The sequence below is a fragment of the Hyla sarda genome, chromosome 6 (assembly GCF_029499605.1).
Source record: "Hyla sarda isolate aHylSar1 chromosome 6, aHylSar1.hap1, whole genome shotgun sequence".
Classification (NCBI taxonomy): Eukaryota; Metazoa; Chordata; class Amphibia; order Anura; family Hylidae; genus Hyla; species Hyla sarda.
Genome location: NC_079194.1, coordinates 246,418,621 through 246,490,709, shown reverse-complemented (window position 1 = coordinate 246,490,709; position 72,089 = coordinate 246,418,621). Strand labels below are relative to the sequence as shown.

At 38.8% G+C, this 72,089-nt stretch overlaps 1 protein-coding gene across 1 annotated transcript; it reads right to left on the bottom strand.

Annotated features, from left to right (window-relative positions):
• Window positions 1-18,141: 18,141 nt before the first annotated feature.
• On the bottom strand, window positions 18,142-54,326 carry LOC130277495 (mucin-5AC-like). The gene is made up of 33 exons (XM_056528170.1): window positions 54,254-54,326; window positions 53,464-53,511; window positions 50,979-51,020; window positions 48,821-48,883; window positions 47,893-48,027; window positions 46,409-46,468; window positions 46,032-46,293; window positions 45,797-45,911; window positions 44,580-44,670; window positions 44,385-44,491; window positions 43,826-44,042; window positions 43,337-43,462; window positions 42,771-42,888; window positions 41,475-41,613; window positions 40,006-40,116; window positions 38,867-38,940; window positions 37,400-37,533; window positions 36,191-36,355; window positions 35,936-36,030; window positions 35,061-35,187; window positions 34,401-34,656; window positions 34,201-34,253; window positions 32,881-32,981; window positions 28,741-28,892; window positions 28,511-28,649; window positions 27,408-27,518; window positions 27,116-27,295; window positions 26,557-26,796; window positions 25,148-25,304; window positions 24,842-24,970; window positions 20,675-20,828; window positions 19,544-19,737; window positions 18,142-18,158 (listed from the first exon to the last, which is right to left on the bottom strand). Exons 1-33 carry the CDS (start codon window positions 54,324-54,326, stop codon window positions 18,142-18,144), a joined length of 4,185 nt encoding a protein of 1,394 aa, XP_056384145.1.
• Between the last annotated feature and the right edge of the window lie 17,763 nt (window positions 54,327-72,089).

Below are 72,089 nucleotides of genomic sequence, written 5' to 3'. Positions count from 1 at the left end.
ATTTCGGAGTTGTGCGTGTTGATGTCGTAGATGAAGTAGAAGTGGTTGTTGTTCCACTTGTTGATGTAGTAGAAACAGAAAGAGATGTATATGGTGTCTTTGTGGACGTTGAAGAAACAGAGGTAGATGTTGGGGATGTTTTAGTTGTGGTAGTGGGTGATGTGGATGTTGTTGTTCGGCTTGTGGATGTAGAAGAAATATAGCTTGATGTTGTGGGTGTCTTGCTTGTAGTTGTAGACAAAGTAGAACTAGTTGTTGTACTTTTAGAAAGAGAAGTTGATGATGGAGGTGTCTTAGTTGAGCTAGAGGTGGTTGATGTTGCAGTTGGGGTTGAGGTTGTTGTTTCACCACAGACCGTAGAACAGCATAGCACCCTTATTGAATAATAGTCACATAGTGGGGCATCAATTCCTCCTTGTTTGGCTAGCAGACAAGCAATGCCAGTGTCCCTGTTACATTGTGATACTGCTTTACTTTCTCTTGGGCTCAGGTCTGATCTAACTTCACACTCAATTTGACTGGCCATTTCCATTGTTGAACAGATTTCATAGCTTGCGACCTTTAAAACTTCTGAGCTATCAATATCATCCCCAGAGAAGTTAGAAGGTAAATCCTCTTCCTCGCTTGAAAATTCTTTAAAAACTTTGTTGACTATTTCAATCAAAAATCCCTTATTGGTTTTGCTGTCATTTTCTTTAAAATCTTTGCTTCCAGCTTTATTATTTTTGTCTTCCTTGCTTGAAGAACCTTTGAAAAATGTCTTGATTAGTTGATTAAGATATCCTTTACTGGACTTGCTGTCTTCTTGTTTAGAACCCTTCCTTCCAGAGTTTTGGCTTCGGTCTTCTTCACTTGAGGAGCCCTTGAAAAAATTCTTGATCAGCTCATTGAAATATCCTTTCTTGCCATTTGTATCTTTTTTATTTGAAGCATTGTTTGCAGAGCTACCGTCTTTTCCATTAGGGCTTTTAGAGGATTTACCATTTTCTTCACTTGAATCATTTCCTGATGGAATATTCTTTCCATCCTTCGAAGACTTTGTTGGGTTATTGTTCTCTTCCTTCCATGAGCATTTCATGGAATATGTATATGGACAAGTTGTTGAAGAAGTAGTTGAAACACTGGTGGATGAATGAGTGGGTGGTGTTGTTGAAACTGTTGTTCCACTTGTAGTCCTTGTTGTTGTTTGAGAAACAGAAGTAGATTTCGGAGTTGTGCGTGTTGATGTCGTAGATGAAGTAGAAGTGGTTGTTGTTCCACTTGTTGATGTAGTAGAAACAGAAAGAGATGTATATGGTGTCTTTGTGGATGTTGAAGAAACAGAGGTAGATGTTGGGGATGTTTTAGTTGTGGTAGTGGGTGATGTGGATGTTGTTGTTCCGCTTGTGGATGTAGAAGAAATATAGCTTGATGTTGTGGGTGTCTTGCTTGTAGTTGTAGACAAAGTAGAACTAGTTGTTGTACTTTTAGAAAGAGAAGTTGATGATGGAGGTGTCTTAGATGAGCTAGAGGTGGTTGATGTTGCAGTTGGGGTTGAGGTTGTTGTTTCACCACAGACCGTAGAACAGCATAGCACCCTTATTGAATAATAGTCACATAGTGGGGCATCAATTCCTCCTTGTTTGGCTAGCAGACAAGCAATGCCAGTGTCCCTGTTACATTGTGATACTGCTTTACTTTCTCTTGGGCTCAGGTCTGATCTAACTTCACACTCAATTTGACTGGCCATTTCCATTGTTGAACAGATTTCATAGCTTGCGACCTTTAAAACTTCTGAGCTATCAATATCATCCCCAGAGAAGTTAGAAGGTAAATCCTCTTCCTCGCTTGAAAATTCTTTAAAAACTTTGTTAACTATTTCACTCAAAAATCCCTTATTGGTTTTGCTGTCATTTTCTTTAAAATCTTTGCTTCCAGCTTTATTATTTTTGTCTTCCTTGCTTGATGAACCTTTGAAAAATGTCTTGATTAGTTGATTAAGATATCCTTTACTGGACTTGCTGTCTTCTTGTTTAGAACCCTTTCTTCCAGAGTTTTGGCTTCGGTCTTCTTCACTTGAGGAGCCCTTGAAAAAATTCTTGATCAGCTCATTGAAATATCCTTTCTTGCCATTTGTATCTTTTTTATTTGAAGCATTGTTTCCAGAGCTACCGTCTTTTCCATTAGGGCTTTTAGAGGATTTACCATTTTCTTCACTTGAATCACTTCCTGATGGAATATTCTTTCCATCCTTAGAAGACTTTGTTGGGTTATCGTTCTCTTCCTTCCATGAGCATTTCATGGAATATGTATATGGACAAGTTGTTGAAGAAGTAGTTGAAACACTGGTGGATGAATGAGTGGGTGGTGTTGTTGAAACTGTTGTTCCACTTGTAGTCCTTGTTGTTGTTTGAGAAACAGAAGTAGATTTCGGAGTTGTGCGTGTTGATGTCGTAGATGAAGTAGAAGTGGTTGTTGTTCCACTTGTTAATGTAGTAGAAACAGAAAGAGATGTATATGGTGTCTTTGTGGATGTTGAAGAAACAGAGGTAGATGTTGGGGATGTTTTAGTTGTGGTAGTGGGTGATGTGGATGTTGTTGTTCCGCTTGTGGATGTAGAAGAAATATAGCTTGATGTTGTGGGTGTCTTGCTTGTAGTTGTAGACAAAGTAGAACTAGTTGTTGTACTTTTAGAAAGAGAAGTTGATGATGGAGGTGTCTTAGTTGAGCTAGAGGTGGTTGATGTTGCAGTTGGGGTTGAGGTTGTTGTTTCACCACAGACCGTAGAACAGCATAGCACCCTTATTGAATAATAGTCACATAGTGGGGCATCAATTCCTCCTTGTTTGGCTAGCAGACAAGCAATGCCAGTGTCCCTGTTACATTGTGATACTGCTTTACTTTCTCTTGGGCTCAGGTCTGATCTAACTTCACACTCAATTTGACTGGCCATTTCCATTGTTGAACAGATTTCATAGCTTGCGACCTTTAAAACTTCTGAGCTATCAATATCATCCCCAGAGAAGTTAGAAGGTAAATCCTCTTCCTCGCTTGAAAATTCTTTAAAAACTTTGTTGACTATTTCAATCAAAAATCCCTTATTGGTTTTGCTGTCATTTTCTTTAAAATCTTTGCTTCCAGCTTTATTATTTTTGTCTTCCTTGCTTGAAGAACCTTTGAAAAATGTCTTGATTAGTTGATTAAGATATCCTTTACTGGACTTGCTGTCTTCTTGTTTAGAACCCTTCCTTCCAGAGTTTTGGCTTCGGTCTTCTTCACTTGAGGAGCCCTTGAAAAAATTCTTGATCAGCTCATTGAAATATCCTTTCTTGCCATTTGTATCTTTTTTATTTGAAGCATTGTTTGCAGAGCTACCGTCTTTTCCATTAGGGCTTTTAGAGGATTTACCATTTTCTTCACTTGAATCACTTCCTGATGGAATATTCTTTCCATCCTTCGAAGACTTTGTTGGGTTATTGTTCTCTTCCTTCCATGAGCATTTCATGGAATATGTATATGGACAAGTTGTTGAAGAAGTAGTTGAAACACTGGTGGATGAATGAGTGGGTGGTGTTGTTGAAACTGTTGTTCCACTTGTAGTCCTTGTTGTTGTTTGAGAAACAGAAGTAGATTTCGGAGTTGTGCGTGTTGATGTCGTAGATGAAGTAGAAGTGGTTGTTGTTCCACTTGTTGATGTAGTAGAAACAGAAAGAGATGTATATGGTGTCTTTGTGGATGTTGAAGAAACAGAGGTAGATGTTGGGGATGTTTTAGTTGTGGTAGTGGGTGATGTGGATGTTGTTGTTCCGCTTGTGGATGTAGAAGAAATATAGCTTGATGTTGTGGGTGTCTTGCTTGTAGTTGTAGACAAAGTAGAACTAGTTGTTGTACTTTTAGAAAGAGAAGTTGATGATGGAGGTGTCTTAGATGAGCTAGAGGTGGTTGATGTTGCAGTTGGGGTTGAGGTTGTTGTTTCACCACAGACCGTAGAACAGCATAGCACCCTTATTGAATAATAGTCACATAGTGGGGCATCAATTCCTCCTTGTTTGGCTAGCAGACAAGCAATGCCAGTGTCCCTGTTACATTGTGATACTGCTTTACTTTCTCTTGGGCTCAGGTCTGATCTAACTTCACACTCAATTTGACTGGCCATTTCCATTGTTGAACAGATTTCATAGCTTGCGACCTTTAAAACTTCTGAGCTATCAATATCATCCCCAGAGAAGTTAGAAGGTAAATCCTCTTCCTCGCTTGAAAATTCTTTAAAAACTTTGTTAACTATTTCACTCAAAAATCCCTTATTGGTTTTGCTGTCATTTTCTTTAAAATCTTTGCTTCCAGCTTTATTATTTTTGTCTTCCTTGCTTGATGAACCTTTGAAAAATGTCTTGATTAGTTGATTAAGATATCCTTTACTGGACTTGCTGTCTTCTTGTTTAGAACCCTTTCTTCCAGAGTTTTGGCTTCGGTCTTCTTCACTTGAGGAGCCCTTGAAAAAATTCTTGATCAGCTCATTGAAATATCCTTTCTTGCCATTTGTATCTTTTTTATTTGAAGCATTGTTTCCAGAGCTACCGTCTTTTCCATTAGGGCTTTTAGAGGATTTACCATTTTCTTCACTTGAATCACTTCCTGATGGAATATTCTTTCCATCCTTAGAAGACTTTGTTGGGTTATCGTTCTCTTCCTTCCATGAGCATTTCATGGAATATGTATATGGACAAGTTGTTGAAGAAGTAGTTGAAACACTGGTGGATGAATGAGTGGGTGGTGTTGTTGAAACTGTTGTTCCACTTGTAGTCCTTGTTGTTGTTTGAGAAACAGAAGTAGATTTCGGAGTTGTGCGTGTTAATGTCGTAGATGAAGTAGAAGTGGTTGTTGTTCCACTTGTTGATGTAGTAGAAACAGAAAGAGATGTATATGGTGTCTTTGTGGATGTTGAAGAAACAGAGGTAGATGTTGGGGATGTTTTAGTTGTGGTAGTGGGTGATGTGGATGTTGTTGTTCCGCTTGTGGATGTAGAAGAAATATAGCTTGATGTTGTGGGTGTCTTGCTTGTAGTTGTAGACAAAGTAGAACTAGTTGTTGTACTTTTAGAAAGAGAAGTTGATGATGGAGGTGTCTTAGTTGAGCTAGAGGTGGTTGATGTTGCAGTTGGGGTTGAGGTTGTTGTTTCACCACAGACCGTAGAACAGCATAGCACCCTTATTGAATAATAGTCACATAGTGGGGCATCAATTCCTCCTTGTTTGGCTAGCAGACAAGCAATGCCAGTGTCCCTGTTACATTGTGATACTGCTTTACTTTCTCTTGGGCTCAGGTCTGATCTAACTTCACACTCAATTTGACTGGCCATTTCCATTGTTGAACAGATTTCATAGCTTGCGACCTTTAAAACTTCTGAGCTATCAATATCATCCCCAGAGAAGTTAGAAGGTAAATCCTCTTCCTCGCTTGAAAATTCTTTAAAAACTTTGTTGACTATTTCAACCAAAAATCCCTTATTGGTTTTGCTGTCATTTTCTTTAAAATCTTTGCTTCCAGCTTTATTATTTTTGTCTTCCTTGCTTGAAGAACCTTTGAAAAATGTCTTGATTAGTTGATTAAGATATCCTTTACTGGACTTGCTGTCTTCTTGTTTAGAACCCTTTCTTCCAGAGTTTTGGCTTCGGTCTTCTTCACTTGAGGAGCCCTTGAAAAAATTCTTGATCAGCTCATTGAAATATCCTTTCTTGCCATTTGTATCTTTTTTATTTGAAGCATTGTTTCCAGAGCTACCGTCTTTTCCATTAGGGCTTTTAGAGGATTTACCATTTTCTTCACTTGAATCACTTCCTGATGGGATATTCTTTCCATCCTTAGAAGACTTTGTTGGGTTATCGTTCTCTTCCTTCCATGAGCATTTCATGGAATATGTATATGGACAAGTTGTTGAAGAAGTAGTTGAAACACTGGTGGATGAATGAGTGGGTGGTGTTGTTGAAACTGTTGTTCCACTTGTAGTCCTTGTTGTTGTTTGAGAAACAGAAGTAGATTTCGGAGTTGTGCGTGTTGATGTCGTAGATGAAGTAGAAGTGGTTGTTGTTCCACTTGTTGATGTAGTAGAAACAGAAAGAGATGTATATGGTGTCTTTGTGGATGTTGAAGAAACAGAGGTAGATGTTGGGGATGTTTTAGTTGTGGTAGTGGGGGATGTGGATGTTGTTGTTCCGCTTGTGGATGTAGTAGAAATATAGCTTGATGTTGTGGGTGTCTTGCTTGTAGTTGTAGACAAGGTAGAACTAGTTGTTGTACTTTTAGAAAGAGAAGTTGATGATGGAGGTGTCTTAGTTGAGCTAGAGGTGGTTGATGTTGCAGTTGGGGTTGAGGTTGTTGTTTCACCACAGACCGTAGAACAGCATAGCACCCTTATTGAATAATAGTCACATAGTGGGGCATCAATTCCTCCTTGTTTGGCTAGCAGACAAGCAATGCCAATGTCCCTGTTACATTGTGATACTGCTTTACTTTCTCTTGGGCTCAGGTCTGATCTAACTTCACACTCAATTTGACTGGCCATTTCCATTGTTGAACAGATTTCATAGCTTGCGACCTTTAAAACTTCTGAGCTATCAATATCATCCCCAGAGAAGTTAGAAGGTAAATCCTCTTCCTCGCTTGAAAATTCTTTAAAAACTTTGTTGACTATTTCAACCAAAAATCCCTTATTGGTTTTGCTGTCATTTTCTTTAAAATCTTTGCTTCCAGCTTTATTATTTTTGTCTTCCTTGCTTGAAGAACCTTTGAAAAATGTCTTGATTAGTTGATTAAGATATCCTTTACTGGACTTGCTGTCTTCTTGTTTAGAACCCTTCCTTCCAGAGTTTTGGCTTCGGTCTTCTTCACTTGAGGAGCCCTTGAAAAAATTCTTGATCAGCTCATTGAAATATCCTTTCTTGCCATTTGTATCTTTTTTATTTGAAGCATTGTTTCCAGAGCTACCGTCTTTTCCATTAGGGCTTTTAGAGGATTTACCATTTTCTTCACTTGAATCACTTCCTGATGGGATATTCTTTCCATCCTTAGAAGACTTTGTTGGGTTATCGTTCTCTTCCTTCCATGAGCATTTCATGGAATATGTATATGGACAAGTTGTTGAAGAAGTAGTTGAAACACTGGTGGATGAATGAGTGGGTGGTGTTGTTGAAACTGTTGTTCCACTTGTAGTCCTTGTTGTTGTTTGAGAAACAGAAGTAGATTTCGGAGTTGTGCGTGTTGATGTCGTAGATGAAGTAGAAGTGGTTGTTGTTCCACTTGTTGATGTAGTAGAAACAGAAAGAGATGTATATGGTGTCTTTGTGGATGTTGAAGAAACAGAGGTAGATGTTGGGGATGTTTTAGTTGTGGTGGTAGTAGGGGATGTGGATGTTGTTGTTCCGCTTGTGGATGTAGTAGAAATATAGCTTGATGTTGTGGGTGTCTTGCTTGTAGTTGTAGACAAAGTAGAACTAGTTGTTGTACTTTTAGTTGTAGAAAAAGAAGTTGATGATGGAGGTGTCTTAGTTGAGCTAGAGGTGGTTGATGTTGCAGTTGGGGTTGAGGTTGTTGTTTCACCACAGACCGTAGAACAGCATAGCACCCTTATTGAATAATAGTCACATAGTGGGGCATCAATTCCTCCTTGTTTGGCTAGCAGGCAAGCAATGCCAGTGTCCCTGTTACATTGTGATACTGCTTTACTTTCTCTTGGGCTCAGGTCTGATCTAACTTCACACTCAATTTGACTGGCCATTTCCATTGTTGAACAGATTTCATAGCTTGCGACCTTTAAAACTTCTGAGCTATCAATATCATCCCCAGAGAAGTTAGAAGGTAAATCCTCTTCCTCGCTTGAAAATTCTTTAAAAACTTTGTTGACTATTTCAATCAAAAATCCCTTATTGGTTTTGCTGTCATTTTCTTTAAAATCTTTGCTTCCAGCTTTATTATTTTTGTCTTCCTTGCTTGATGAACCTTTGAAAAATGTCTTGATTAGTTGATTAAGATATCCTTTACTGGACTTGCTGTCTTCTTGTTTAGAACCCTTCCTTCCAGAGTTTTGGCTTCGGTCTTCTTCACTTGAGGAGCCCTTGAAAAAATTCTTGATCAGCTCATTGAAATATCCTTTCTTGCCATTTGTATCTTTTTTATTTGAAGCATTGTTTCCAGAGCTACCGTCTTTTCCATTAGGGCTTTTAGAGGATTTACCATTTTCTTCACTTGAATCACTTCCTGATGGAATATTCTTTCCATCCTTCGAAGACTTTGTTGGGTTATCGTTCTCTTCCTTCCATGAGCATTTCATGGAATATGTATATGGACAAGTTGTTGAAGAAGTAGTTGAAACACTGGTGGATGAATGAGTGGGTGGTGTTGTTGAAACTGTTGTTCCACTTGTAGTCCTTGTTGTTGTTTGAGAAACAGAAGTAGATTTCGGAGTTGTGCGTGTTGATGTCGTAGATGAAGTAGAAGTGGTTGTTGTTCCACTTGTTGATGTAGTAGAAACAGAAAGAGATGTATATGGTGTCTTTGTGGATGTTGTAGAAACAGAAGTAGATGTCGGAGTTATGTGTGTTGATGTTGTAGATGAAGTAGAAGTGGCTGTCGTTCCACTGGTAGTTGTGGAAGAAATAGAGGTAGATGTTGTTTTACTTGAAATAGTTGTCACTGTTGATGTGATTGAACTGGAAGAGGTAGTTATTTTAGATGAGGTTGTTGATGGAGTTGAAGTGGCTGTTGTTGTCACTGTACTTGTTGAATGTGTAGAGGGAGAGGTAGTTGTTGATTGTGTTGGTACAGATGTACAGTCAGATAACGGAGAGCAACACTGTACTCTGATTTGGTAATTGTAACATATCTTCTGTGGTTGTTGACTGTTAAGACAAATTAGACCCACATATTTGCTGCATGTCACCTGTTGACCTAGGTCTTCTAGTGAATCTTCAGGGAAAGCCTTTGCTCTGCACTCCACATTTTGAGGTACATTACAGATTGTAAATCCTTTTTTCCTTATATTGTCAAATGTTTCAAAATCTCCATTTGTACTTCCATAAGTAGGGTAATCCACATCAAGCCATTTGGACCACGTGCACCCTGCATCTTCTGGAGTTACTGTACATACTAAAATGAAGAGAATAAAAAAAAACATGCATTCTAGTGAAAAGGTTTGAGCCTGAACTTCAGAAAACCGACATAACATATAACTGTAACACAACTTTAACCCCTTCATGACCCATCTAGTTTTGGCATTTTGACCCAGTTCGTTTCTTCAAATCGGACGTGTGTCTCTTTAAGTGGTAATAACTTTGAACTGCTTTTACTTGGCAAAGTGATTCAGAGATATTGTACTTTATATCAGTGGTAAATTTTTGTGAAAATCTCAAAATTATTGTGAAAAATATTTATTTATTTATATTTACTTCTGTCCAACTGCTCACCCTAGTGTCTTCCCTGCCAAGCACAAGATGCAGTAGCAGGTTTTGGACACTAGGGTGTCAACTAAGCTCATTTACAAAAAATATATATATATATTACTGCAGTCGCTTCACCCGGAAGTGAAGCATGCTGGAGGGCACAGCTGCAGGGAGCTCGGGACTGGTAAGGGAAATCGGGGAAGGGGGACGGGACATCAGGGAAGGGGGGACAGGACACTTAGCAGAGCAGTGTGTTTCCCCCTATCCCCGTGATTGGGATACGCACACCGATCTGCTCAGGATTTTCATTGCAAAATGCTGTCATCGGCTAGTCAGATTTGACTAGCTGATAGTAGTGAAAGCTGGGGGGGGATATGGGCAAAACTCCCCTAGGTCCTGAGGCAAGATGGCTGGCTATTAGTGGGATGGCGGTGGGATGCCGCTAGTAGCGGCAAGTATCTGCATGACGAACATGTATATCATAGGTCGGAAAAACCTTCCCGGTCATGACATACATGTATGTCATGGGTCGGGAAGGGGTTAAAGCATAAAAGGATAAGTATCATGCTGCAAAAACAAATTCCTTATTCAAAGCATAGGCGATAAGTTTTAGATCATATGGGGTCTGACCTCTGGGACTCCCCGGTGATCTCCTGTATTGGGCCCTGGCTCTCCCTGGGAATGGAGAGTTACTATCCCCGCACGAAGCAGTGGTCGACATTCCCCCTACATATATCTTCATGGGGGGAATTGAACATAGCTTGACGGCTCAACCATTTAGATACATGGAGAGGGCATGTTGGTTGCCACTTCATGCTGAGGTTGGCACACCCTAATCACAAGGAGAGCTGACTCTGTTCCAAAAATCCACCTACAGACCCACATGAGGGTTTGTTTTTTGTGCGACATCAATTGTACACATCACTCATTTTATCACAAAATATACAGTGAAACAAAAAAAATTATTTGTGAGGCAAAATTGAAAAAAAAATTGTGCAACTTTTTGGGGCTTCTGTATCCACATAGTGCACTTTTTGTAAAAATTATGCATCTAAATTTTGAAGGCCCATATCATAAAAATTATACTCAGGTTTATACTCAGGTCCCAGCTCTCGCATTGATAAAGCCTGGCAGTACCAGGCTTTATCAATCGAGTTCAATCAAAAAGAGTGAAGGAAGTTCCGGCTCCCAAGGCTGGATAAAACATTCAAATTTATTTCTCCATATAAAAAATCCAGTGCATGAGCAAACAATCAATAAAAACAATGTAAAGAGAACAACACCGAACGCACCGACGCGTTTCGACTTAACGCTAAGTCTTAGTCATGGCAACTAAAAAACCCAGCAAAACTTCCTTTTATATCGTCATATCCCATAGGAGAGGAAGAACCACCCATGGGTGTGTATCCACAGGTGGGGAAATTAGTGCAACATAGTCCCACTAAATGGAACCACCATGATATAATATTAAGACATGAATGAAAAGATATATATTAATAGAAATAAGAATAATAGTAATAGTAGATGTGTATATAAATAAGTAAACATGACTCTACACACACCTAACATTATGAAGAATGTATAATGGCTAGTATATATATGACAAATCCTGTCTATAATTTAGTCCAGATGGGAAGCGAGAATCCATGCACAGGATCCAAAACGCCTCCCGTCTGAACAGGGACTTGCACCAATCCCCTCCTCTACGAGGAGGATGTACTCTCTCCAAACCTGTAACCTCTATCCTGGGAACGATGCCATCATGTTTTTCTATTATATGTTTGGCTATGCCCGACAAGGATCTATTAGAAAACTGACCTGGTGAAGGTAAATTGAGATGTTCTTGTATTCTGATTTTTAATTTTCGACTAGTACATCCGATGTACTGAAGCATACATTCTAAACAGGTAATACTGTATACAACGTGATGTGTCTGACAGTTAATGTAACTTTTGATGTTATAACTGGTGTTAGTGACACATGATTTAAAAGTGTTGGAATTAGTCATAAACTTGCAAATATTGCATCTATTTCTTCCACACTGATAACTCCCTTTCGTGGAGAGCCAGGTATTGCCCTGTGTATTATGAGCTGTGATGTCACTAGGTGACAGTTGCGAATGTAGGGATCTAGCCCTTAGAGGAACGACTTTGATACTGTTTGCCTGTAGGATCTTGGACATGGTGAGGTCATGATGTAGAACCGGTAGATGTTTGTAAATGATGTTCTTAATTTCCCCAAACTGATTTGAAAATGAAGTAGTGAAAGTTAAGTTATTTTCTTTATTTTATCAATCGAGTGCAGATCACACAGATCAATCTGATTCTATGGAAACACATTGATCTGTATGAGGAATCTAATGATTCCTCCTAAAAGTCCCCTAAGGGAACTAATAAAGTGTTAAAAAAAAGTTGACAGCGGCGTCTATAGAAACCCTGTAAGCGCTCCCTGGTGGTCCAGTGGGGTGGATCACTCCCCCGCAGCGCAATCTTAATAAAAGTTTAAAACACCCCCCTTTTCCAAAATTCCATATAAAAAATATAAAAACATTATAAAAATAAGCATATGTGGAATTGCCGCGTGCATAAATGTCCGAACTATAAAAATATATTGTAAATTAAACCACACGGTCAATGGTGTACACGCAAACAAATTCCAAAGTTCAAAATAGGGCATTTTTGGTCACTTTTTATATCATAAAAAAATGAATAAAAAGCAATCAAAAAGTCTGATCAAAACAAAAATGGTACTGATTAAAAATACAGATCACGGTGCAAAATATGAGCCCTCCTAACGGCCCGTTCACAGAAAAGGAGTCAGAAGGGGTCAGAAGAGGACAATTTTAAATGTATTAATTTTTGTGCATGTAGTTATGATTTTTTCCAAAAGTACGACAAAATCAAACCTATATAAGTAGGGTATCATTTTAATCGTATGGACCTACAAAATAAAGATAAGGAGTAATGTTTACCAAAAAATGTACTGCGTAGAAACGGAAGCCCCCAAAAGTTACAAAATTGTGTTTTTTCTTCAATTTTGTCGCACAATGATTTTTTTCCCCTTTCGCAGTAATTTTTTGGGTAAAATGACTGATGTCGTTACAAAGTAGAAATCTTGGCGCAAAAAATAAGCCATCAAATGGATTTTTAGGTGTAAAATTGAAAGGGTTATGATTTTTAAAATGTAAGGAGGAAAAAACGAAAGTGCAAAAACAAAAGGCTTGGTCCTTAATCCCTTATCGACCATAGACGTACCCCCCATCAGACCCCCCATGTCGGCGATCGCAGCAAATCGCTGGTGAATTCACACCGGCGATTTGCGCGATTCCGGGTCATATGGGTCTATGGTGACCCGGAAAATAAGGTGGATCAGGGTTGTCCAAGACACCCACGATCCCCCTGAAGGGATAGGAGTGAAGTGGCAGGGGTGCCAACCCTCCTATTCCTGCTATTGGTCATCTATAAGCAACGGCCAATAGCATATCGGGGGCGGGGGGGTTAACTTTCGGTTTCCCCGTTCTGCCCACCCACAATAGGCGAGGCAGAATGGGGAGACCGACGGGGACAGGCACCGGAGTCCACTTACCGCGGTGGAGACGACGATCAGTGCGGGGATCTGTGGCAGCAGAGGACAGCGATGCGGCTCCCTGGATCCTACGGAAGCCGGTGAGTTGCCAAGCAACGTCTGGAGGGCTACAGTTTGAGACCACTATACAGTGGTCTCTAAACTGTAGCCCTCCAGATGTTGCAAAACTACAACTCCCAGCATGCCCAGACAGCTGTTTGGGCATGCTGGGATTTGTAGTTTTGCAACAGCTGGAGGGTCACAGTTTGTAGATCACTGTGCAGTGATCTCTGAACTGTGGCCCTCTAGATCTTGCAAAACTACAACTCCTAGCATGCCCACACAGCAGTTTTCTGTCTGTGCATGCTGGGATTTGTAGTTTTGCAACATCTGGAGGGCCACAGTTTGGAGATCACTGTGCAGTGGTCTCTAAACTGTAGCCCTCCAGATGTTGCAAAACTGCAAATCCCAGCATGCCCAAACAGCTGTCTCGGCATGCTGGGAGTTGTAGTTGTGTACCTTCGGCAATCAGTACTTGCTGGGAGTTGTAGTTTTGCAACAGCTGGAGGCACACTGGTTGGAAAATACTGAGTAAGGTAACATAACCTAACTTTCCAACCAGTGTGCTTCCAGCTGTTGTAAAAGTACAACTCCCAGCATGCACGGTCTGTCAATACATGCTGGGAGTTGTAGTTTTGAAACAGCTGGAGGTTTGCCACCCCCATGTGAATGTACAGGGTACATTCACACGGGCAGGTTTACAGTAAGTTTACTGCTTGAAGTTTGAGCTGCGGCAATTTTTTGGCCACAGCGCAAACTCACCGTAAACGCCTGCCAGTGCGAATGTGCCCTAAAAACACTACACTACACTACCACATAATAAAGGGTAAAACACTACATATACACCCCTTTACACTGTCCCCCCCAATAAAAATGAAAAAGTATAGCACGGTAGTGTTTCCAATACGGAGTCTACAGCTGTTGCAAAACAACAACTCCCAGCATTTCCGGACAGCCACTGACTGTCCAGGCATGCTGGGAGTTTAGCAACAGCTGGATGGACCCTGTTTGGGAATCACTGGCATAAAATACCCCTATGTCCACCCCTATGCAATCCCTAATTTAGTCCTCAAATGCGCATGGCGCTCTCTCACTTCGGAGCCCTGTCGTATTTCAAGGAAACAGTTTAGGACCACATATGGAGTATTTCCGTACTCGGGAGAAATTGAGTTACAATTTTTGAGGGGCTTTTTATCCTTTTACCCCTTATGAAAATGAAAAGTTGGGGGCCACACCAGCCTGTTAGTGTAAAAAAAAAATTTTACACTAACATGCTGGTGTTGCCCCATACTTTTTATTTTCACAAACAGTAAAAGGAAAAATTTGTAACGCAATTTCTCCTGAGTATGGAAATACCCCATATGGGGGGGGGGGGGCGTAAAATGCTCTGCGGACACACAACAAGGCTTAGGAGTGAGAGTGCACTATGTACATTTGAGACCTAAATTGGTGATTTGCACACGGGTGGCTGATTTTACAGCGGTTCTGACATAAACGCAAAAAAATAAATACCCTCATGTGACCCCATTTTGGAAACTACACCCCTCACGGAACATAACAAGGGGTATAGTGAGCCTTAACACTCAACAGGTGTTTGATGAATTTTTCGTTAAAGTTGGATGGGAAAATGAAGAAAAATATTTTTCTTCACTAAAAGGCTGGTGTTACCCTAAAGTTTTCAATTTCACAAGGGAAAATAGGAAGAAAGCCCCCCAAAATTTGTAACCCCATTTCTTCTGAGTAAGAACGTACCCCATATGTGGATGTAAAGTGCTCTGTGGGCAAACTACAATGCTCAGAAGAGAAGGAGCGCTATTGGGCTTTTGGAGAGAGAGTTTGGCTGGAATTGAAGGCCACGTGTGTTTACAAAGCTCTCATAGTGTCAGAACAATGGACCCCCCCCCCCCCACATGTGTAAAATTTGGGGGGAAAACAGCATTTTAGTGAAAAAACATTTTTTCATTTACACATCCAAATTTAACAAAACACCTGTGAGGTGTTAAGGCTCCCTGTACCCCTTGTTACGTTCCTCGAGGGGTGTAGTTTCCAAAATAGTATGCCATGTGTTTTTTTTTCTGTTCTGGAACCATAGGGGCTTCCTAAATGCGACATGCCTCCCCCCCCAAAAAAAACCATTTCAGCAAAATTTACTTTCCAAAAGTCAAATGTGACTCCTTCTCGTCTGAGCATTGTAGCGCACGCGCAGAGCATTTTACGTCCTAACATGGGGTGTTTCCATACTCAGAAGAAATGGGGTTACAAATTTTGGGGGGCATTTTCTCCCATTACCCTTTGTAAAAATGAACAATAATGTTTTTCATTTACACATCCGAGTTTAACAAAAAGTTGTCAAACACCTGTGGGGTGTTAAGGTTCACTGGACCCCTTGTTATGTGCCTTGAGGGGTGTAGTCTCCAAAATGGTTAGCCATGTGGGGTTTTCTGCTGTTCTGGCACCATAGGGGCTTCCTAAATGTGACATGCCACCCAAAAACCATTTCAGAAAAACTCACTCTCCAAAATCCCATTGTCGCTCCTTCCCTTCTGAACCCACTACTGTGCCCGCCAAACACTTGATATACACATATGAGGTATTTCCTTACTTGAGAGAAATTGGGATTTTCTCCTTTTACCCCATGTAAAAATTCAAAAGCTGGGTCTACAAGAACATGCGAGTGTAAAAAATTTAGATTTTGAATTTTCTCCTTCACTTTGCTGCTATTCCTGTGAAAAACCTAAAGGGTTAACACATTTACTGAATGTCATTTTGAATACTTTGAGAGGTGCAATTTTCATAATGGGTTCTTTTATGGGGTATTTCTAATATGAAGACCCTTCAAATCCACTTCAAACCTGAATTGGTCCATGAAAAATTCCGATTTTGAAAATGTTGTGAAAAATTGGAAAATTGCCTTCTGATGCCAACATAAAGTAGACATATTGTATTTGTGAATCAAAATATAATTTATTTGGAATGTCTATTTTCCTCACAAGCAGAGAGCTTCAAAGTTTGAAAAATGCTAAATTTTTTCATCATATTTTGGAATTTTTCAACAAGAAATTATGCAACTACTGACAAAATTTTACCACTACCATAAAGTAGAATATGTCACGAAATCAGAATGAAAGGTAAAAGCATCCCAGAGTTATTAATGCTTAAAGTGAAAGTGGTCAGATGTGCAAAAAACGCTCTGGTCCTACAGTGAAAATTGGCCTGGTCCTTAAGGGATTAAGGGGTTAAAAAAATTATAACTTTTTTTTTACAAAAAACAAATGTTGTTTAAAATTGTGCTCTTCTGACATCTGTAACTTTTTTTTAATATGAAGATGTATTACGGAAAGTATATTTTAAGAGCTAGGACATTTATGCACACAGCGACACCACATATGTTTTTTTTTATAATTTTTGTTTACATTATTTTATTTAAAGAATAGAAAAAGGTGGGTGATTCAAACTTCTATTAAGAAAGTGGCTAATTCACATTTATTAACTTTTTTTTGAGTCCCCATAGGAGACTATTTTGTACCATAGTATAGCACTGATAGATGTTACCTGCTCTGAATTGCTCCAGCCTGCCAAGGCTTCCTGAAGCATTGGAGCACCAATCAGATGATGAGGAGGAAGGTAAGGTACCTCCTGCCTCTCAGCTGACTGGGACGCTGCATTTTCGTCATAGTGGTCTCGATCAGCCCACTGGGCTAGCCGGGATGAGGTTTCTCCTGTTTTATCAACTTTAATTGTGGCTTCTAAAAGGTTAATGCAGAAAATTGTCCAAGTCGCGATGGTGGGACCCACCAGATATGAAGCATGCTCAGCTTCTGAGCTCGCTTTATACAGCGGGAGCTGGCAATTAACCTAAATATATGTCTATTGTCATTAAGGGGTTAAGTTCCGTACATTTCTAGACAAGATGATAACATTCCATAAATATTAAAGGAGAAGTCTTGTGGAAAAAATGTATCCCCTGTCTGCATGTTTTAGATTGTGGGAGTCCAAGCCCTGGCGCCCCCCCGCAATCTCCTGTATGGAGCCCTGGCTCTCCTCAATAGTGGCACGTCACAACCCTTGCCCAAAGCAGGGGCCGCCATGCCCCTTTAGTATAGCTCTATGGGAGAGCCGAAGATAGCTGAATGGCTCTCCAATAGAGCTATATGGAGGGTGCGTTGCGGCCCTTGATTCAGGCTTGGGTCATGGCGCGCCACTGTGGAGGAGAGCCGGGGCTCCATACAGGAGATCGCAGGGGGCCCTCACAGAATATTGCACTGAACCAAAGTGCAAAGAATCTCTAATGGTGATTATTCTACCTTTACAAATATTACTCTGACATTTCCTAAACACAAGTTAGTTTAGTTTTTAGAACTAAATAATTTCTTAATTTATTTTATAATTTTCCTGATAATTTTCACAATGCCATTGTAAGAAATATTAACACTAGGTAATAAGCCAAATATGAAAAGAAAACAGGTCCAGAGTCAGTCATACATATATATGCTGATGCATACATTATTAATTAATAGACAGCAATGTTACCATGAGTGCTGCTGCTGATGGTGGTTGTTGATGTACCTGTTATTGTTGCCACTGTTATTGGTGTTGTTGATGTTCCTGTTGTTGTTGTCACTGTTATTGGTGTTGTTGAATTTCCTGTTGTTGTTGTCACTGTTATTGGTGTTGTTGATGTTCCTGTTGTTGTTGGAGTTTCTGTTGATGTTGTTGTTATAGGAGTTGTAGTAGAAAAGCTGAAAACAGTTGTTGGAGAAGTTGTAGACGAAATGCATTTTCTGTTGGTTCCTACGATTGTTCCGTTGATGCAATATGCTACAATGCACCCCCCAGTGCCATCTGTTGTATTGTAAATGAGGTCTGATGTTCTGTATATCTTTCCTTCATACACACAACATGCTGCAAAAGAAAAGATAATATATTGCTAAGTTTAAACATCCACATTTATACAAATAGCACAGCAGAGGTTCGGAAATATAGTGTTCCTACTGTTTGCCTTTGGATCATTAGAAACAATCTGCATTGATTCTCAATTAAGTCATATATTATCTTATGTAGACTTCTTACATCTTCTTTTTGCATAAATATAACTTGAAAAGTACTAGACTACTTCATGTTCTAGATTACAGAAATATATGGTACAGTATGTTAAAATAATTCTAGAGAGAAAGCCAAAAATAACATTTTAACAAAAGCTTGCTACTGTCACTTTGTTTTTATTATATCAGATTGTTTGCCATTTGGATGATTATAGTAGATTTCAGTTTACTTAAGGCCATATTGACTTAAATTCAAATTGGCAGTTTCTTTAGCCATAATACACATAAAAATTGTTAACAAATTTGCTGATTTTCTTATAATAATATGTTCTATTGTTGTCACATGGGCAGGATAATCATACTTTGTTTCAACTAGCATATTGTTTATTTTTTTTTAAACTTTGGACAAAAAAAATGGTATAAATAAAAAAAAATTTGACCATAGCCTGAATATGCAACTGCGAGTCTGCAGGAAGAATGAAAACACTGCTTTAATATGCAAATAGCAATAGAATAGAATTTATGAAACATAACTTTCTGTTGGATGTACACATCCTTCTTCTTCTGAATTCAGCAAAAATAAATAAATAAATATGTATCCAGGTGAAATTGTGCTGGATGTCATCAAATATTATCTGTTTTTGCTATTGGATTAACAGATAAATATTTTTAAGAGATTTTTCACAGCAAAATCCACCTACTGTCCCTTCTTCTTCCCAACAATTAAGAAAAAAAAAATACTTTGCTGGATTGACAAAAATATGGTGTAAAGAGAGCGCTATGACTTTAATATAAAAAGCAGACACACAATTCCCTATTACCAGATGCAGAGACCAGCTCAAATGTAAAGGTACACATTCGACCAAAATATTCTGAATTAGATATTATGTACTCATTTATAAAATATCTCTACTAAATAAAGATAAATTGAAGACTCCTATTTGTTCATCACCTTATTTACTAAATATATTTTACATATCAAATTGAAACAATCTTATACAAAATATAAGTACATAAACATATTTACCTTCATAAGTACACACTCTGCCATTAAGAGTACACTTGCTGAAATAGAAAAGGGCAAACATCTATTTTAATTGTATGTTTAGGTTGTATTAGTCAAATGAAGCCTAAATTCCTATAAACTTGTTTTTATTTTATTTTTATTTAGTTTTGATGGGTTACTCCAGGTCATAATCTTGTTTTATACAGCTCTCTCCTGCTTGTTTGCGGCGGCCTGAGGTGGTTGGGAAAGCTACATAACTCCCAATGACTTTAATGGGAGTTATGCAAACAGCGTAGACCCACAGTCTACTCTGTTTACGTAATTTCCAGGAGTTATGTAAACAGCGTAGACCCACAGTCTACTCTGTTTACATAATTTCCAGGAGTTATGTAAACATCAAAGCTACTCCATTTGGCAACTCCCATTAAAGTCAATTGGAATTACGCAAATTGCGTTACTTTCCTGCTTTGGGTACTTTTGGGTTTTCCCACCACTTCTGGCTGCCTCAAACAGGAGATTCCTAGATAAAGCAAGATGACGAGTTGGGACAACTTCTTTAAAACTCCAAGAATTTTTGGTAATATCTGCCATGTGCATGTTCTGGTAAGCTCTTGGCAAAGGCCTGTGTTGGCCCACGATGAGACAAATCAGGCTAATATTAATATAAATCCAAAAGAAAAAATTATCCAGCACAAATCCCATGTGGATTAAACTTTTAAACAATTAAAACGGGTACCACCTAAACGCATTAAGCTGACCATGGCTAGTGAGTATTACCTGTAATGTACCTGTTTTAATGGATGCAATAAAATCAAGAAAATTTTATGCGCTTTGGAATTGCACTGGACCATTTTTTCTTTTGAATTTCTGCAACCACAGCAGTGTTGATCCCCTACCATTCTGGTGAGCCAATTATTTGGCTTAATATTAATATAAAGAGAATTAACGTAAAATGACAGTTAGCACACATTTTGCACACTTTTTGCAGATGGCAAATTACTATAGTGATGGTTATTAAAGGCACTACTGATGAAGATGAACACTGATAACTATGTCCAAGGCCAGGTTTACATAAGCATGACAACCCAGCAATATTGCATACAGCATTTTTCCATCTGTAACAACAACTGCAGAAGGCAACTGTGCTGCCTTGTTTTTAAGTCTGGCACCATAACCAATTTCAGCCTCTGGAATTGACACTGGGTACAGTGCTGCATCTGGCATTCCCATCCAAGATGGCTTCCGGATGTCAGAGATATGTAAACTGAGCCTAAACATTTGGAATGCGCCTCGGCACATGACTGAAAAGGCCAGTAATATGCTGCAGCACCCGTGCACAATGTATGGTGACATCCCTGGGGCACTTTCTCTAAGCAGTCCAGAGCAGTGTGGGACTGGAAGCGAGCAGAAGGGTGAGTATGTTTTTATTTTCTGCCATCAGTGCACCATATAATATTTTTTGAAAGAGTTGGAAGACCATTTTATTAAATATGTATCTATTACACACTAAACTCCATCTATGCTGAATGTACAATAGCAGAATTAGGTTGCATGTTTGTTTTAACCCAGTAATCTATATTTTTTCTTACCATGTTGTGCAGATATCTTCATTATTCTCTGGAGGCATCTTTTGACCAAAAGAATATTCTGTTCCATTAAGTGAATAGCAAGGACATGCTTCTCTACATTCCATGTTGTCTTCATCAAAATAGGGTCTTTCAGGTGGGCACTTGGGGTAGCATCCTGCAAATATATGCATCATTATTTGATCAAATTTCAATTTATGTTTTTATTTTCATTGCCACAGGTAACGTTGCAGCTTTTGCCACAGTCTCTGAAATTGTTTAGCATGTGAACACAGCTTTGTGCAAGCTCCTTCTCTAGGTATCTCTTTTTTTGTATAATAACTGTTTTAAGTGCATTACTTAATGTCACTGTTTACACAAAATTTTATGTAGCATTATGCTGTCAATTGCTGTCCTTTGCATGTAACTTTCTATGGATATTAAGAGGTCTTTAATGAACTGGTAGTTACCTGTTAGCTATAGATAACTGTTCTGCACTTGTGGCCAAGTTAATAGTTCATCTGGGTTCCAGAGCGAAGAGGGAATCTGTCAGCTGTATTTGGTGCTGACAGCTGCAGAAATCATTGGGTAGTTGTGAGGGTAGAAAAGATAAATGTATCTTTCCTGAAGCTGATGACACACTGGGGACCGCTGCAGGCTAACAAAGGCACAGGGGGAGCAGTGGAAGGTAAGTGAATGTTTACTTTTTAATACCTGACAGAATGGTAAATTTGGGTTAAAAACCTCCCTACCCTGCAGTACTCCATCAAGTTTCATAGTCTGCTACACTTCCATATTTGGCCTCACATCCCAACCCCCCTTTGACTGATGTACAGGGTTTTGTATGACAGTCAAGGAGGGTCTAGAAATGTAAGTGCAAGTGAGTAGATGTGCCAGACTGTGGCATTAAAGGTGTTTTCCCGTGGAAATCAACTGCTTCCAGAAAGTTAAACAGATTTGTAAATTACTTCTATTTGAAAATTTTAGCCTTTCCAGTACTTATCAGCTGCTGTATACTACGGAGGAAGTTGTATAGTTATTTTCTGTCTGATCACAGTGCTCTCTGCTGACACCTCTGTCCATGTAAGGAACTGTCCAGAGTAGGAACAAATCCCCATAGCAAAACTATCCTGCTCTGGACAGTTCCTGACATGGACCGAGGTGTCAGCAGAGAGCACTGTGGTCAGACAGAAAGGAAATTCAAAAAGAAAATAACTTCTTCTCGAACATACAGCAACTGATTAGTACTGGGAAGATTACAATTTTTAAATAGAAATAATTTACAAATCTGTTAACTTTCTGGCACCAGTTGATTTAAAAAAATAAAATAAAATAAAAAAGCAATTCTGCTTTGAGCCCTTCACCCTTGCCTGAGAAATAACAAGGTAATTTTATAAGATTGGCAACCACCTTTAGCTCCAGGAACAGGTACAGTTTGTTTTTATACCTCAACAGCTATACAGTAGTGCCTGCAGATCTTAGCAGGAAATAGAGCTGACAGATTCCCTTTAACCCCTTAAGGACCACAGGTTTTTCAGTTTTTGCACTTTCATTTTTTCCTTCTCACCTTTTAACAATCATAATCTTTACAATTTTGCACCTAAAAAACCATATAATGGCTTATTTTTTGCGCCACTAATTATGATTTGCAGTGACAAAAGTCATTTTACCGAAAAAATTATGGCGAAATGGAAAAAAAAATAATTGTGTGACAAAATTGAAGAAAAAAAAACGCCATTTTGTAACTTTTGGGGGCTTCTGTTTCTACACAGTACATTTTTCGGCAAAAATGACACCTTTATGAAAAAAATCATAACTACAAACAGGAAAATGTATACGTTTAAAATTATCATCTTCTGACCCCTATAACTTTAAAATTTTTCCGCATATGGGGTGGTATTAGGGCTCATTTCTTGAAGCTTTTATCGGTGACATTTCTGTATTGATCGGACTTTTTGATCACTTTTTATAAATTTTTTCATGATATAAAAAGTGATCAGAAATAAGCTATTTAGGACTGTGGAATATTTTTACATGTACGCCATTGACTGCACAATTTAATTGATGATATTTTTTTTAAGTTCACAACTGCGATACCACATATGTTTATATTTATTTTTATGTATATGTTTTTTTTTTTTTTAATGGGAAAAGGGGGGTGATTTGGACTTTTATTAGGGAAAGGGTTAAATCCCATTTATTAGCTTTAAAAAAATAGGGGGCTATAACATTGCATACACTGATTGCAGGCACTGATCACTGCAAAGCCATAGCTTTGCATTGATCAGTGTTATCGGTGGTCGATTGCTCAAGCCTGGATCTTAGGCTTGGAGTAATCAATCGCCGATCGGACACGCCAGAGAAAGGTGAGTGACTCTCCGCTCATGTCCTAGCTGACCGGGACACCACATTTTCACTGCGGTGATCCTGATTAGCCCCACTGAGCAGCCGGGAAGCTTTTACTTTTGTTTTAGACACGGCATTCAAGTTTGAACGCCACGTCTAAAGGGTTAACAGCGCGCGGCACCACGATCGCTGCAGTTACATGCCGGGACCCACCCACGTGACCTCGCGGGAGCCGGCTATGGACGTAAATATACGTCCCTGGTAGTTACGGGGTTAAAGTAGGAGGTCTGACCATATAATCCATAATCAGTTAATTACATTTAGGATACATTTTAACATTAAGGTTAGTGCACATAGACATAACCAGGCCTGCTTTTGATTTTGCCAGTTAATAAACAAGCAATACCTGGAGGTTAGAATATCCCCTTTAGCTGTTGGTTGTTGCATGATGAAAACATCTAAACCTTCTGTAAAGTTTCAGTACTGTACTATAGCTATGTATGAAGTATAGTGGCTGAAAAATTGCCTACATTTAACCCCTTAAGGACTCAGCCCATTTTCACCTTAAGGACGCAACCAATTGAATTTTTGCGGTTTTGTTTTTTCCTCCTCGCCTCCTAAAATTCATAACTCTTTTATATTTCCATTCCCATATGAGGGCTTGTTTTTTGCGTGACCAGTTGTACTTTGTAATTACATCACTCATTTTACCCTAATATGTATAGTAAATCCCCCCAAAACATTTTGTGTAAGGAAATTTTAACAAAAATCATAATTTTGCAAATATGGGGGGTTTTGCGCTGTACACGTTACAGTAAACAAAAAATACATGTTTTCTTTATTCTCTGGGTCAATACAATTAAAATGATACCCATGGTTACATACATTTCTATAAGTGTACTGCTTTTAAAAAATCTAATTTTTTTTAAAGAAAATCAGTATGTTTAAAATTGCCCTATTTTGACCACCTCTAACTTTCTTATTATTCCGTATTCAGGAATGTTTGCGGGCTAATTTTTTGCGCCATAATCTGTAGTTTGTTTTGGTATCAGATTTGCGTAAATGTGACTTTTTGATCGCTTTTTATTAAATTTTTCTGCAGTTTGATCCCCATTCGCCGTAGGGGATCATTAACATTATATTTTTATAGTTCGGACATTTACGCACGCAATGATACCAAATATGTTTATTATTTATCTTTTTTACACTTTTATGTATAAATATGGGGGGGAAAGGGTGATTTCAAACTTTATTGGGGGAAGGGATTTTTCTAAATTTTTAACCTTTTTTAAAAACTTTTTTTTACATTTATTTTACTTTTTTAGTCCCCATAGGGACTATTTATAGCAATCATTACATTGCTAATACTGTTCAGTGCTATGCATAGGGCACAGCACTGATCAGTATTATAGGTGATCTTCTGCTCTGGTCTGCTGGAAGGCAGATCAGTGCAGAAGACCCCGGGAGACGGATGGAGGCAAATGAAGGGACCTTCGTCCGCCATCTTGGCTGATCTGATCCCCGTGTCGTGGAAGATCAGATTAGCCTTTATAAGTACCGCACTGCCGCAGATGCCGTGATCTGTATTGATCACGGCACCTGAGAGGTTAATGGCAGACGTTATCGCTGATGTCCGCCATTACCGGGAGGTCCGCAGCTGCTGACAGCCGCCGGGACCTGCAGGGAATAAAGCGAGCGCAGCTCCTGCTCTTGTATCACAGCTGCGCCGTAAATGTACAGCGTTGTGCGCTGAGAGGTGCTATGCAGCGCCATACATTTATGGCACATGTCCTTAAGGGGTCAATAGCTTTACCAAGGCAAGACAATAATTTATTTAATATTTACCTTCCAAGCCTAGCAAGTTATGGTAACAGATTCCACGTGGGTTCCTGCAGGTTTTCATGCATTGAGCTCCACATGCTTTATAATGCCACTCACAGTGTCCTTGAAGATTGTAGTAATCACAGAAAATAGCTATTGTAGATAGGAAAAGTAGAAAATATATAAGAATGACATGATTTTTCATGAACTACATTTAAAGTTGTATACTAGTCACTACAATAATTTGTAAAATGGGAACAAGTAATTCAATTTATAAATATGTATATGGGCTCTATTTTTGGCATGGGGCAGAATGTACAGTATACTCACGGCACATTGTTGGGGTTCTCCATCTTACACATGATCCTGCTTCACTACAAGCTTGGGCATAAGCGGCAACTGCAGTACAGAAACACTCACAATCTCCCCCGGTATCACAGGCACAAGCATCATTGACACAAGCATGGTAATATTTGAGTGGGTTTACCTACAAGAGAAAGAACATTCATTCAGGTCCTAATAAATTAAATTCTGATTAATTCACGTGCATTTTTTAGTAAAATCAATAACCTAATCAAAACTTCTGACATATAACTAGGACATGTGAGAAGTTTCCAAAAGAGCTTCCTTAATTCCACTGGTAGGTAACATAAGTAACCTAAGTTATCTCATTACACTGGCAGTTCTGAAAGCATGTGATATACTAAGCAGTAAGTAAACAGTCAGTTCTTGATGCTTATTTATTGGAAGCAGGAAGAACAGGCAAGTGTAAAGATGTAAGGGACTTTGGCAAAGGCCAGATATTTATTGGGTAGACAACTTGGTAGCAGCATCTCCTTGGCATTTTATTTTGAGTGTGCAATGGTTTTTCCCTACCCTAAGTGGTCCAAGAAAGGACAATCGGTGAACAAGCAACAGGATATATGTGCTTTAGGCTCTTTGATGCGTGCAGGGGGAAAGGCAAGCCTTTTAGTCTTATCCAAGAAAAGAACTACTGTAGCACTGACAAAGTTATGGCGAGCTATGATAGAAAGTTGTTAGAACACACAATGCAACCCTGTGGGGTTGGCCTAGCCGCACAACAGTCAGAGTGCCATGCTGAGCCCTGTCTACCAGCAAAAGTACCTAAAATGGACACATGAACATCAGAACTGGACCATGGAGTAATGGAGGAAGGTGACCTTGTCAGAAGAGTAGGCACTTTAAAAAGAAGGCAATCTTGCATAAGCAAGATTGCCTTATCAATGTTCTGCAGAGGCAGTTTTTGCAACTTACTGGGCTTGTAGGGGTACTCCACCCCAGCCAGCTGTTGAGGAGAAGTACACAGCCATCACGCACCCTTCTATAGACATGAATAGAGGATGCGTGAAGACTGTTGTCGCCCATCATTCAGCACTGAGCGTAGTTCGTAGTTCCCAGCAGCCCCCCCCCCCCCCACCAATCAGACATCTTATTCCCTATCCTTTGAGAAAAGGTATTGGGATTCTTTAGGGCCGGAGTACCCCCTTAAAGAATCTTTTGCTTACGTGTTTGTGCCAGATACCTCAAGACACCTTTAGTTTGTCTTGTGGAAACCATGCCTTGATTGTTTAAAAGGTTTCTACACTATGAGGCCTGTGGATTTAGTATTATGGCCAATTAATGTATACTAGCAGTAGAAGGCAAACTGTAGGTGGGGTGGACTAAAACCATTTTCAAATTCCAACAATTCATGCTGTATCCCAAAAACTGGTACTTACTTGTGAGTGACAACTTGAGAATGTGTTGCTGGTGATGATGCTACATTGTTTCTGAGACCATGCCTTCCTGTAGGGATTTGATGAACAGGAGTCTGCCACATCTACAGCATCCAAGCAACTGGGAGACAGTTTCCAGCTGTTACCAAATTCCAAAACATCTCCAACCACAGCTTGGCTTCTGGTTTTATAGTCATTGACAAAATTTCCGTCGTAATTACCACAAAGACCACAAACCTTGCCCTGTAAGAGAAGTCAGGAAAATAAGTAAATGGAGCAGCAGCATAGGGCTTCTAAACATAGACAATGAATAAAGAAAAAAAAAAGAATTGGCCAAGTAAGCACTCTATTGCTCCATTTACAACAGTCAGACTCCCACTGATAAGCTATTTAACCCATATACTGGAAATAGGGATCATTTGTAATCTGGTAATAGCCCCTTTTATTCATTATACATTATGACAGACTGACTGTTGGTTGAAATATTTTATTTTCTATTGTTCATAGCAACACCACTGATCTAATCTAATACCAGTGCATTATTAAATAATATTTAACTCACATGGAAGCTTGGTTCAAGCTTTATATATATACTAGTTCTCTTGTCCCAGACCAGCACCAGTCCATTGAGGGCTTCAATCACCATATAGATACCCATCTGGTGCACTTTGTATGGTATATATATTCCTTGATTCTGTTTGACAACCTCCAATTTATCTTCACTCAGTATTAGTTCATAGTTCTGCACAAAGAGAATGAAAAGGACATTTCAAAATTTTTATTTATGTTGCTGTCCTGATTTGTATAGTTGTTGAGACTGTTTTGTAAAAGATTTTGCACTTTTTAAAACTCACCCCAAGAAAAACATTGATGGCTTTAGAACAAGTAGTTCCTGTGGTACCACATGGGATGCTCTCAATTATAACACGGAAAGTTCCATTATTAGGGTCACTAGTGCAGTAGTCCTATGTATAAAAGATCACAGAATTGTCAATGGTTTTGAATTTTAAATCAAATGAGATTACATGAAAAATGTTGTTGTTTGATTCTCTTGTCATCTACTTTCCCACTATGGGATGTATGGGTACATCCTTGAAGCAGGTATATTCCCGTTACAGGATGTACCCATACATTCTGCCTATTCCAACGTCTGCAGGACGTGCAGAATGAGATCGGTGGCGGTAAATGTGAGTCACAGCTGGGATCCCATCACAACTGCCAAGGCAAAGATTGGGCTGATCTCAGCAATTTTACTGACCACTGCATCTATAGGAATGAAATGAGAAGGGGACCCCCCCCATCAGTAACCCCCAGATGCTATTACGGTAAAAAGTATAAAAATTAAATGTTATTACAATAAATAAATAAAGTGTAAAAAAAATGATTAATGATTTCCCCTTTCCCAATAAAGCCCTATATTACCATTGCAAATTTTCAAAAATAAAAAACCTATACATAATTGGTATTGCCACGTGCATAACAACTTGTAGTATAAAATGATAATGTTATTTATTCTTCATGGTAAATGGCTAAATGCCATTAAAAAAAAGTGCGGATTTTGGTCACCTTGCCTTCAAAAAAATGGCAACACAAAAACGTGATTTTGAAATTTCCTTGAAAATTTAAAAAATGTTTATAATATTATAAGCCTTGTAATGCCCTAAAAAGTAAATGAATGTTTAACAAATGATGCCAACGTAGAGTAGACATTGTCATTGTAGAATTAATAACTAATTTAGGTGGCATGACTATTTCTCTTACATGTCGAGAATTTAAAATCTAGAAAAATTATAAAGTTTCAAATTTTTCATGATATTGTGGCATTAAAAATACTACACCAAACAACAGAAAATCTATAAAATCTTTATAAAAAAAAAAAGCAAGTGTACAGATGAATAGAAACTTAAAGTCACCTAAATATCTGAATCCAGGGCTAAAATGTGGATGTGCTACTTACCTGAGCTAAAGTATATTTACAGTCTCCATTAAAGACATATGATTTGCTGTCAAAAGTGAAGTAGTGACCGTCTCCATACACAGCACAAGTGCCCATACAGAGGTCATCAGAGCATTCCCAGTTTCTGTTTTTGCAAGTGCTAAAAAAAATAGAATGACCGATTGTTACAGTAAGCACTGCAAATAATACATGCAATTCCAAAGTATGTGTTACAATTGGTTTTCACTTACCAAGTGTTACATGAGACCTTGATCGATTCTCCTGGCATATAGGGCTTGTTATTGTGTATACATGGACACTGATTCTCTCTCACACAACCTCCATTTCCATCAGCTATCAGTCCATTTGGACAAACGCAGCCAGACACACACTGTGCACTGTACTGTAATTTAGAAACCATTGGATATTTAGGAGAAGGTAGTTATAGAATTGGTTAATAATTCATTATTAAAGCGTACCTGTCATATTGCCAAGAAATTAGAAAAAGTGATGTTACTCAATACCGAATCCTGATTATTTATATGTAATTTTTATGTGTCTAGGACCTATATATATCCCTAACAAATAGTATTTATATCTTGCTCACTTGCTTTGTTATCTTGCCTTGTGGAGGGGGAGTGTCCGTCTGTCTCCCTCACTGTGGATGACTCATCTGCTCTGAGTCAGGGACCAGCCTGGCAGTCTGCAAATGACTGCACAGTAGTTTTTATGCTTAAATTTTCTATCTGTTCCTTGTAAAACTGGATGCTAATCAACATAGATGTCACTATGTGTGTAATTCAGCTTTCACAGAATGTCTGATTAGCTTATTTGACATTTAAGAGTCAGAGAAAGCTTTGGCTGTTAAAGCATGCTGAAAGTTGTAGTTTTGCAACAGCTGGAGCTGCAGTGTTTATGAAACACTGTGTTAGCGCAGTGTTGCCTTTAGCTGTTGCAAAATTATAACTCCCAGCATGCCCACACATACTTTGTCTGTAGTTTTGCAAGAGCTGGAGGAACACAGCTGGGGAATTCACAGTTCTAAAATAGAGTTTTACAAAGATTGTACCTCCAGCTGTTGCAAAACTACAACTCCCATCATAGGAGTTGTAGTTTAGGAACAGCTGAAGGCTGCAGTGGTGCAATGGTGATCTCCTAAACTGGATACCAACATACTTTACAGCCGGTATTCAGTATGCTGCAATCAGCAGTACTACAAAATATCAGTAGTACTACAAAATCTAAAAAGTTTTTCATAATGTCAATGCCTCTTTAAGGGTAGGGTCACCCTTAGCGTATTTCTGTGCTAGCAAAGTCTATGGGAGTAATAAAAAAAAATGCCCATTGACTTTGCTAGCACTGAAATACGCTGCACATTTCAAATATGAAATACATAACATAAAATATGCTGCATATACGCTAGATGTGATTCTACCTTGAAGGAAGGTATTTTTTGAGAATGAAATATATGTAGGATAGGCCATCAATATGTTAATTGGGTCTCACCCTCTGGACCCCCACATGCATTAGATTAAGGAGTTGTTAAAACACAGCAACTCATCTGCACATACTGTAAATGGTGCCTGGCACTTCAGCTCTGTTCTATACAAGTGAATGCTTAATATTTTTAACATTCTGCACTCATTTTTTTATGTTATCATGTTGAGTGTTAGTGGTGAAATGTTTGTAGTATACAATCTTTTATATATACAATACATACATAAAGTTGCCCTGAGAAACTTCATCAACAATCCTACAACAAATGGGCCCACTAATGCTAATTATTATGCTTCACATCCAAAGCCAAGATTTATTAAAGGGGTACTCTGGTGGAAACAAAATATTTTCACATCAACTGTTGCCAGAAAGTTAAACAGATTTGTAAATTACTTTCATATAAAAATCTTAATCCTTACATTACTTATCAGCTGCTGTTTGCTCCAGAGGAAGTTGTATATTCTTATCAGTATGACCACAGTGCTCTCTGCTGGCACCTCGTCAGTAGTGTTGCTCGCGAATATTCGCAATGCGAATTTTATTCGCGAATATAGCACTATATATTCGTAATTACAAATAATAGTTTTTTTTTTTTTCACAGTACACATCACAGTGATCATCCCTCTCTGCTTCCAGCTTGTGTGGTGTAATGAAGGCTCTAATACTACTGTGTGAGACTGGCGTGCGAATTTCCGCATATGCGAACATTTGCATATGCTAATTTTGGCATATGCAAATTTCCGGTTATGCTAATTTTTGTATATGCTAATTTTCGCATACGCGAATTTTCGCATATACGAAAATAAAACGCGAATATTACGAATATGCGAATTTTGCGAATATATGACGAATATTTGTACATATATTCACGAAATATCGCGAATTCGAATATGACCTATGCCGCTCAACACTACTCGTAAGTGTCAGGAACTGTCCAGAGCAGAAGTGATATCTGCTATGGGGCTTTGCTCCTACTCTGGACAGTTCCAGATATGGACAGAGGTGTCAGCAGAGAGCAGTGTGGTCAGACTGCAAAGAACTACACAACGTTCTCCATAGTATACAGCAGCCATAAGTACTGGAAGGCTAAAGATTTTTAAATAGAAGTAATGTACAAATCTGCATAACTTTCTGGCACCAGTCGTTTGAAAACATTTGTTTTCCACTGGAGAACTCTTTTAAATCATCATAAAAATATGTTAAAACATACATTTCATATGTACAAAGAATAAGCTATAAAAGCATTGACAATAGTGATAAAAAGCTCTCATATGGCATATGGAAAGCAATGCAATAGCCACAGTCACATGTCAACAATATATATATATATATATATATATATATATATATATATATATATATATATATATATATATATATATATATTTCATAGTGTATAGGACTTTTAAAGCTAAAAAAGGAGACATGATTCAAAATAACAGTATATCTGTATGGGGCTATATACCAATTATTTGCAGATAGGGGATAAGTTTTTGGAATATGACATATCTCCTTTAACCCCTTAAGGACTCAGGGTTTTTCCGTTTTTGCACTTTCGTTTTTTCCTCCTTACCTTTAAAAAATCATAACCCTTTCAATTTTCCACCTAAAAATCCATATTATGGCTTATTTTTTGCGTCGCCAATTCTACTTTGCAGTGACATTAGTCATTTTACTCAAAAATGCACTGCGAAACGGAAAAAAAAATCATTGTGCGACAAAATCGAAAAAAAAACGCCATTTTGTAACTTTTGGGGGCTTCCGTTTCTACGCAGTGCATATTTCGGTAAAAATTACACCTTATCATTATTCTGTAGGTCCATACGGTTAAAATGATACCCTACTTATATAGGTTTGATTTTGTCGCACTTCTGGAAAAAATCATAACTACATGCAGGAAAATTTATACGTTTAAAAATGTCATCTTCTGACCCCTATAACTTTTTTATTTTTCCACGTACAGGGCGGTATGAGGACTCATTTTTTGCGCCGTGATCTGAAGTTTTTATTGGTATGATTTTTGTTTTGATCTGACTTTTTGATCACTTTTTATTCATTTTTTAATGTTATAAAAAGTTACCAAAATACGCTTTTTTGGACTTTGGAATTTTTTTGCGCGTACGCCATTGACCGTACGGCTTAATTAATGATATATTTTTATAGTTTGGACATTTACGCACGCGGCGATACCACATATGTTTATTTTTATTTTTTTTTACACTGTTTTATTTTTCTTATGGGAAAAGGGGGGTGATTCAAACTTTTATTAGGGAAGGGGTTAAATGACCTTTATTAACACTTTTTTTTTACTTTTTTTTTGCAGTGTTATAGGTCCCATAGGGACCTATAACACTGCACACACTGATCTTTGATCCTGATCACAGGCGTGTATTAACACGCCTGTGATCAGCATTATCGACGCTTGACTGCTCCTGCCTGGATCTCAGGCACGGAGCAGTCATTCGTCGATCGGACACCAGGGAGGCAGGTAAGAGCCCTCCCGGTGTCCGATCAGCTGTTCGGGACGCCGCGATTTCACCGCGGCGGTCCCGAACAGCCCGACTGAGCAGCCGGGATACTTTCAGTTTCACTTTAGAAGCGGCGGTCAGCTTTGACCGCCGCTTCTAAAGGGTTAATACCGCACATCGCCGCGATCGGCGATGTGTGGTATTAGCCGCGGGTCCCGGCCGTTGATTAGCGCCGGGACCCACGCGATATGATGCGGGATCGCGGCGCGATCCCGCTTCATATCGCGGGAGCCGGCGCAGGACGTAAATATACGTCCTGCGTCGTTAAGGGGTTAAGGAATTCATAAAATTCACTCATACATTGCTACTTTAACAAGTGTTGTTTATATAACCTGTCATGATGTTAGAATGTACAAGTCTACTTACGCAGTTCATGTCAAGTGTTTGGCAACTCTTTTGGCACTCAGATCCTTTTGTGCCTGCAGATGTGTTAGTGCAGTCAAAGTAGACCATGGGGGCAGCACAACCTATGGGGAGAGAGGTTTATTAAAATGTGATTATTGTTTATAGTTGTGGTATAAGCATGATTCCTAAACGGTAGCCCTAGAAAGTCCTGTTTTGAGGATTTCCCTCAAATGGGGGAAATTACTAACTCATTTACACCACTTTTCTGGTGTATTAGGGTACTTTCCCACATAATGAATCTTCTGCGGGTTGCAGCTGAAATTTAAGTCAATAGGTGGCAACATAATGTGGTTATGGATTCTCTACTGCTGAATTCCGCTTGCAGAGTTCTGCAGCGACAAATCCACAAGCTGAATTTAAGCTGCTGGCTACCCACAGCGGATTAGTGGGTAGCCAGGTACAATTTTGGGGGCAGGTCACATTTGCACAAAAATTTTGGCCTTTTGCCTTTTTATTTGTAATTTTTTAAAATAATGAGAAACATGACCAGAATTTAGTGAGAAAGGGGACATAGTCTCCTGTATACTGAAAGATTTGTTCTAACATATCAGAAATTGGTATAAATGATCCTATAAAACTACAACTGCTCACAGTAAGAATAGATAGATGTGCCACATATATTAGGCGGAAAGCACCTCTTAAAGGGACCCTGTTATCTCTGTTTGCTGATAAGAGCTACAGATACTGTTGGATAGCTGTTAGGGTATAAAAGCAAACGGTATCTTTATTGGAGCTGATGGTGGTTGTCAAACTTATAAAATTGCCTTCTTGCTTTTCAGCCACTTTTTTAAAGCGGTACCTAGCAGAGCTGCTCATGTGTACACCCTGGCACTTGTTCTTTCTCACCTCCCAGCAACTCCTCAACTGACAAACAGGGCTCTGTGTGCCATACAAGGAAGGGCTGGGATGTTTGGGCATGCAAGAAGGGTGCCAGGCTGTGGCACTTGAGCAGCTAGGCTCCCCTTCTTAACACTAGGCTGATAATAAAAGGACATTTTATAAGTTTGCCAACTACCTTCTACACCAAGAAAAGTACAATTTGCTTTTCTACCTGAACAGCTATACAACAGTGTCTGCAGCATTAACAAGTGACTAGCAGGATGGATGCATTTACTCACATCTCTATTTGTCAAATATGCATAAAAAAGACAGAAATTTAACATGTTAAAATTTTCTTTCACATTTTTGTGGGGAAAGGGGGGGAATGGTTACATAATAAGAGTAGTCATTATAATGTTATATGTAGTAAAAAAAAAAATCTTAAGTTTGCAGATTTCTTACTTTGCGTTGGTGTTTTCTGTCCAATACAGTCTAGTTTTCCGTTTGAGCATGTGCTAGTAAGAAAAAAAAATTATAGAATTATTACATTACTAGTTGATAAGAAAAATTTTTTAATAAAACAAGCAAAGGATTCATATGTCAAAAAGCTGCCATTGTTGAGGAGTAAAAAAAAATACTGTAACTAGGAAGTTCTTTCTTACCACATAGCTCCATTGTCATGGACTACTTCGCCTGGGGGCACTGCAGTACCCTTGTAATAGCAAGGACAAGAAGACTGTAGCACACATCTACCGCTGTCATCCAGGTAGGTTCCATTCTGACAAATACATCCATCAACCGGGACAAAGGAGATACCACAAGTAATGTCAGCCTTACTAAGTGAGCGGCAGGTGGTTTGGCATGAACTGACAAAGTAGCTGTAGGTCATGGTCTTGGGACATGATGTTGTGTACAGTTCTATAAGTAATTAAAAATAAAATACATTATAAGTATATACAGTATTGTACCTACAAAGGGAATTTGTCAGCTGCTATTCCCGCTCCAAACTGCTGACACTGTTAGATATGGTAAGAAGACACATGGTATGGATGGGGATCAGTGAAGAGCGAGTAGGTGTTTCAGGCCTCAGCACTTTGGGGGCTTGGGAATGCCTCTTTGACACTTGCCACAAGAGAATAAAATCATTTTTATTCCTTATAAAAGCACCAACAGATAAATAAAAGATACCATGTGTCTCCTCACCCTAACAGCTACCTAACAGTTTCAGCAGTCTGGAACGTCAATTGCAGCTGATAGATTCCCTTTCATGTGTAGAAAGTAGAATTACAAAAGGTTAATTCTATCATAAAAAAAAAACTTACGGCAGACATTTTTTCTCCATCCTTTGAGATAAATTCCATCTTTGGCACATGCAGTTACATAGGAGGACAGGGCAGCACACATGCACGCCTCACTCTTGGCGCAGTTACATGAGTCATACATACAGTTCTGTAAAAGCAAAGGTAATAATATAGAATTAGAGTTTAAAATATTATGGTACCTTGGCATGATGATTATAATATACAGACCTTCCTAATATATTAGGCCACTGATAAATTGGAATATTTTATGAAAGGGATTAATGGGGGTCATCAAAGGGGTACTCCACTGCCCCAGCATTTGGAACATTTTGTCCCGAACGCTGGGTGCAGGATGTGGGGGTCGTGACGTCACAGCCTCGTGTGACGTCACTCCAAGCCCCCTCAATGCAAGTCTATGGGAGCGGGCGTTGCAACCTTGCATTGAGGGGGCATGGCCATGACATCACTACCCCCGCAGCCCGCACCCAGCATTCGGAACAAAATGTTCTGAAAGCTGCGGTAGCGTAGTACCCTTTAAAGGTATTATCTACATGGAACAATTTATTTTTGTTCTGTTCACAAAATACCCTTCAGATGGAGTCTCTTGTGATCAGCTTTAATATGCTGGGGTAACCAGCAACAAGTATTCCATTTGTCTGCAGTGCTACCACAGTAGAAATGAAACGTCACACAGTACCATTCATATTCAGTGGGCTATACATGTAATACTTGGAAATATTAGGTCCTCCACATATTAGGACACTCTTTGCAGTCACTAGTAAAATAGATAAGGTTACTGAATTGGGCCACTCCACAGAATTTGATAAAAAGGTATTTAGACATGTTTTTTCTAAACTAAACAACCTCTCCAAATTACAGTGAAGGAAATGGCATACCGATTGGTAGGTGGCTGGATTAACACTGACATGGCAGTCTGCAAAAGGTCCATTAGGGTCACTTATCATTGAGCACCAGTGTGTAGCGTAGTTCTCTTAAAAAAACAAACAAATGTAGATGTCAATGGAGATGTAGATCAGATGTACATGAAACACACCCAATAAATTAGTAAACTGATTAAAAAGTAAAAAAAAAAATGTCTCATTTAATTGATTTCTTGTTTGCGTACGTAGTTGATATAAAGAGCGACCTACCATTTTCAATGCTAAGAGAGCATGGATTTTCATAACTTGAGACAACATTAGGACAACTGGCTTGGGTCTTCCATGTATTCGCAAATGATGATCCAGTTCCTTCAATGACTCCACTCAGTACTTGGAAATCATCAGCTTGAACACTGTTATAGTTACCGCAGAGACCTGCATTCATTTAAGTAATGCAACAATAGAAATGCACAACGTGTTATTGCAAATGTTATTCCAAACGTCTATATGTTAAAACTTTTTCTATGAAAACCTTTCATTGCTGTTGCTTAAATTTTACAGAAAGACCCTTTCAAACATGGAAAAGTTATCCATTGTCTAAAAAATGCAACAATTTTAAGAATAAGGGAAGAGATTTATCAAAACCTGTCCAGAGGAAAAGTTGCTGAGTCGCCCATAGCAACCAATCAGATTGCTTCTTTCATTTTCATAGGCCTTTTCAAAAATGAAAGAAGAGATCTGACAGGTTGCTATGGGCAACTCAGCAACTTTTCCTCTGGACAGGTTTTGATAAATCTCCCCCAATGTTTTATTCCATAGATATTGAATATAAAAATGTGTAAAAAAAAAAGAACTTCCCTTGCCCGCAGGTTGTACAGCACACTATAATGTACAACACACTAGTGAGGATACAGCTGGTCGGCACTGCCTGTTTCGTGATTCCTCTGACTCGCCTTCGTGTAGCACCACAAGCACGAGCATGTGGGGCTCAATTCACTATAGATACAGTCCTTTGATAATCCATACTATAAGCCTTTATTAAATGCTCATTACGGCTTAGACGCCAGTGTGCTCGGCTTGACAGGTAACAATTATTTCTCGCCACAACACAAGGCGCTTTAACAGATCCTAGGGTCTGTTCAAGTGCCTTGTGGTGTGAAACAATTGTTACCTGTCAAGCCGAGCACAATGGCCTCTAAGCAGTAACAAATACGATGCTGTTTATTTACCTGCACTAACTGAATAAAGACGAGAGTAAGAGACTGTGTTGAGTGCCATTTATGCTTTTTTCTACTTCTCCACAACCATTTCAGGTGAGCACCCTTTGCTGGGAATCTATTGTTCTATACTATACCCGATGAAGCGCTCTGTGCTTTTTTTGTGTTTCCTGTTCAATTTTTCTACTTAAAGTATGGTACTTGTATTGTAAAGTAAATGTATTGTGTAGTGGTATGCATTTCGAACCATCCCTTGACTTACCACACACTTGACTTTTGTAGGATGGGTCCAGTTTGACGTACAGCTGCATAGTGGGTACAAGCTGGATCTGAAGTTGAACTCCAATCTTAGTTTGTACAATGATGTAAAATGTAGATGGTTTAAAAATGGTGACACTGGCTGTGGAGCAAACACAAACATATATCTAGATCTTATTTACATGAAGTGTACACATATGCTGTAACAGAAAAGATTCAATTTGTTCTTTTCTTTCACTGTATGGTTATCTATTTACAGGAGCATAACAATTGCAGTCACAGGGGGTGGTACTGCAACTGGGCCTAGAGTGGAAGAAGGGCCTTTACTACCACAGAATGTTTTGCTCAACAGCAACACGCATGCCTTGCTCACATACACAATGCTACAAGAGTCTCCAGCACAGCGGTATGTATACAATTAATTCAGTTTTAGCAAATCAAGAGGAATGTTAGGTTGGTGGTGATGGTGGGTGGCTGTCTGACTGTATGCTACAGATGCCTCCAAGGTTATCCTGAATCATCCAGATTATTTTGCTGTCCTGGATAGCTTGTCCTCAACACCTAGTTGACACTTTATAGCACAGGACCATATTAGATTCACCTGATGTCACAGTTATGTCAAATCAGGGCTCCCAAAATATAATTTTGTGCCTTTGACTCTTAAACACTTTTTATTATTTAGGGATTGTAAATAGACATTGTTTATGACTCAAAGTGGGGAAGATAATGATGGGGATGGGGAACTCATAAGCGGATCTTATTTTGTGATGCACTAGTGGAGGTAAGGAAATCAGTAATAAAAAAAAAAAAAAAAAAACCTTGTTCCATACTGCAGGCTACTAGATATACTCCTCTGTGGAACAACACTCACATGGCAGAATTTTAAAAGAATTAAGGATTAGGAGTTTTTTTATTGGGGGAGGGGGGAAGGAGGGGGGTGGGGGTCAGTGCACACATTAACACTATTAGCGAAGAGGGCTTGGATTTGACAATTAGAACTTCCAACTCTTTCTCCATAAACAGTAGTCACAAATAAGTCTAGTTAAAAATATAAAATGGGATCATTCTATGTGTATTAGATGTCACTGCCCTAAAGCAGATGTTCTTTATTTAAATGGGTATCCTTCCCCATCCAAGACATTTGGAAGGGAGTATTTACAGAAATTAAGCTAAGACTAGGCTTGGTGATTTTGGGTTATATATATATATATATATATATATATATATATATATATATATATCTGATATAGAAGAGAACAAATTACTTTTCTATGGTTATAACCAGACACTATTATGTAACAGAGTTGGAAGTGTGGGAGAATTTAGTAAATGAAGTCAAGAAGTTTGGCTTGGCTAAGAAAAATAAAATTAGGTTTTTCTGTGTATTAGAAATTCTGGGGGATACCATGAACACATGGATACAATATCCTCATACAATTTGGGTTTATTTAACCTTTGTTAAATATGTAACTTACCCGATGAGATGGGAAGCTGAGTGAACAATGAATTTACGTAGACACTGCCACATGGTTTAATGTAGATGAACTGTTAAACAGATAAGAAAAAAAAGACATAAGAAAAAAAAGTCAGTGTTTGGCCATGAAATTGTGTATGTAATAACTTTATTGGCCTATTAAGACCCAGGATTGGCACAGATATTATAGTGACAGAGAAACAAATAAGACCCAGGATTGGGACACTGTATAAAGTTTTGGTTATGTTTTTGCCTAAAAGGTTTCAAGAGAAAGGGAGAGGTCTGTGGGTTGGTCTGGTAGGGGAATTGAGGAAGACACTAGGAAAAATATGTTGGGAAATATAACTTGGTGTTCTGAGAATAAAATTCACCAGGTGATTCAATTTAGAATAGTTTTTTAGTTATACTTCTCACCAGTGGATCTATACAAAATCGAATGTCGGGATATTGCCAGTTGCTCAAAGTGTGGTTATGAAGAATTGGACTTCATCCATCTAATCTGGGGGTGCCCAAAGATTGTTGGGTTTTGGACTGAAATATTTGCATACTTGCAGGGAAAGCTGGGTTGTCCAGTAGATAGGTCAATTAGAACAGCAATTTGGGGGGAGTTAGGGAAATAGGAAAATAAAGGTTACTTCATCTAAAACTGTTCTTCTTGGCCAAGTTGGTCATTTTGAGGTTATGGTTTGACAAGTAGGCTATGCCACTTGAGTAATGGAAGAGACTCATAAGTAAAATAAGAGGCTACGAAGAGCTGTTAGTGAAAGGTTCAAAGAAAGCATTAAGACAGTTTCAGGGATTTTGGTCTTACTGGTGTTAATTTTCTTTCTTTTTTTTTTTTCTCCCTGTGCCGATAGGGGTGGTGGGAAGGGGATAAGATAATGAGGGTTGGAAATGGATGAGGGTGTGTACTTTAATGTCTTCATGTTGTAATGTTTTTACAGAGACAGAGGGGTATTAAACCAATATTTTATTGTTAGTCCCTCATCATCTATATTGGGGGAGTGGGGTGGGTTGGGGAGGCTTAAAAGGGATGCATATAAAGTGTTTATAGTAGTGGAGTTTGTTGTTATGCAAGTTGTATGTATGCTAAAATGACAAATAAAAAAAAAACCTTGTCAGCCTATTGAACTTACGTCTTTTCCATCATCAAGACTCAGGGTAACACTCTTCAAGCATGATTCAGTGTTAGTAAGACCACAATTTAATATTTCTGCCAGAACACTGAATGCCTGGCTTCCACATGTCTACAATAAGAGCATCAATAAATTATTAGCACATATAACAAGATTATAGTAACACAATATACAGTTGTTATGTTCAATATAAACTGAGCAAAATATTGCTTGAAGTAAGCAAATGGCCTTTCTAATAATGTAAGTAATCATAAACTCTGATGAAATCTATTGTGTGGCAAGCTCTATAGTATGAATTTAAAGGTCATATATTTCTGATTATTCTAATTGAAGAAAGATTTATTTATTTAAAGCATACCTGTCAGATCCCCCCAAAAAAACAAAACTGTAATATGTTACTCAGTACCTAATCCTGATCATGTACATATAATTATTATGTATCTATCACCAATATTTTACAATAAAATAGCATATTACAGCTGCTCAATGTCTTTTTCATCTTCCAAAAGGGATGACTCTGCTGACTCGCTGCTCTCAGGAGCCTGGCAAACCTGCTCTGTAACCCTTTCCTCTCTGCTTTTATGCTGTAGACACAGCATATGGTGGGTGTATAACTTACATCTTACTATGTCCCTCATGTGTGTCATCCTTTGGCAGTCCTGTAATGTTTGTAGTTTTGGAATAGTTGGAGGTACAGTGTTTGCATAGCTCTTTTTTGCATCAGTGTTGCCTTCAGACTCCAGCTTTTGCACAACACCCAGGATGCCCAGACATCCTTTGACTGTCCAGACATGCTTGGAGTTGCAGTTTTGCAACAGCTGGAGGCACATTTGGTAAAACTCTGTATTACAGCAGTGTTGCTGCAGGCTGTGTTCCTCCTGCAGTCTTATCCATCATCCATCTCGTGTCCATGACCTTTGGATAAGCTGATGCTGCTATGGAACTCATCAGTGTCCCAGGAGGTATGGGGACCCCTAGTGATGGGATTTTCAAAGGCAGTTTTCTTTAATGAAATGTGAACTTTTTTAAAGAAGTATATTAGAAAAACTATTGTTTTGCCAAGATGTACAACATAAAAAAAAGTTTTTATATCTGACAATGGACATTTAAAGGGACTACTTTTTGTTAGGGCTATGCTTCAGAATGGAACAGGTGGGCAGATGTTGGTGGGTGGCATTATCAGCTTTGTGTACTCCCAGTCCATTCTAGGAAACTGCACTGATGTCTATTGTAGTTGCTAGCAATCTCTTAGACTACTATATCCTCTCGTATTTATCCTAGAGGAAAGCAGTAGTCTGAAAGTCAAGGAGACATATAGTATATTGCCATAACTAATGTTGGATACTGGTAGTGGCTCCACATGCCATCCTATTATAGAGCCACAGCACCATTGTATTGAAAAATGTGTCCATTTTAAATTATCTACAGTTTAAACCATTGTACCTGTATTGTATTAGACTGTGACCTACCTTGGAGATGACATAAGAGCAATCGCCATGGAAATCATAATGTGTACTATCAAAAGAAGTGATATGAGATCCCCCTTCAATGGAACAAGATCCAGGGCAGTTGTTTTCTACACATTTCCATTTTCCTTCATTACAAGTGCTTTAAAAAAGTGACAAAAAGCTTGTGTAAGTTCTCTAAAGGTTTAAAGGTTTATATGTGTTGTTCATATGGAACTCAACATTGAAATTTCAGCACCAAGAAGGACAAGCCATGTGGTTATGCAAGTTGAGAAAGTAACAGGTGTTGCTAAGATCTGGAGCTGATGTTAGGATCATCAGATGAGAAGAATAGGGATCCTTTCTGTACTACAAGTGAAATTGGACATCATATACCAAGCCCGTGGCATTGAACAATGTCCACACAAATGCTTGCATACATTGGGCTATGAGCACAGGATCCAGATGAAGGTGTTCCATTGACCTCATGTCAATGCTTTCAAAGGCTATCATGATGCAGAGTAAGATGGCAATTGAGGCTGGAATGAAGGTCTATCCTCTTCACTGATGAGTCCCTGTGCAATGATAGCTGGAAATTTGTCTGGAGACCACATGGGCAATGGCATGAAGAGGCCTACATAAGGTAATCCACACCTGTCCTACATTCAGGATTATGGTGTGTGGTGGCATAATGTATGGCAGCTGGACCTCTCTAGGCTTAATTCTAGATACACTAACACTTACAATGATTTCGTCGTGGGACCAGTAGTATGGTCATTTCACCAAGATGTCCCAAGAGCCGTGTTACCACATAACAGTGTCAGGCTGCATGTTGCTCATGGTACTGTGAGCTGCCGTGTAGCCTTTATGTGCTGCCCTGGCCTGCAACGTCTCTGGACTTGTCTCTAATCCAGTACATCTGGAACATCATTGGTTGGCAATTGCAAAGGGAGCTGCTGGCAGTAGATCTTGATGATTTGCATGCCCAAGTGCATTCAGCGTGGCAGAACATTCCTCAACAACCATTAATAATCTCACTGATGCATATATTTCTGCATGTGGCACTCATACTCAGTGCTTTGAATATACTTGGATATGCTTTGCATATTATTAACATGTCTATTGATCCTGTGGTTTTCATAATTCCACAACTTTTCCTCAAGCAGAAATGGGCAAAAGCAGATTATTGAAGTCTTTTTCTATGCCCTAGCCCTGACAAGCCTCAATTATTGCATATGCTGGTTTTAAGTGGAGAAAGGTGGTCTAGTAAATGTGTGAACAGTTCTGTTTAACTGCTGCAACAAATTTATAGTAACTTACCAAGACTGACATTTAACTGAATATCCAGTGCCTGATGAATAGGCCTGTCCATTGTAAGTACATGAGCACTGCTGCTTGGCAATACAACCGCTGTTGTTGATGTCATCAAAAACAGTACCTTAAACAATGAAAAAGGAAACGTGAGCAATGTAGAATGTTAGCACTAGGGCATGATCACATGGGTGGTGTTTTGTCATTGATAGGCGAATACAAAATACATACATGGATGGAAAAAATAATCGAAAATATAGATAAATCAATTGATAAATCTGGCAGTTAATTATGAAGACAGGTCTCCTCTCTTGTTAGACCTAATGGCACAACAATATATTGTGCCCCACCATATTCATAAGGAGAGTGTCTTCAGTGTTTGCCTTCATCCCCCTTGCATGTTTGTATGTATGCCATTTACAACATAGTACATTTTACATAGTACATTTTAATGCTTTATTGAACAGTTAAATGAATATCTTTGAAGTACTGACTCTATTTATAGTTTTTTTTGTATAAAACATAAAAACTTTTCCCAACAAAAAATAAATATAAATAAACATCTTGTGATTTACCTGAAGGGCAAAAGCATCCATCAATACAATGGCTGTCACAGACTGATGAGCGGTCAGGGTTGGAACAAGTATTGGGGCATGGACTTCCACATTCCTTGTATTCAAGATTGTAATTACATTGTAGAGCTGCAATTGAAAAAAAAAAGGCATTTAAAAAAAGATCTGCCTTGAAGAAAACAGCTATCTTACGTAATTGTATAGCTATTTGTTCAGTCCATAATATATAGTCATTACATCGCTTGTAGCTGATAGACCATGAGGCTAATCATTTGCCTTTAATGAATGAAGTAATTCATTTTGTAGACTAATGCTAACATTTAAATATATTAAATGGCAAATTACTGCTTCACAAACATAAGTCCTATCTCCTTTATATGATATTATTTCAAGTGAATTATCATACATGTTAATTCTATTCTTTATTTAGCTTGTAATATAACCTAGCGATATACAGAGATAGCAGTTATAAGATAATGTGAGTCAACTCACGGCACAGCTTAGAAGTTCTCCAATTATTGGGTGTTCCTCCAGCATGAGCACACTGCCGGGAATATTCAGTAAAGGTATTACAAAGGCAGAAGCCAGTTGCGTTTTGTGCACATCGGCACAAATCTTGTACACAAGCGTCAATGTATAATGTAGGGTCCACCAGACGATTGCAGGATGAAAAAGCAGAACCGGTCAAGATCACTTCACAAAGTCTCCTCTGCAAGTAAAGTCAAAATACCAAATAATTGATGTTAGCAAGGGGAAAAATATATCATAATATGTCTACAGTAAACAATTTACGCTTCATGATAAGTCCAGGTGCATCTGAGGCTTCCTGTGTGGCATAGATTTCAGCTACAAGTTACACCTGCTAGTGTCAAGCTCCACCCACTTGGGGAGCAAGTTGAAGATCAGCAAAATGTTGCAAATTTTTGGACAACCACACAGTTTGTGCAATGGAAACCCCCATGAAGCAGAAAGGCAAACCAAAGTGCAGCAACTAAAATGGATTACTTGTCATGTCTGACCAGTTGGTGTTTATTAGTAAACTATAACTTACAGAGTCAGTGCAGTTGTTCTGGGGCTGGATTGTCAGGTCCTGACACATTTCTGTTGGTCCATTTAACTTCTGCATGTTTCCATACTGAATATGAGTCATTTTAGCATCTATGTAAAAAGGAGACAACTCAGTGAATCTATTAAGTGACTACAGGCCTGCTCGAGTCTCAGAGTACTGAACATAAAAATGTCTTACTGTTAGAAATAAACTCGTTGTAAACAGGAATGCCATTGAAGTCCCCACATAGACCACAAGTCTGATTGCTAAATTTTTTGTCAAGCTCCAACTGATAAGAGAAAAGAAATGTTCAGTAAATAAAATCTAAGGTGCCGTCACAAAGCAGTGTATCTTGACAATGAAATGATTTGTAAGAATACTAAAAGACAACACAATGTAAAGCATTCATAAAAGCTAGTGCAAGGAAATCAGACAGACATTATTCTGGATTTAATTTCTTTTAAAAGATTCTACTTGATTGTTAGTTGGCAGCTACTCTTGTTTCCTCAAATGTTTTTTTTTAAATTATAAATTCACCCAATATAATAGGAATAGAGAAAGTTGCCCACCAAAAACACCTTCTACGCAACCCTGTCTGAATTGGCACTAATTTGTGCTCAACCTTGTCGGTACCTAATTTATTCCTTTGAAAATGTGCCTAAAGTAGTCACTAGGGGTCTAACTTCCAACTAACTTACTGTTCACTGCCTGTTGTTAGGTTCAGACCATCTCTGGCAAAGGAGACACCAAGACAGTCTGTATAAAGGGGAGGTAGGACAATACTTATCTCAGGCTCCCTCCTGTCTGCTCATACAACCAGTGCCTCAGCACCATGTAACAGAATCTGCTCCTAAGTCGGCTCCTGTTTAATCAAAGTCCATGCTTTGTTTATTTAGTTTTTCTTGTTGATTTCCTTGTGCTCAAACTGCTTATTGAATAGTAGATTATTGGACATTAATATAAACGTATGTATTTGCTATAATTTGTCAGTATATGCATTATCTAGACTTTTGCTAATAAGGACTGTGATCTGGATAAAAATGCCAGTTTGTCTTCTGGATCATCATATTTAGAAATGATCCAAAATACAATTTGCTTTCTATTCAGAGCACACACGCATGCAGGCTTTGATCATAGGCAGTATGAGAAGGGAGGTCAGGAAGTACAAGATGGAGCAGTGCTGGCACACCCCCTGGAAACCGAGAACTGCAGCCAGTGGGTTGAATGGCTATGCATTTAACACAAGGAATGCACAAGTCTGCCAGAACAGGACCTGCTCCTACTGGCTTTCCATTCTGCCTCATAGCGAAGAGTTGTAAGTGGGGGCCCCCCTTTATGATGACCCCTTTTTTTACAAGTTAATCTTTAGGGTAAATCTTGCAAATCATAGAACAAGGATTGTCATATAATATTACCAAAACTGCATCATCCTCATTCCACATGAATTGCAGGCCAAGTTTAGCATTGACTCTGATGTAGATACCACTTCTAAGAATTTGGATTCCTGAGAAACTGTAAGGTAGGTCAACCCTGACAGAAAAAGAAACATGTAAACCATGCTGAATCATAAAATAATAAGAACATATTGTTATCATTATTTTTATTATTATTATTTTTAATGAATAGAATATTATGGGAAAAGACACTTACTGTTGTCCATTAAATGCAACATTTCCACTGGAGAGTGCCACAGAAACTCCATCAATCTTCATAGTTATGTGGCTGATTTTGGGCAGACCCCTCACAACTGACCGTCTGATCTGGATGTTGAATTCCTCATAATTGCTCTTGCAGTTTGAAGTGAACACATAGTTACAATTTCCAGGATAGTAGAAGATGTCTCCATCAAAGGTCTTAAAGTAATAGTTACCCCAGGTGCTACAGACTTGCCCATTATGAGCAGAGACAACACCTGTGAAACAAGACAATCTCATTGAGTCTGTACTTCATGTAAATAGACGTTTTATATGTCAAATAATCAACTCTACTCTACTTTTGCCTTATTTAAACATAAAAAAGTAACTTACTTTTTAGAACTGGAGTAGCTGTTGGAGCAATGAAGGTGACCATTGATTTTTTCTCAGCACCTGAATTAAATTAATATAAATATGTATAAGGTCAGTAAAGGGGTAAGTGCAATTACAGGTAAGGTACAGGTTTTTCTTAAAATAGCATATAACAATGCTGCAAAATATTTCTCTAATATTACAATAAATATAGTTTTTCTAATATTATGAAGCAGGCTTAGGCTATTTTTACACAGCAGAAAATGTGCTGAATGTCCCCCCAGTAAACACTGCTGGACATTCCACACATTTGCATGTTCTGCCGGTGCTAGACCACTCGGAAATACTCTGTCTCAATAGACAGCAGTGCAATGAAATCCTCAAAAACAATGAACCTGTTTATTGTTTCCATGGATGTGGAAATTCCACCATGTGCACAGAGCAGAAGAATCCCATTAAAATCAATGGGACCCTGGAGCAGCGGGTGGAATTTCTTAATGGAATTTGCAAGGTAAATTCCGCTCAAACATTTCACCAAGTGAACATAGTCTTAAATTCAATCAAGCCGTTTCTGGTCAAGAACTATTTATCAGTAAACATAATTCTAGTTTGGAAATGTCTCAGTTATATTATTTTGGTGAGAAGTCTACTCTTAATTAAATGCTAATATAGGGTCTGGGCTTCATTAAAAGGGTCTTCACACACCTATTTCATAAATTCATAAAGGGGTCCTCTGTTAAGCCTTCTCATCTCATTGCTGCAATGAAGAGTAGTTGTGCAGAGTACTGGGGTTCTATTCCCCTTGGATTTACCTGTGTTCATCATTCTGTATCTGCAGTTGGCTGCAAAGCCCTTGTGCACCTGCCCAGCTTTGTATTGATTATAAGAAGGGGTGAGCAGACAAAACTACTAGTAGTAGAAGTGAAAAAAAATTTATCTGGTTCTAAAGGCCCAGTCCTGTGCTGACATTCCAACAAAAGTGAACTTTACATATAACTGGGTGAATCTACTAACATGCTTTATGTACACTAATAAAATGGTTAAGTAACTGTATAAAGCGTACAATCCACACACAGCAGCTTCCTCCAAACAATGGCGGGATCAAAGACAGGTGCTGGTAACACTCAATGGGAAGATATGTAAACGTATCTTCCCATTGAGTGTTACCAGCGCCTGCTTTTGATCCCGCCGTTGTTTGGAGGAAGTGGCTATGTGTGGATTGTATTGACCTGTATTGTATATACTACATTTTGCACTTTACAATGTTTCCAATGTTACACTTGGTTGATGTAACTATCTATGGTAAGCGCTCATCATTGCGTGTGGTTACCTAGTCTCAGCGATAACACACCACTGAGCACTGTTTATTTTTTACGCAGTTGTACACAGCTTAACATTCTTTTGAAATGTAAAATGTGACTGTATGCTTGTGTTCTGCATTCTATGAGTGATGGTTGTGATAATAAAATGTGACGTCCAGTAGGTTCAATGAGCTCATAACTTACTCTTATCATAGTTATTCCTCTGAGTGTAGTACCATGTGTTGTCTGCCACACTGGAATCTTTCTTGGAGTTTATCTGCTTTACGACCTCAACAGACAAAGATTCCTTGCTGAGTTCCTCATCTGGGGGAATAACGTCTGATCAGAACACTTGTCAAGGTATTACAAGAAAATAACATCTTCACTACACTTCACATAAATATGAGATTGAGTACTAGGCTGGGTTCACACAAAGTATTTTAGTTAGTATTTCTAGTCAAAACCAGGATTAAAACCAATTCAGAAAGAAACTATAATGGGAAGATGTGCATGTTTTTATGTGTTCTGGACCTCACCCGGTTGTTACTAAAAAAAAAAAATGATGATGAAATACAGACAGAATAACTATGTTTAAAGTCAGCCTGATATAGTAAAGTAGTTACCTGTTAAGAACATGCAGATGGATTACTACTTTTAAGTTTTTTTTTAAATATAAAGAAACGAAAATAAAATGCATTTATATATATTTTGTTGCAAATCTGTGCCAAATTTGTGCCAAAGCATGCAACTTTTTCCATGACAACAATGTGTGCCAGCTGATGCCAGGTTGAACCTGTTCCATTTCAGAAGGGGTTTTTAAAGGGCATCACTTTTATTATAACTATGTAGCTCCATGCGGCATCCCTATTAACTCAGCACACATCGTATGCAAAGTTTGTCATCTGTGCCAACAGGAAATTCTTTAAAAAAAAGTTTAATTTCTATATCTGTATACCGGGGTATCATAACACAAATAATAAGAGATTACTGTTTTGCCTAATTTAAGATTTGACAGCAGACATGTTCATCTATTCTCATACAACCTTTTTAATGCCCTATGACAGTTTTACTAAATCTTCCACAATCCCTCTGGTCTAATAATCTAGTGGTTGTATAAACTAAATTGACAAACCAGATAAACTGTCATCCAGATCAGCGGCTTTGTAATTACGATTGAACTGATCATATTTTTCATCTGTTTGGAAAAAGCACAGAAGATAAAATATTATAAAAGCGAGTTACAGTAAACACAACCTTACCCAATTATTGACAGAATTAAAAAGAATAAAAATATTGTTTGAAACTTTATTCCAAAAATTGAGGTCTCCTTGTTGTCACTACCCTATGTCCCTTGGAAGCCCTAGCTTTAAGAAAGCTGTGTCAGTTCACTGACAAAGCAGAATTCTTAAGACGGTGAGAACCAAAACTCAAAATGTAATACATATACAGGTGAAACTCGAAAAATAAGAAGATCGGGCAATGTTCATTTATTTCAGTAATGCAACTTAAAAGGTAAAACTGATATATAAGAGAAACTCATTACATGCAAAGCAAGATAGTTCAAGCCGTGATTTTTCATAATTGTGATGATTATGGCTTTCAGCTCATGAAAACCCCAAAGACTAAATTACTATGATTTAGACTAAATTACTATGATTTGGGGAGCCATGTCATCTGCTGGTGTTGGTCCATTGTGCTTCATTAAGTCCAGGATCAATGCATCCATGTACCATGAGAATTTGGAGCACTTCATGCTTCCTTTCCTTTTAAGTTGCATTAATGAAATACAATGAACTTTTGCACGCTATTCAAATTTTTCAAGTTTCCCCTGTAATATCATAGATTACATAATATGGTAGCATCAATTACTACAGCAAAAGTAACTTCTCTGAGGACCTGTACACTACCCCACAATGTTTGCTCATTGACTTTGCAGTAAGTAAACTTAAAGGGGTACTCCACCCCTAGACATCTTATCCCCTATCCAAAGTGTGAAGAAGAGGCAAAAAGGTTGGGGCGCTCTCTCGTGGATGATGGTGGCGTGATGAGTTGGTCGAAAACCACAACACCCTGGGTGGTGTGATGTCCCGCCGAGGTTATCAAAGGGGACAGCACCTCACCAGGCAGGTGTAAAGTGGAGACTGATGGTGGCAGTTGTGCTGCTCGAGATCCCCTGTCCGTGACCGCGAAGGTGTACGGATATGTTATGACCAGGAAGAGGAGAGTAAAAAAAGGGGGTACTGGACGAGCGCTACTGCTGAAATAAAATGGATGCGGAACGCCAATAAAGCACAGGACAGTTTATTATGGTTTAGAACAAACGGACAACGCGTTTCGGCACCAGCATGTGCCTTCCTCAGGTCCATAAAATGAATAATTACGGCGTCCTGGAGCCTCTGGTGTGCTGTGGTCACGCCACCACAGCACACCAGAGGCTCTAGGACACCGTAATTATTCATTTTATGGACCTGAGGAAGGCACATGCTGGTGCTGAAACGCGTTGTCTGTTTGTTCTAAACCATAATAAACTGTCCTGTGCTTTATTGGCGTTCCGCATCCATTTTATTTCAGCAGTAGCGCTCGTCCAGTACCCCCTTTTTTTACTCTCCTCTTCCTGCCCCTATCCAAAGGATATAGCTTGCGGTACCCACCTGTTTCTGGTCCAGAAGCGCTGGAGGGTCTGGGTCCCGACCTCGGGAACGGAAGTTCATGACGTCACGCCCCGTCCCCTCAATGCAAGTCTATGGGAGGGGGCATGACGGCCGTCACGCCCCCTCCCATAGACTTGCATTGAGGGGACAGGGCCTGACGTCACACGGGGCAGAGTCGTGACGTCACGAACTTCCGTTCCCGAGGTCGGGACCCAGACCCTCCAGCTCTTTCGGACCAGAAACAGGTGGGTGCCACATGCTATATTGCGAGAGTCCCCGGCGATGGGACCCCCACAAACATCTTATCCCCTATCCTTTGGATAGGTGATAAGATGTCTAGGGGTGGAGTACCCCTTTAAAAAGTAGCATGTTTTCATATTTATAGACTGTTTTGTTGTGTCGGTCTGTATACCTTATAGTGAAATGCTGAACAATGCAGACAGTTTCCTTCCTGGAAATCCAGGTGGATAAACATGTCAAATCCCTCACATTATTCTCTAAAGCAAATCTGTCAGAAAGTCATCTTAATTGTACAATACAAATATAGACTTTAAGATCAGAACTGCATGGCTGAGCCTGTCACCAGCTAGAGTTTCTGGTAACTGAGCAAAACTGTATTTAGACATATTGTTGACGCACCTGATTTGACTTGACCACTTGTTTGATCCGAAGAAGCTGATCCTATGGAAATATAACAAATATTATAAACATTTGCTTTAATACACAGAATGTCCATGCATTTTATATTGTAGTAGTATTTGTGTTTACCATTTGGATACCTATTATCATTTCTCATACACTCATCAGCAATAACCTTAAAACCAATGACAGGCGAAGTAAAGTGAATAACATTCTTTTGTAACAGTAACCCCTGTCTCAATATATATTAGGCATCAAGTAAACAGGCAGTTCTAGATGTGGATGTGTTGGAAGCAGTAAAACTAGATAGGCATACGGATCTGAGTTACTATGACAAGAGCCATATTATGATATCTACATAAAAAGACTTGTGGGTTGTTCCTGGTATGCAGTGAAACCAATAAGCTGTCAACACAGTTATGAGCACCTAAAGCTTATAAATGCATGTAAGGATCAAAGCCCAGCCATTCTTGTCCTATCTCAAAGAAGAGCTATTTATGACCATGATAGAAAGGTGTTAGAACACACAAAGCATTACAGCTTGCTTTATTTGGGACTTAATAGCTAGTTTAAGTGTCAATTGTGACCTCTGTCAAACACCAATAGTGACTAAATTTGCCACATGAGTATCAGAACTAGACCATGGGGCAACAAAAGAAGGTGGCCTGGTTTGATTAGTCATTTTCTTTACATCCTGTCAACAACCGGATGCGCAAACATAGCTTATACTATCTGGGAAAAAAGATGGCACTAGAATGTTCTATGGGAAGTGGGCCAGCCTGCAGACCCAGTGTGATGCTCTTAGCAATATTCTGCTGGGAAATCTTGTGTCTTGACATTTATGTGAATATTATTCATAACATCTACCTTAAAGGGATAATCCACCATAAGGTGATTTTAGTACGCACCTGCCAGAAAGTAATGGACATGCTTAAGAAGGATTTGTGCTTGTCTTGGGGCTAAATGGCTATGTTGTGTGATTACCATAACACTGTGGCTATTTTTTTGTGAACTGGTTATTTCCCGTTGGAGTTCGTTCTCTAAAACTACAAATTCCATAGTTCCTTGTTTGTAAGTGTGAGGTCACTTTACTCCCTCCCACACATCAGCCCCCCCACCCACTGAAAAAAACTAATGAGCTGCATTACATTCAAAAGACCAGTATTTTCTAACCAGGGTGCCTCCAGCTATTGCAAAATTACAATTAGGTGCAGAATGATCTCCCACCCAGAAATCACTTCATCCATTGAAGCAGGACAGGCTCCCTTTGCACACCTGACTAGACATGTAATTTCTCAGCCACACTCCAACCTGGGAAAACCTGAGACTATTGTAATTTTGTATACTGTTAATAATAAATATAGTGGTGAAAATCGCAGTAGAATTGCACGACCACTGTCACACACAGATAAAGACACTATATTATGAACTACACTAACTTTACAGCCCTTGTAGCATAGTCAAATAAAGAAAATTCCTGGAAAAACCCTATAGCAATATTGCAGACAAAAGACATCCTTTGATGGTAGTGGCATTCCCTAATGGCTATTTTAGTGGAAAAATATAATGGCCACACTGCACAAATTGGCTTGAGGAACATGAAAAAGGGTTTAAGGTTTTGACTTGATCTTGCCATTTCACAGATCTAAGTTGGCTTGAATATATGTTGGGTCTGTGGGTTGTTCTGTACCAGGCACAGTTCAGTATAAGTAATATTTTTATTATTGACCTTTATTATTGACCTTTTTTCAGCTGTATGTAGGGCTATCTTCCCCCACAGTATCTTGAGATGTATAGCTGCCCACAAATAGCTATTTTTCTTTTGAGCTCCATTTCATCCAAGTTGAAAACATTAATATGATTCATTTTATGTACTTAATGGATATTTAAATCAAATTAAATGCAAAGGATTTATTTTAGGTCATTTGTCTGTATTTTGGCACGCATTTTAGGGTGTTACCATCCCAGAAAATGTATAATTAGCAAAAACCTGTTTTTAGGGGTAAAACATCAGCTTTAGCCTCACATCTAAAAAAAAGTTCTTAGAAAGGGTATAAAAAAACTGGGTACTACCCCATACACAGGGATACGGTATAAAAAAGTAAACGGTATGGCATACTTATTTTTTAACCTTGAGTGCCACTGTATGCCCCAGTATTCCTATGCAGTGGCATATGTAGAAGGCATCCATCTGAGGTATACATCAGTGGAAATACTCTACAAATACAGTGTTATTAGACCCTAAGAAGACAGCAGATGCACTATGTACATGGGGAGCCCTGTTACAGATTTTGTGTTTGGCCCAAAGCTTCAAATTATACCTCTGATGTCAGGTCTAATGAAAACAAGTCTATAAGGATTGAGAGAACATGTATTATTTTCTTTCTGAGTATAGTCAAGCCATCAATCTTCAGTTAAAATAATGACCATATTATTTTCTCTTTACCCTTTTTCTAACTCTCCATGTAATTGGTTGTTATCTTACCTGATGCCACCTTTTGGTTGATTCCAGCTGAAGATTTTTGCTTTGCCGCTGTTTGAAAGAAATTAAATATCATTAATATTCACAAATACAGACACTAATATTTTCCCTTTTATCCAGCAAGAACGGTTGCACAAATTATTATTGAAAAAATAAAGCAATAATTACTATGGAAAGATTTACTATGGAAGAATTGTAAGCTTGGTACTTGATGACATCCTTAATATGTATCACATTGTATTGTTCATTAAAATAACATTGTAATACATATGGTATATTTTTGTATTACATTAAATCTCTGTGGCTCAAAAAGGGGTCTGTACAAATCCTGGTAGCCAGTTCACCTAGAAATATTTTGCTGGTGTATATTTTAATAATGATATCTATGAGAGTTCTTCATGCCTGCTTTACTCGAAAATCTAAAGTAATTTGCCAAAAGACTGGTTTTATTACAGAATCCCAAAGCAACAATAGTATCAAATATAGTTTAGGTCCATAGTCCATAATGGCAACAGAGGAGAAAAGCAGCTTTGCGCAGTTACTTCACCCCATTGCCCTCCTCAATCTACTTATGTTACATTTTAGTATACAATAATGGGTGCCAAAGTTATTAACTAGTAATTGTTTAATTAAGATTTCCAACTAATCAGAGGCAAATACAAATATAAGTCAGTGTTTTACTAGAGAATGGAGAAAATCATCAAAATCAAGTATTTCTATTAAAAGGAGAACATATTTCAATCATTAGATATGCAAAAGAACTGTGTAGTTGAAAATGAACTTAGCCACTTACCTTGTGCCTGAAGGCAGACGTTTATTATGAGAAGGGCACATATCGATGCCCAAAGGCACCTGGATATCCCCATGTTTTCTTCAGCCCTAGCTTGAGCTGAATTTCCAGAGCTGGCACTGTTCCTGCACCACAGCTGGGCTACTTATAGGACAAAAAGAAACCTGCCTCTAGACACGTGGTAGTGGTGGAGCCAAGTGAATGGAGATGGCTATTGACGTCAAATGATAACCTGTTTTTCTGTAGATCCAGGATGTTTGTGTTCTGGCAGTTGGGTGAAACATAATTTTTTCTATATCATTGTGAGAAGTGATGAGGAGTCAATGGAAGAAAATGTTTGATAAATACATAGTTCACTTAGTAAATACATAGCTTCCTCAAACCTTAGTATTAGATGTACAACAAATGCTTGTTTGGAGTAGGATTTTGTAAGTCTGTCAATTTTCCTTACATTTTTCAAAAAACTTAAACACATATATAGATCAATTGTTGAGGACAATGGGGACTATATCCCTAGAGAAGTAAATTTTATAGATTATGTAGATATGTGGTTTGTAAAAAAAAATCCTCAAATCTTGCAGTTTATGAATTCCTTATACCTTACACATGCTGAAACTTTAGGGACATGAAATTTTTATTTTTTATTTCTGAAATGCAAGAGCCACAACTTTATTTCTTTATTTCATCAACGTGGCAGTATTAAGGCTTGTTATTATAGGATGAGCTGTGTTTTTTAAATCAAAGGACAGAGGATAACATGTCTGATTGAGGGGGACCTGGCTGCTGGGACCACCTGCGATCTCCGTGCTGGCGCCGCCTTGTTATGGTCACGGAAGCCTGGGGCTTCCGTGAACATGATGTTACGCCATGTCCCCTCCATTCATGTTTTTTCCTCCTCACCTTCTAAAAGCCATAACAATTTTTCCATCTTCAGGCCCATATGAGGGCATGCATTTTGTGCGACAAAATTGTACCTTGTGATTACATTACCCATTTCACCATAAGATATATGGGGAAACAAAAAAATATATATTATTTGTGTTAGGAAATTAAAAAGAAAATTGCAATTTTGAATTTTTTTTAGAATTTTATTTTCACATTGTACATTTGAAACGATACCCATGTACACATTCTTTTCTATTATTGTACTGCTTTAAAAAAAAATGTTAACATAATATTTTTAAGATGACCTGATTTTGGCCCCTTAAAACAAACTTTTTGCTTCATGTGAAATGACCAAATAACAGCAATTTTGGACTTATTCTGTTTACGCCGTTCTCCATAAGTAATCATTAAGGTTATATTTTGATAGTTAAGACACATACCAATACGAGTATGTTTATTTATTAATTTTTTTACACTTTTTTGGGTAAGGGGGGAAAGAAGGTTGATTTAAAGTTTTATTGGGGGAGGGGCTTATTCACTTTTTTTTACTATTATTTTACATTTATTATGTCTCCATAGGGGACAATTTAATACTGTTTAGTGCTATACAGAAGGCAGACCAGAGTAGAAGATCACTTGAGAGAGGCAGGGAAGGAGATTTTTGGCAAACATCGTGGCTTATTGGATTCCTGCAGTTGTTCTGTGGGTGGTCCAATGAGCCAAACAAAGCCACTGCAAAGCTTCAAATGCTGTGATCAGTATTTATTATGGCATCTGAAGGGTTAATTGCCAACATCATCACGATTGCTGAAGTCCACCATTACCAGCCGACCTCTGGCTGCTGATAAGAGCCGGGACCTGCCATGCATGAAGAGAGTGTAGCTTCTGCACTCCCTTTATGTACAGGACATAAATGTACGTCCTGGTGCGCAAAGTACCAGGTCATCTGGAGGTACATTTGCTTTCAATGTAGTACTTTTTTATGTTTGCGTACAGTAGACATGTTGGGGATGAGTGAACTTGGTATGCCTTGAATTTTAGGAAGTTCTATTGTGAATTATCTGTCCACTTGGATCCGATGTTTAATGTGAAACTAGATTTTTCCTGCAGTGTTTACAATACATTTACCGTATATACTTGAGTATAAGACAGCCAGAATATAAACTGAGGCCTCTAATTTCACCCCAAAAACCTGGGAAAAACGTATTCACTCAAGTATAAGCCTAGGGGGGAAAATACCCTCCCCCTGGCATCCATCATCCCCCCCCCCCCGTCATCATCCCGACCCCCTGTTATCATCCAGACCCCCATTATCCCCCCCTGTCATCATCCAGACCCCCCTCATCCTCCCTGTCATCATCTAGACCTTCACAATCATACATACCCCCCTCTCTTGTTCTCTACTCACTTCCCCAGTTGTAGCTCTGCTGGTTCCTTCCCTAGCAGCCATCCATCGTCGCCCATCTAAGCTGCGGGGACCATCCGAATTCCAAGATGAGAGTTGAGCCAGTCCAGCTGTCCATCTCGACTGGGAGGCCCTCTTCCATCTTGACTGGGAGGCCTGCCCCGTACTAGTGATGCTGCATTGATGATGCTGTGGAGGGACGTCCGTGGGCAGGGACGCCCCTGACATCATGGACGTCTGCTGCGCACGGATGTCCCTGTGCGGCTGCGTCAATGCAGCATCACTAGTCCAGGGCTCTCCTGGAGCGATGAAGAGGGCCTTCCAGTCAAGATGTATGGCCCAGACTGGCTCACCCTCCTCACTGGAATTCGGACGGTCCCTGCAGCATAGTTGGGTGCCATGGACGGCCTGTCCCATCCCCCTCACCACCCCCACCAGTATGCCTGTGATTTTTTTTTCTTCACTCGAGTATAAGCCGAGGGGGACATTTTCAGCACGAAAAATCGTGCTGAAAAACTCGGCTTTTACTCGAGTATATAAGGTACCTTTTATGAAGGTCTTTGTGGATTTGGAAAATACATAGAGTATGGGGTTGTAAGATTATTTTTTATGTAATTATTCTGATTTCAACTTCACATGTTAGAATAAAAAAATGTCCCCTTAGTATCCTAAATTCACTGTAAAAAACAGAATTAAATTATTAGGTTTTACTAGTTCATCAATGTTTACCATGCATACGGTGTTCCACAAACAGTAGAAATACTTCACTTCTGTTTATAGCATGACTTTTTTTTAATACTACAGTAGATGATACAAAAAAGTACAATATTTGTACAGTAATTGATTTCACCATGCTATTACAGTATATATCTTTAACCCCTTAAGAGCGAGGCTCATTTTTACCTTAAGGACCAGAGCATTTTTTGCTCATCTAACCACTTTAAGCATTAATAACTCTGGGATGCTTTTACTTATGAATTTGATTCCGAGATAGTTTTTTCGCAAGATATTCTACTTTAACATAGTGGTAAATTTTCATTGATACTTGCATCATTTCTATGTGAAAAATTTTAAAATGTCATGAAAAATGTGAAAATTTTGCATTTTTCGAAATTTGAAGCTCTCTGCCTGTAAGGAAAACAGACATACCAAATAAATTATACATTGATTCACATATACACTATGTCTACTTTATGTTAGCATCATAAAGTTGACATGTTTTTACTTTTGGAAGACATCAGAAGGCTTCAAAGTTCAGCATCAATTTTCCAATTTTTCATAAAATTTTCTAAATCCGAATTTTTCGGGGACTAGTTCAGCTTTGAAGTGCATTTGAGGGGCCTTTATATTAGAAATACCCCTTAAATGACCCATTATAAAAACAGCACCCCTCAAAGTATACAAAATGACATTCAGAAAGTTTCTTAACCCTTTAGGTGTTTCACAGGAATAGCAGCAAAGTGAAGGAGAACATTCAAAATCTAAATTTTTTACACTAACATGTTCTTGTAGACCCAGTTTTTGAATTTTTACAAGGGGTACAAGGAGAAAAAGCCCCCCAAAATTTGTAACCAGTGAGTTTTTCTGAAATGGTTTTTGGGGGGCATGTCACATTTAGGAAGCCCCTATGGTGCCAGAACAGCAAAAAAAAAAAAAAATAAATAAATACACCCCTCAAGGAATTTAACAAGGGGTCCAGTGAGCCTTAACACCCCACAGGTGTTTGATGACTTTTCATAAAATTTGAATGTGTACAAGTACCAGTCCAGGTACACACCCCTCGCTCTCCCCCTCTGGAATAGGGGTGGAGCGGGTGCCGTTAGGGACACCCCCACAGAGTTGAATCAGGATGATTGGGAGGTGGCACCAGTGCCACCTCACTCCTGCTGCTATAGGGTGATAGGTGCAGAGTCAGACGGCACCTATCAACCTTTTTTTTCTGGGTCACCGGGGATCTGAATGCCAATCTGAATTGATCAGCGATTTACGGCGATCACCGACAATTTCAGCAGGCATCCCGGTCCGGTCCCCGCCCGGCGAGCGGTGGGGACCGGAATTCCCACAGGCGTACAGGTACGCCCTTGGTCCTTAAGTACCAGGACGTCAGGGCATACCCATATGCCCATGGTCCTTAAAGGGGTATTCCGCCCCTAGACATTTTATCCCCTATCCAAAGGATAGGGGATAAGATGTCAGATCGCCATGGTCCCGCTGCTGGGGACCCCTGGGATCCCCGCTACGGCACCGTGCTATCATTACAGCACAGAGCCAGTTCGCTCTGTGCGTAATGACGGGCGATACGGGGGACGGAGCAGCATGACGTCATGGCGCCGCACTCGTGACATCACGGCCCGTCCCCTTAATGCAAGTCTATGGGAGGGGGCGTGACGACCGCCACGCCCCCTCCCATAGACTTGTATTGAAAGGGGCGGGCCGTGACTTCACGAGGGGCGGGGCCGTGACATAACGATGCTCCGGCCCCTGTACTGACCATCATTACGTGCAGAGCGAACTCGCTCGGTGCCGCAGCGGGGATCCCAGGGGATAGGGGATAAGACGTCTAGGGGCGGAATACCCCTTTAAGGGGTTAACATGTTTTTCCAATACACTAAAATAATGTAATAATGGGCATTAGGACAACCTCTCTGTACAGAACAAACCCCTTTGCAGTCAGATGATCACCACAGATATGACAGCAGGAAATCTATTACATGGCCATTGATGGTCATGTACTGATTGATGTTCCGAGGCTTCAGTTAGCCATGGCAGGCTCAGGCTGGAGCAATGGAGCACTGATAACACTGATCAATGCTAGGCATAGCATAACATTTTTTTCTAACTAAATTCATGTAAACCCAAAAAAACAAAAAACAGGTGGTGTTGCTGCGTGCGTAAATGCCTGAACTATTAAAATATAATTAATTAAACCGCACGATCAATGTAATTTAAAAAAATTATAAAAAGGGATAAAAAAAAGTCCCATCAAACAAAAATCAAACTGATAACAACTACAGATCACAGTGCAAAAAAAATTAAACAACATATAGCCCTGTATGCGGATAAAAAAAATAGGGTTATAGGGGTTAGAAGAGGACAATTTTAAAATAAAACAAAACTGTATAAAATATGGACCTAAAATTTTTTTAGACAATGTGTAATTTTTACCGAAAAGTGCACTGCGTAAAAAATGGAAGCCCCATAGTTTTTTCTTCAATATTGCCATACAATTTTTTTTTTTTGCTTCACTGTAGATTTTGTGGTAAAATAATTGATGATATTGCAAAGTACAATCTGTGGTGCAAAAAACAAGCCTTCATATGGGTATGTAGGTAGTATATTGAAAGTGTTATTATTTTTAAAAGGGTGGGAGGAAAGTGCAAACATTTTAAATCTGTGCTTCCTTAAGGGGTTAACAACGCCCAATATACAGTAGTTCAGTAAATTTTAGGGGAAAAATAGCAGATCACCCTGTCCTTTTTTAACATAGACTTCCATTTGGGTCCCAGCTACTCAGCTATTTGGTTAATTTCAGAATATCTTTATTTCATTAAACTAAAACAATTAGGCACTAGCCAAAATAAGTAGTACTTTGTAGCAATAAAAAATATAAGAGTTGTTTTAAATGGAAAAAAACAAAGGCGACAGGCAAAGACAGGCACGGCACCATTCTGACACCAGCTATAAGTGAAGTCACGAGCAATGTGATCACAGTATAAAAATATTTTGTATAAGAAATCTAAAGAGTAAAGTCGTAATTTCTATAAGTTTTATATTAAGTTTTATTTAAGTTTAATATTTAACCATGCATCCGATTCCTCTAGGGCAGAGTTTCTCAACCAGTGTGCTTCCAGCTAATGCAAGACTGCAACTCTCAGCATGGAGTTGTAGTTTTCCAACAGCTGAAGACACACAGGTTAGGAAACACTGTTCTTGGGTACAGTGGGGCAAAAAAGTATTTAGTCAGCCACCAATTGTGCAAGTTCTCCCACTTAAAAAGATGAGAGAGGCCTGTAATTTTCATCATAGGTATACCTCAACTATGAGAGACAGAATGAGAAAAAAAAAATCCATAAAATCACATTGTCTCATTTTTAAAGAATGTATTTGCAAATTATGGTGGAAAATAAGTATTTGGTCACCTACAGACAAGCAGGATTTCTGGCTCACACAGACCTGTAACTTCTTCTTTAACCCCTTAACAACCACGGACATAAATGTATGTCCTGGTGCGGAGGTCCTGTACATGAACGTAAGCACCGGAGTGGTGCTTGTGTCATGCACGGCAGGTCCCAGCTGATATCAGCAGCCAGGGACCCGCCAGTAACGGCGGACATCAGCGATCATGCTGATGTCTGCCATTAACCCCTCAGATGCCATGATCAATACAGATCACGGCATCTGGGGCAATGTGCATGTTTAAATAGTTGATCGGATTGCCCGCGGCACTGCTGGGGGGATCCGATCATCTAAAATGGCGGCCAGAGGTCTGTCTCATGGGGTATTCTTCTCTGGTCTGAGATCGAGCAGACCAGAGCAGAAGATTGCCGATAATGCTGATCAGTACTATGCCCTATGCATAGCACTGAACAGTATTAGCAATCAAATGATTGCTATAGATAGTCCCCTATGGGGACATAAAAAGTGTAAAATAAAACAAAAAATTGATAAAAAGTTATTTAAAAGTTTTGTATATGCAAATGTGGTATCAATAAAAAGTACAGATCACGTCACAAAAAATTTGCCCTCATACCGCCCATATACGGAAAAATGAAAAAGTTAAAGGTGGTCAAAATAGGGCGATTTTAAACATACTGATTTTGTACAAAAAGTTTGAGATTTTTTTTAAGCACTACAATAATAGAAAAGTAGGTAGCCATGGGTATCATTTTAATTGCATTGAGCCATAGAATAAAGGAAACATGTTATATGTACCGTAAAGTGTACTGTGTGAAAACAAAACCCTCCAAAATGTTAAAATTTTCGGTTTTCATAAAAATTTCCTCCCTCGCAAAAAATGATAATTTTTGGGGTTTGCCGTACATTTTATGGTAAAATGAGAGGTGTCACTACAAAGTACACTTTGTCATGCAAAAAAACAAGCCCTTATATGGGTCTGTAGATGGAAATATAAAAGAGTTATGGATTTTAGAAGGCGAGGAGGAAAAAACAAAAACGTAAAAATAAAATTGGTCCTTAAGGTCAAAATGGGCTTGGTCATTAAGGGGTTAAGAGTCTCCTCTGTCCTCCACTCGTTACTTGTATTAATGGCACCTGTTTGAACTTGTTCTCAGTAGAATAGACACCTGTCCACAACCTCAAACAGTGACAATCCAAACACCACTATGGCCAAGACCAAAGAGCTGTTGAAGGACACCAGAAACAAAATTGTAGACCTGCACCAGACTGAAAAGACTGAATCTGCAATAGGCAAGCAGCTTGGTGTGAAGAAATCAACTGTGGGAGTAATTATTAGAAAATGGAAGACATACAAGACCACTGATAATCTCCCTCAATCTGGGGCTTCATGCAAGATCTCACCCAGTGGTGTCAAAATGAACTGTGAGCAAAAATCCCAGAACCACACGGGGGGACCTAGTGAATGATCTGCAGAGAGCTGGGAATAAAGTAACAAATGATCGTTTTTTGCACATCTGACCACTGTCACTTTAAGCATTAATAACTCTCGGATGCTTTTACCTTTCAGTCTCATTCCGAGATAGTTTCTTCGTGACATATTCAAATTTATGGTAGTGGTAAAATTTTGTCGATACTTGCATCATTTCTTGGTGAAAAATTCCAAAATTTTATGAAAAAATTGAAAATTTAGCATTTTTCTTACTTTGAAGCTCTCTGCTTGTAAGGAAAATTGACATTCCAAATAAATTATATTTTGATTCACAAATACAATGTGTCTACTTTATGTTTCCATCATAAAGTTGACATGTTTTTACTTTGGAAGACATCAGAGGGCTTCAAAGTTCAGCAGTAATTTTCCAATTTTTCACAAAATTTTCAAAATCGGAATTTTTCATGGACCAGTTCAGGTTTGAAGTGGATTTGAAGGGCCTTCTTATTAGAAATACCCCATAAATGACCCCATTATAAAATCTGCACCCCTCAAAGTATTCAAAATGACATAGCAAAGTGAAGGAGAAAATTCAAAATCTTCATTTTTTACACTTGCATGTTCTTGTAGACCCAGTTTTTGAATTTTTACAAGGGGTAAAAGGAGAAAAATCCTCTCAAAATTTGTAACCCAATTTCTTTCGAGTAAGGAAATACCTCATATGTGTATGTCAATTGTTCGGCGGGCACAGTAGAGGGCTCAGAAGGGAAGGAGCGACAATGGGATTTTGGAGAGTGAGTTTTTCTGAAATTGTTTTTGGGGGGCATGTCACAATTAGGAAGCCCATATGGTACCAGAACAGCAGAAAACCCCCACATGGCATACCATTTTGGAAACTACACCCCTAAAGGCACTTAACAAGCACCCCACAGGTGTTTGACGACTTTTTGTTAAAGTCGGATGTGTAAATGAAAAATAATTTTTTCACTAAAAATCATTTTTCTCTTCCAAATTTACCTTTTTTTTTACAAAGGGTAATGGGAGAAAATGCCCCCCCCCCCCAAATTTGTAACCCCATCTCTTCTGAGTATGGAAACACCCCATGTTAGGATGTAAAATGCACTGCGGGCGTACTACAATGCTCAGAAGAGAAGGAGTCACATTTGGCTTTTAGAAAGCAAATTTTGCTGAAATGGTTTTTGGGGGCCATATCGCATTTAGGAAGCCCCTATGGTGCCAGAACAGAAAAAAGAAACACATTGCATACTATTTTGGAAACTACACTCCTCAAGGAATGTAATGAGGGGTACAGGAAGCCTTAACACCTCAAAGGTGTTTGACAACTTTTTGTTAAAGTTGGATGTGTAAATGAAAAAAAAAATGTTTCAATAAAATGCTGGGTTTTCCCAAAATTTTACATTTTTGCAAGGGGTAATAGGAGAAAATTACCTCCAAAATATGTAACCCCATTTCTTCTGAGTATGGAAATACCCCACGTGTGGATGTCAAGTGCTCTGCTGGCGAACTACAATGCTCAGAAGAGAAGGAGCGCCATTGAGCGTTTGGAAAGAGAATTTGTTTGGAATGGAAGTCAGGGGCCATGTGTGTTTACAAAGCCCCCCGTGGTGCCAGCACAGTGGACCCTCCCACATGTGACCTCATTTTGGAAACTACACCCCTCAAAGAATTTAATAAGTTGTGCAGTGAGTATTTACACCCCACTGGCGTTTGACAGATCTTTGGAACAATGGGCTGAGCAAATGAAAAATTACATTTTTCATTTTCACGGACCACTGTTCCAAAAATCTGTCAGACACCTGTGGGGCGTAAGTGCTCACTGTACCCCTTATTACATTACATTGGGGGTGCAGTTTCCAAAATGGGGTCACATGTGGGGAGGGTCCATTGTTCTGGCACTATGGGGGCTTTGTAAACACATGTGGCCTTCAATTCCGGACAAATTTTCTCTTCAAAAGCCCAATGGCGCTCCTTCTCTTCTGAGCATTGTAGTTCACCCACAGAGCACTTTACATCCACATATGGGGTATGTTCTTACTCAGAAGAAAGGGGTTACACATTTTTCCTTGTGAAAATGAAAACTTTAGGGTAACACCAGCCTTTTAGTGAAATGTTTTTTTTCATTTTCCCATCCAACTTTAACGAAAATACGTCAAATACCTGTGGGGTGTTAAGGCTCACTATACCCCTTGTTTTGTCCTGTGATTGGTGTAGTTTCCAAAATGGGGTCATATGTGGGTACCTTTTTTTTGCGTTTATGTCAGAACCACTATAAAATCAGCCACCCCTGTGCAAATCACCAATTTAGGCCTCAAATGTACATAGTGCGCTCTCACTCCTGAGCCTTGTTGTGCATCCGCAGATCATTTTACGCCCACATATGGGGTATTACCGTACTCAGGAGAAATTGTGTTACAAATTTTGGGGGTCTTTTTTTCCATTTACCTCTTGTGAAAATAAAAAGTATGGGGCAACACCAGCATGCTATTGTAAAATGTTTTATTTTTACACTAACAGGCTGGTGTAGTCCCCAACTTTTCCTTTTCATAAGGGGTAAATGGAGAAAAAGACCCCCAAAATTTGTTGTGCAATTTCTCCCAAGTACGGTAATACCCTATATGTGACCCTAAACTGTTCCCTTGAAATAGGACAAGGCTCCGAAGTTAGAGAGCGCCATGTGCATTTGAGGACTATACTAGGGATTGCAAAGGGGTGGACATAGGGGTATTCTACGCCAGTGATTCCCAAACAAGGTGCCTCCAGCTGTTGCAAAACTCCCAGCATGCCTGGACAGTCAATGGCTGTCTGGAAATGCTGGGAGTTGTTGTTTAGCAACAGCTGGAGGCTCCGTATTGGAAACACTGCCGTACTATACTTTTTCATTTTTATTGGGGGGGGGGACGACGACAGTGTAAGTGGTGTGTATATGTAGTGTTTTACCCTTTATTATGTGTTAGTGTAGTGTGGTGTTTTTTGGGTACATTCGCACTGGCATGTTACGCTGAGTTTCCTGCATAGGAGTTTGTGCTGCGGCGAAAAATTTACCGCAGCTCAAACTTCAAGCAGGAAACTTACTGTAAAATCGCCCATGTGAATGTACCCTGTACATTTACACGGGGGAGCAAACCTCCAGCTCTTTCAAAACTACAACTCCCAGCATGTACTGACAGACCGTGCATGCTGGGAGTTGTACCTTTGCAACAACTGGAGGCACACTGGTTGGAAAACCTTCAGTTAGGTTCTGTTACCTAACTCAGTATTTTCCAACCAGTGTGCCTCCAGCTGTTATAAAACTAAAATTCCCAGCAAGTACTGATCGCCAAAGGGCATGCTGGGAGTTGTAGTTATGCAACAGCTGGAGGTACGCAACTACAACTCCCAGCATCCTGAGACAGCTGTTTGCTGTTTGCGCATGCTGGGATTTGCAGTTTTGCTACATCTGGAGGGCTACAGTTTAGAGACCACTGCACAGTGATCTCCAAACTGTGGCCCTACAGATGTTGCAAAACTACAAATCCCAGCATGCCCAGACAGCAAACTGCTGTGTAAGCTTGCTAGGAGTTGTAGTTTTGCAAGATCTAGAGGGCCACAGTTTAGATATCACTGCACAGTGATCTCCAAACTGTGATCCTCCAACTGTTGCAAAACTACAAATCCCAGCATGTCCAAACTGCTGTCTGGGCATGCTGGGAGTTGTAGTTTTGAACATCTGAAGAACTACAGTTTATAGACCACTGTATAGTGGTCTCAAACTGTAGCCCTCCAGACGTTGCTTGGCAACTCACTGGCTTCGGTAGGATCCAGGGAGCCGCATCGCCGTCCTCTGCTGCCAGCGATCCCCGCCGCTGATCGTCGCCTCCGCCGATGTAAGTGGACTCCAGCACCGGTCCCCATCGATTTCCCTGTTCTGCCCCGCCTATTGTGGATGGGCAGAACGGGGAAACGGAAAGTTAACCCTCCCTCCCCGATCTGCTATTGGTCGTCACTTATAGATGACCAATAGCAGGGATAGGCACTCTTGCCACCTCACTCCTATCCCTTCAGAGGGATCTTGGGAGTCTTGGACAACCCCGATCCCCCTTATTTTCCGGGTCACAATAGACCTGTGTGACCTGGAATCGTGCAAATCACCGTTGTGAATTCACCGGCAATTTGCTGCGATCGCCGACATGGGGGGGGGGGGGGGGTTGCTGATGACCCCCCTGGGCATTTGCGCGGGGTGCCTGCTGATCGATATCAGCAGTCACCCCAGTCCCCGCCCGGTGCGCAGCAGGGACCGAAATTCCCACGGACTTACGCGTACGTCCTTGGTCCTTAACTACCAGAGAGCTTAGACGTATCCGTACGTCCATGGTCCTTAAGGGGTTAAGCCAGTACATGTCCAGGCCTGTCAGAAGTTTGCTAAAAAGCATTTGGATGATCCAGAAGAGTATTGGGAGAATGTCATATGGTCAGATGAAACCAAAGTAGAACTTTTTGGTAAAAACTCAACTCGTCGTATTTGGAGGAGAAAGAAGGCTGAGTTGCATTCAAAGAACACCATACCTACTGTTAAGCATAGGGGTGGAAACATCATTCTTTGGGGTTGTTTTTCTGAAAAGGGACCAGGATGACTGATCTGTGTAAAGGAAAGAATGAATGGGGGCCATGTCTCGTGAGATTGTGAGTGAAAACCTCCTTCCCTCTTCAAGGGCATCCCAAACACACCGCCTGGACAATGAAGGTGAGGCTTCAGAAGAAGCATTTCAAGCTCCTGGAGTGGCCTAACCTGTCTCCAGATCTCAACTTCATAGAAAACCATGTTGCCCAGCAACAGCCCCAAAACATCACTGCTAGAGGAGATCTGCATGGGGGAATGGGCCAAAATACCAGCAACAGTGTAAACCTTGCTGAGACTTAACGAAAACGTTTGACCTCTGTCATTGCCAGCAAAGGGAATATAACAAATTATTGAGATGAACTTTTGTTATTGACTAAATACTTTTAAATTCTTTAAAAATCAGACAATGGGATTTAATGGATTTTTTTCTCAATATGTCTCTTGTAGTTGAGGTATACCTATGATGAAATTACAGGCCTCTCGCATCTTTCCAAGTGGGAGAACTTACACAATTGGTGGCTGACTAAATACTCTTTTGCCCCACTGAATGTCTGCCAAAGGCTGGTTAGTGAAAAAGATCACGTTTAGAAAAACAGTGTCACTCCACAATTCTCACAGTTAAGTTTTTTTTATATCCTCTGAAGTATAATTTTATTTTAACAATTGTATTCATATAGCAGCATTGAAACCAATCCACAATTGATAGGATCCACTTGATTTAATTAATTCAAAGTTAGAATATCGATCTTAACATCATCACAATCTTTTTCAACATAGTATCCATAATGACATTAATATTACATCAATTAGAACCAAGGATTACTAATGGGTTAACTTAAAAAATATACATAAGCAGAAAAAGAAAAAAATGATGAAAACCATTGCTAAAATATTTTTCTTTCCTTTTATGTAGAGAAAAAAGCTCTAACTGCCCATGTAAAATTTATATATAGCTATAATTCTATAATTTCCTAGAAGTTAATTGATATAGAGTAGAGGTTGCTGCCATATAGAAAAGCATTCAAAAGCAAAAATATAGACAATCATCTAATATTATTCACTCAGGTTAATAATTAAAGAGAACTTCAGTATATGTACATTTAAACATATAAAACCATTTCAACATGTCACATACTTACGTAAGAGTTGTCAATAGATCTAAAGTCAGCCCTGCTTTAATGCAGTACAAACATGAAGAATACTAATAAGTCGAAACTAAAAAGTGATTAAAAAAATATAAATAATATAAGCACATACTGTGAATAATTTTTGCTGTTATTTTTCAGTTACATTTTGTAGCTATGTTTTGGTCTTTAGCAAAAGTTTAAGCCCCCAAAAATGGGTACTTCGGTTTGCAACATAATTTAGTCCATTTACAGCCCCAAAATACAACTGAAGAAAACATGCATGTACTTTAGGCTATGAATCAGTATATGGTGTTTTTGTACACAGTGTTTTTAATTCATTTTTTATTTCATTGAAATTATTTACTATTTGTTGTATATACACTTCTAATGGCTTTGCCTTGCTGAGTATTTTTGTGTGTCTACCTTTTCATAGTTTTTTTCCATTTTATTTTATTTTCTTTTTGTTTGTCAGAGATTTTCAGGATTATGGTTTAGCATTATTAAGCACCATCATTCATATAGAGCCAATATTGCCTTGGGTGCCAGAACTACTTGCTTGACACTAGGTGTCTCAAGCTTAGTCTTTGATGCAAGTCACTACACCCTTGCATTTCCAAGAAGGAATATATTTCATATTCTTGCAATATCAATTATTAGTTTCGGAATTATTATGATTATTATTCATATGTGTAGAATTTAACATGTTTATCTAATTTAATGTTAATGTAATTTAATGTTAAACCAGGTTTCCTGATGAGAAAAAAATTATGGCAAAATCTGATATAGCTGTTTACTGCAACTCTTTTTTTTCCAAAGGGAAGCTGCTATTGTCACCAGTTTACATTAAATTGCTGGCTACATTGTGATGTCTGAGTTCTCTTGTGAAAAAATGTGAGTACTTCTTATCAAAGTACCTGTTCTGTTAACACCAACCTCTATTATTTAAGAACTTTACACATATAATTCTGTATTCTCTCATTATCTAGTAACACTTCTCTGTTTCCTACTTTTCCCTACAGAGCACTCCTTGTTCATAAATATTCTTCATAGTCTTCTTAAATACTCATTGCTTAAGATTCATTTTTCCAACAATATAAAAATCTTATTTAACCCTTACAAGCCCCTTACATTTATCATCACCTACGATGAGGCATATCCTGTTGATAAGCCACAAATGTATCTGATGGAAAACACCCTTTAAGCAAAATTTGTCTAACGATGAAACATATTTATTGCACACAAAATTGAAAGCATTTTCTCCAGCAGTGAATTAAGACAGATAATGTTTTAGTAGATTAGATGAAACAATGTCTAAAAGAATATTTCTAGATTTACAGCAAATTGATTTCCCCATTACCCAACTAAAGAGATCCCACTTTCTATGCTTTTGGGCAAATGCATTGCAAATATCTTGTTCTGAAAGATACAAAGATTATGTGTGTCCTTTCACATGACATCTCTAAGTGCATCTTGCTGTAAGAAAATGTACATAAGCTGTTATCAAGGTGGTACAGAACCCCCGTTACTACATTATCTCAATTTCTCTGACAGTGGCCCTAATTTACTAAGAGGGGAGTGGATTTTTCTTTGTGGATTTGATTCCCAACAGGTATTTTCTTATGTTATTTACTAATGTTTCCCTACATTTGTTTTTTTTTTTGTTTTTTTACAACTGCTCTGAACTGTGGGGTTTTCCAGAGCTGAAATCCACCTAATTTTCTGTAAAAACCTTAGTAAATATGTTTTTTTTTTTTATGTCATGGCCACTCCCATTTTTTGCACAGACACAATCTGTGGCAAAGTGCGCCAAATTCTTGTGCACAACCCGATAACAGAGGTCGGGTTTACAATAGTAAATCAGGGCCAGTCAGTTACTGTATATTCGAGGTGCCAAACTCATGACAGATCCATATCAAATATTTGGTTGGTGGACTTAAGATATCCCCATTTTTTTTTGGGGGGGGGGGGCATATTGTAGATCTTAATTTTGCACAAATATAATTTTAGTCTAATTTTAGTTTTTTTGTGTAACAATCATCAGAAGCCTTATTTCTAGGCTTTTAACACATTTACAAACTTTTAAACATATTATCACTTCTACTAGTTTCAGCCAAAGACCTAACAATCCACATTACAAACCCCCCACCAGCCATTCTACAATGGTTGATCAAAGTTTAAATGGTAAACCATCTTGAAAAACTATCTAGCAAGAAGAACCTGACATATAACAGGAAAGGACTGTCTAGCACATTTTGTATCAGAATAAAAGTTTGGAATCTTTATTTTAATCTTCAGGACACACAGGATGCATTAAAAAAGCAGTTTCAGATGTGATCCTCAACCTTAGTCATACATCGAGAATCTAGACTGAAATGCCTCACAAACTTTTTTACCCATTCTGTGTGTGCTGAAGATTGAAATAAAGATTCCAAGCTTTTAATCGGATACAAACTGTGCTGGACAGTCCTTTGCCATTGTATAATTGTTGTTATTTTTACCAACAGTATCTGTATTTTTAACTTACTATACTGTTTGGTTTCAATAAATTAAGTTATTATGGTTGCATTATTTAGTTCCTCGAGATTTTTATATGGCTCAGTAACAGACTTCTGTTTATTTTTTATATGAAGTACTTAAAGCTTTGATTCATACTTTTTGTCTGTAATGCGATGATTAAAGTGTTAAATAAACATTTTAAAGAGATAGAGCAATGCTATGGTATTAACACCTATGTCAGTTTTGCAGTTTCATGCTTGCTTTAACTTCAAGGTAGACATCATTGACGTCACTTGGCATTTAACATGTTGCTTTTGCTGATAGATGCCGCTGCTGGTGTATGCATCCTGATGACATTGAGAATAGGGAACTGACATGAGATGTTTGGTCTGTGGCTTGCATGTTAGATTTACTTTATACAGACCTGACGATAGGTCAAATATAAAGAGCAAGAACTTTATTTTGATTGAATAATATGATATACAAATAACACAGAAGTTCTGGATTTGTATACCCCCTTTAGCAGTTTCTGAGCACAAGCCTTAAATTCCAAACCCCTGGGCTGTGGCCCGGGGTATAAAACCCCTTAATAAACAACCCCGAAAACATAACTTTTAATGTGTGACTGTAAAAACATATAATTCCCAACATAAGAGTTTGAAACCGATACCGGAGTGGACCAGAATGATAAATACAACGTATTTGGGAGGACACACTCCCTAAATAGAAATGCACGGCCCTGCAGTAGCCACTGTACTATCCATCCACTCTGATTATCACTTAAAATGTCACTCTATTGTCGCCTCTACACGTTTCGCCATGACAACGGCTTTATCAAGAGGCGATAGTGGCTAATTTTACTACATTTGGAATAAAGATAAAGCTTTTATACCACTACTCCTGTTAATTCTGGACTACTTTCTTAATTAGATCAAAATATTGTTGAATAAAATTACTGGTAGAAATCAGACATTGCTTTTGAATTGTAGTTCAGTAAAATTACTTTACAAACAAACTAACGAAACTAGGAGAAAAATGATGGTCCCTGTTGTACAATCTTTTAAGGCAGTTACTGTGATAAAGTGATTTCTGTTCAGCAGAAGATTACTTAGAAGGTGGGCACAGTTGGAGATACACTCCTTCCTATCAAACTATTCTGCTGGGGGCTCGATTTTGGTTCATAAAAGCATTCCAGTCCAAATAAAAAGTAAGAAAATTAGTGAAATGGGAAGGTTTATTTTTGTGCATATTATTATTCATGGGCAGGAGATGGTTTTTGCTTTCTTTTATATACCACCCCCCACCCCATTTCTCCTCACAATCAATAAATATGTTGGTTCACTTTTTTAGAGAGGCAGAGAACATGTCCCATTATTTTTGTTGGGTGATTTCAACTTCACTATGGACCCCGAGAGAGGGATATAGTTAGAGCAGGAGGACTTCAGCTCAGAAATGTTGGAATACAAACATACGGAATAAAATTTTTTGTCAAAAATAGTGAAGGAGCTGGGATGGAATGATCCATAGCGATTAATGTATCTATTGCTCTGTAATGACCTGGGTTTAAAATATATTCGTAATATTATATATAAAGGATGCAAGTAATGCCGAAAACTTACCACAAAAATAAAGTAGAATATGTCACAAAAAACAATCTCAGAATCATAATATTCTGTAAAAGCGTTAATGTGTTATTAATTCGTAAAGCGATGGTGATCAGAATTGCGAAAAAGGGCTCAGTC

Bases quoted from the DNA above. Each gene is read 5' to 3' on its own strand.
- LOC130277495 (XM_056528170.1), bottom strand. From the start codon at position 54,326: ATGGGGATATCCAGGTGCCTTTGGGCATCGATATGTGCCCTTCTCATA. The intron at 36,356-37,399 runs GTAAGTCAAGGG...AAATGAATGCAG, and splicing joins CTACAAAAGTCAAGTGTGTG to GTCTCTGCGGTAACTATAAC. The intron at 20,829-24,841 runs GTAAATATTAAA...ATATATTTGCAG, and splicing joins TAACTTGCTAGGCTTGGAAG to GATGCTACCCCAAGTGCCCA.